At 39.6% G+C, this 60,000-nt stretch overlaps 2 protein-coding genes across 3 annotated transcripts in view; both read left to right on the top strand.

Annotated features, from left to right (window-relative positions):
- Nucleotides 1–586, top strand: part of pitx2 (paired-like homeodomain 2) — a 12,564-nt gene extending 11,978 nt beyond the window's left edge. For both annotated transcript variants that reach the window (XM_053631997.1, XM_053631996.1), the window contains one exon: nucleotides 1–586. This exon is cut by the window's left edge and continues 2 nt beyond it. In XM_053631997.1, coding sequence (XP_053487972.1) covers nucleotides 1–586 — 586 coding nt within the window.
- A 25,271-nt stretch (nucleotides 587–25,857) lies between these two features.
- elovl6 (ELOVL fatty acid elongase 6) lies at nucleotides 25,858–48,863 on the top strand. Its single transcript, XM_053631994.1, has 4 exons — nucleotides 25,858–26,135; nucleotides 42,158–42,289; nucleotides 43,335–43,486; nucleotides 47,438–48,863. The coding sequence occupies exons 1-4, from the start codon at nucleotides 26,053–26,055 to the stop codon at nucleotides 47,872–47,874; spliced, it is 804 nt and encodes a 267-aa protein (XP_053487969.1). The 5' UTR covers nucleotides 25,858–26,052; the 3' UTR covers nucleotides 47,875–48,863.
- Nucleotides 48,864–60,000: the final 11,137 nt, after the last annotated feature.

Raw genomic sequence — 60,000 nt, 5'->3', positions numbered from 1 at the left:
TTGGTTCAAGAACCGTCGCGCTAAATGGCGGAAGCGCGAGCGCAACCAGCAGGCCGAGCTCTGCAAGAACGGCTTCGGCGCGCAGTTTAACGGCTTGGTGCAGCCCTATGACGACGTGTACCCGAGCTACACGTATAACAACTGGGCGGCGGCGGCTAAAGGGCTGGCTCCGGCCTCGCTCTCGGCCAAGAGCTTCCCGTTCTTCAACTCGATGAACTCCATCAGCCCTCTGTCGTCCCAGGCGATGTTCTCCGCCGCGCCGCCGCCGCCGCCTCCGCCTCCGCCCGCGCCGAGCTCCATCTCCTCCATGAGCATGAGCATGAGCTCCGGCATGGCCGTGCCCACGTCCGGTCTCAACGGCCTCAACAACCTCAACAACCTCGGCAACGCGTCGCTCAACTCGCCCGCCGCAGGGTGTCCGTACGCCCCGCCGACTCCACCCTACGTCTACCGGGACACGTGTAACTCCAGCCTGGCGAGTCTGAGACTCAAAGCCAAGCAGCACTCGAGCTTCGGCTACGCGGGAGTCCAGAACGCCGCCACGAACCTCAGCGCGTGTCAGTACGCCGTGGACAGACCCGTGTAGACGCGCAGGAAGAGGAGGAAGCGCCATTTAAATAAAATCATCATCTTTAAGAACTAAGAACAAATCCCAGGGAAAAAAAGAAAAAAAAAACAAGACATGTTTTGATTTAATTTTCCCGTCGCAGATAAATAAATACTAAAATAAATAAAAGCGCACAGAGAATTAAGGACTGAACATCTCGGGAATCCCTGGACTTCACTCTTTTTTTCTTTTTTTTTTCTTTTTAGTTTTAATGTTTACTTTCTTCCCAAATGAAACCTGGCACTATACAGAAGAACGAATTAAACCATCGCCGTCCTCGTCCTCCTCTTCACCGTCCGGATGGAGTTTGTTTTCAACCAAAACATGGACTTTCAACACAAAACTGGGAGATTTCTCAGCGACGGGTGTGTAGCATTTAGACAAGAACAGAAAAAACCCCCAACCCTCATTAATAAGCTCGATTTTTCGTTCGCCTTCTGGACTTTAAGTGACTGGACTTAATGTGTAAATATTGTCTGAATATCATCTCCAGGTTTGTAGAGGCTTCCGGGCCTTTGGTTTAAAAACAAAAAGAAAAAAAATCACTTTAACAGCGCATGTGATGAAAATGTCTTGCTTGCAGTTTAAGGGGAATGTACATAAACCTGGCATATAAATTTATTATTAAATGTCTGTTGTGAATATAGATTTAGAATAGAAAACAAAAACCCAAAAAATGTTTCTGCGGGGATAAAAAGGAATGAAATTGGTTTTTTGCTCTGTGTATAGTACTACTATTTGGTACGGATTATTATTATTATTTTTATTTTATTTTAATTTTTTTTTTTTTTTTTTGCAACAACCCAAAAATAATAAACTATTGTGTTTTATTTAATGGAAGTAAACACGCTGTTTGGTCAGGATTTTGTGAGCTGTACGGTCACAAGTTCAGCTGTGTGTGTGTGTGTGTGTGTGTGTGTGTGTGTGTGTGAATACACACCTTATTACCAAATACACAACATGAAGCGTGCCAGACGTCCAGACCTGATTAGACCTGATTAGACCTGATTAGACCTGATTAGAGTCCCGGTTCAATAGACATGTTACAGCAGGACTGATCGGTCAGGCGAGAAATAACAAGAACACAAAGCAATTAAAGTCTCAGTAGAAGGTTTTTTTTTATTCTGCACCTCGACACAGCCTGAAGCCTGTCACTCATGCAGCGTTAGACCTTCTGCGGGTCATTATTCATTTCTTTATTTAAGAAATAATAATAAATTTAACGGAAACATCGCTTTTACTGCTTTCTTGCTTGCTTTACTTCTCTGATCGGGATAATGTCCCAAAACCAGGAGGATTTGTGTGTGTGTGTGTGTGTGTGTGTGTGTTTTTTATAAATAAATAGATAAAAAAAAGAGAGAGAGAATCAATATAAAGGAAATGCACAAACACATAATGTCTCCTAAATGCTGTGCAAACGAGCCCCGGCGTGTGCGCGCGCATAAAGTGAGGAGATTAGCAGGCTAACATTAGTAAAATAAGGAGATTAAAGTCTTCAGCATCGTCTACATTTTCTCACGTGAGTAACGAGATTGTTGCACGAATTTCTAAGGATTTCGAATGAAGTCGTAAGGAAAAGATACGGGATTAAAGCTGATTCTCACTGTAGTGATGATGACGATGATGATGATGATGATGATGACGTTTGTAATGAAGGCTAGTAACCGTTATTCCGTTATTAGGTCACGTCCTGTTTTAGCTACATCTACACATTTAGTCCATTAGCAGTTATAACATAATTATGAAATGCTTATAATACACAAAGTCTTAAGTCCTAGGCATGCTCTGATATTAAATATTCATATCACAATAATACAACTGTGTAACGATGACGATATTATCTGACAAACATGTCCTATTATTATTATTATTATTATTATTATTATTATTATTATTATTATTAGTTCAGTTTTGCTTGTTTGTTTGTGTTTCAGCCCCATTTTACTCCCTGAGTCAGTCCTCTATTGTTGCTTTAGTCTAGACAGTGTGTGTTTGTGTTTGTGAAGATCCCCAACCCATCATTAGCCCCAGTGTGATGAATACACCTTCATACCGCACTGAAAATATAATTATCTCAAGACTGGGCAAACACACACAGACACAGACACAGCTCTCCCAAGGCAATGAGACTCTGTGTGTGTGTGTGTGTGTGTGTGTGTGTGTGTGTTTTAGAAATCAGAGCAACAAAACACTACCAGATTGAACATCGATCAAACTTTCCCCTGTAAGAAATAACAGGAGCACACGCATGTGATTTGAACATTTCTAACAGACAGTGTTGCTCCAAACGAGCGAGAGAAGTCCTCACACACAGTGCCAGGGGACTCACTATAAATCACGTGTAATAGCCAATTCATCAGTGTGAAACGTGTTTCCTCGCTAATGTGCTCAGTGAAGAGATCTAACCGATACTGAAGCGTCCAGCCTGCCGTCTGGAGACCAATACACGTCTCAATAAACACCGAGACGTCAACCAGCTCGGAAAAACAAGAACACAGAGAGAAGTGTTCAGCGCGTTCCTGCTGGTCTCCAACACTGCAGTAAGGTAAAAGCATTAAAATATAACGAGGCTGCAACGATAGAAGAAGGTTGCAGTCATTCTGCATGTCGGGTTTTCACCGAAACACATCCTGGGTTCATATCGGGTTCGTGTTCTGATATTAATTTAACTGTGTAACCTTTTCACGATACTATCACAATACTGAACTCATCCAGTGAACACTAATATCCAGACCATTTGCTCTATTTGACAGTTTTTGCACTAAATCTGGTGCGCTGTGAGGATTGTATGCCGGATGGATCCGCCTGTAGGCCAGCGTCTCTGAATCTTAAGTGAAATTTATTGTTTGAGGAGATCAGGGCGGTTTAGATAATCACTTATCTATCACTGTGATGTTCAATTATTGATATCGTCGAAGCTCCAGAATAAAACGTTCCCTCATTCAGAAACTGGTTTAACACACAGGCACCGTTTTGCTTTCACAGTTCTTATGAAGTCCCAATATTTTACTATTCTGGACGAAAAGGCGAACGTTTTTGCCAGATGAGAGTTCCTCAGATACGATAATATCATAATCCTGGATGAAATGATAAGCGGTTATATTGTGCGATAAATACACGAGAAGACGTCTCGATTCAATGTCCTATACCGTGAGACAGAACAGGCCCAAAATTATAATGTAGTTCTCCAGAATGCTTTCCGTATGGATTTACTGGCTAAAATCAAGCTTTAAGAATCAACTACTACTTAAAAGAAATGATTTTATTTCTCTCCTGGAAATGGATGGAACGTATAAAAGTTACGTAACTCCAGCTTTTAACGTCGGCCATGTTAGCATTTGGAAGCCTGAAGGATATTTATATCCATTTTAATAAACCCAGGATCAACAATACTATAAAAATAGACCTTCTGGGACGTGAGGAATAAGACACTGCTTAAATAACGAGGCATTATTTATAGTAAACGTGCATCATCATGAATCATGATGTAATTATTAAGGAACATTTATTTAGAGTCTGGCGTTCCTGTTCCGGTTCAAGTAAATAGAACAGCTTATGATGAATATCATGGACGTGTGGACGTGGACGTGTTTAAGCAACCGCTCGGTGTTTCTTGGTGTTTAGGAGGTTTAAAGTCGTCTGAATTTGCACGTAAGGAGGCAGTACTCCAAAGCTGTGTTTTTTTTATAGCACTCTACAGTTTAGCGTAGGGGTCGAGGGGGTGACGTGACCTCCTGCATTCTCAGGGTTCGAGTCACCACCTGACGTGAAGTTACTCCCTCTGTCCAACCCGAAAACCCTCAGACACCGTGTAGACTTTTATAGAGAAGAATTAACACACTGATGTAGACGTGCATGTCTTACAGAAGTGAGTGGACTTAGCGCTGGGTATATGATATAGATATACATATATATCTCATATCGATATTATAATTAATGATACTGTATTATATTATATATCATATTATAAATCTAGCTACATGATTAGATCGGATAATCGTAATGTAGAAATAACACCGTTTGTGATTTACTTTATCAGCTATTGTTTATTATTTACTTTATAAAACATTAATGCAACACCAGCAGGAGTTATAATGCGACAGTGAAATGCTTATAACACACAAAAATGATGTTCTGATATTTAACATTAATATCTTTTTAACCTGATATTATTTATTGGTTGTCTCTGTAACGCAGAGAATTTTGGTGTTTCCTGTTTTTTAATCAACAATTACATTTCTAATTTCAGTATCGTTATATATAATACATCGTGTTAGATATTTCTCACTGATCTAAAACGCAACATAACTGAAAAGCAGTGTGTGTGTGTGTGTGTGTGTGTGTGTGTGTGTGTGCACATAGAGATGGTGTAAACAGAGCTGAGTTTTAAAAGAGCGAATGATACATACTGCACTGTGTGTGTGTGTGTGTGTGTGTGTGTGTGTGTGTGGGTTGATTGAGTGGTTTTTGCCTGGAGCTGAGTGTGAAATGTCTATGTTCACCTGTGTGTGTGTGTGTGTGTGTGTGTGTGTGTGTGTGTGGGTCTGAACACACCTGCCTGGAGTGTATACGTAACTGTGCACATGTATGTGCTGAAAGGCACCTCTGTGTTTATATCATATGCCTGGTGTGTGTGTGTGTATATATAAGTGTGTGTGTGTGTGTGTGTGTGTGTTTGAATATCCCCTTAATTACACAAGTCACAAAATGGAGTGTGTATGTAACTGTGCAAATGTATGTTCTGAAATGCACCCGTGTCTATATCATATGCCTGGTGTGTGTGTGTGTGTGTGTGTGTGTGTGTTTGCATATCTCCTTCATTACACAAGTCGCAGCATGGAGTGTGTATTTGTAAACCCTTAACCTTATCAAGCCTGTCATTACTGTATGTCAGTGTGTGTATCTACGCACTATAGGTGCATGTACACGCTTGCTTGTGTGTGTGCATGTGTGTGTGTGTGTGTGTGTGTGTGTGTGTCAGTGAAAGAGAGCGAGAGAAACAAAGAGAGAAAAAGAAATGGAAAGAGAGAGAGAGAGAGAGAGAGAGAGAGAGCGAGAGAGATGCCTTTGATGAGCGGAGTGTGAGGTCAGTGGATGTTGAAGCTCCGGGCGTAGTGTGTGAAGTTGGAGAGTGTGTGAATGAGTCGAGCTCGCGTGACTCGCACACTTCCTGCCGTCTCGACTTATATTAAAAAGAAACATCTTGGATGTTTTCACTTCAAAATCGATTAGGAGTTTCCACGCAGGCTGTGCATTATCAGCCATGTGGGATCAGGAATGTGTGTGTGTGTGTGTGTGTGTGTGAGAGAGAGTGAGAGTGAGAGAGAAAGAGAGAGAGGTTCAGAGATAGCATCAATAAGCACCTCGGGTCTGACAGAGCTGAGAGTGTTGTCCCACAGGCCCGACTGCTTTTATAACACTTCTACAATATTCCATTTATTATAAACTCACATCCAGTCTTCAGAACCGGCGCACGCTCGGGGTTCTCCTGACGTCCCGGCTGGACCCGGAAATAGGAAATAAAGGGAGATGTTCTATGCACTCGTGTTGTACTGGAATTCTGAGTCACACTGTAAACGTTATCACACACGAGTCGAGCCGTGTTTTGTTTTGAATGAGCGTTTGCATAGCTGGAAATATCTCACACTTCGGCTCTGATCCACCGCTCGCACCAAACACCAGGCAAATACTGCGGCCCCGATACGACCGTTTAGAGACGGAAGGAATACGCCGGAATGTGTTTCAACCTCGTGTCTTTAACATCGACCGTATCTGGGTCGTGTACGTGATTACTACAGACAGAGGCTTTGACACGTTTCCCTGTACTGAGTTTAAAAAAAATAACAAACAAACTGGAAAACGTGTTTATTCTAATCCAAAAATCAACAAAAATTTAATGCACAGGTTATTTTTCTGTAAAGTTTCTTTTGTGGATTCTTCAAACTGGTGTAACTCTGTCGAATTGGTTCCTTCAGAGGTGGAAATACTTTTTAACAGGAAAGAAATTGCAGTCGCAAAGTAACCATGTCGGCGTATGGATACTTTAGTAAAGCGTAAATTAACTAGAGTTACTGGGTCTGATGGTGTAGGGATACCACAACACTTTCAAGAAGGTATGAACTAACTGGAACTACATTTTTTCAGAGGAAAGAATTTGTAGCGGCTGTGCTGAGGCCGTGATGGTGTATGGATACAACGGAACCTTCAGAATAGTGTAAAACAACCGGAACTACTTTTTCTGAGAAGGTAGAATTTGTAGTTGGCGTATGGATATCATTAAACCTTCATGAAAGTGTGAAGTAACTGGAACTACTTTTTCACAGGGAAGACTTGACGGTAGTTGTGGAGATCTGATGGGGTATAGATACCAGAGAACATTCACGGAAGTGTAAAGGAACCAGAACTACTTTTCAGAGGGAAGAATTTGTAGTTGTGTGGCTCTGATGGCGTATGGATATCATTAAACCTTCAGGGAAGCAACGTTACCGGAACTACTTGTACAAACTAAAATCTATCCGAAATCACTAATGCTGGAAAAATTATGTAGGAAATGGAGGTAAACTGAAATGATAGTAGTTTATTATCAGGGGGGAAATATATAAAAGAAGAAATTCAAAAGATTAAAAATTAAAAATATTAAAAGTAAAGTCTTGTACTTTGGGAGTAGTGAAGATTAAACCCAGTAAAAGGCATTAAATGTGTTTTTCTTCTACTTTGTCAGCGTGAGAGTCAGATCTTTTACCATAATTGTTACAGAGTCATTAAAGAAAAAACTTTATTAAAAAAAACATCACGCCATTTAAAAAATTTTAAAGACAGTCTGAGGTTTACGTGTTATATGGAGAGTGGGTGTGTGTGTGTGTGTGTGTGTGTGTGTGTGTGTGTGTGAGTGGCATGGCCTGCATGGCACTGTGCACTCTGGCTGACCCGACTGTGAGATCAGCCGGGTTTAAGTCATCTAAAGCTCAGCCGGACAACTGCAGTGAAAGACGAGCTGCGTCAGGTTGCCATGCGTACAATATTCACACCTGTGAGGGACACGAAGAACCCAGACGCACTGGAACTGGAAATAACCTGACGTCTTTCTGTGATTACAAAGGAGATGTTTATGTGGCTAATTTTACCTTTTAACACTGTGTACCGAGTTGCACGTTGACTCCGCCCACTTTTACAGCTGCCTCGGCTCTGGAAGTTTCTCTCACTTTTATTATCCACAGAAACGTTTCAGAAAAGTTCACAACCAAAGCGTTTAAAACATCGACTCAAACGAACCAGGGGGTTCGAGTCCCGCCGTGGCCCTGTGTGTGTGGAGTTTGCGTGTTCTCCCCGTGCTGCGGGGGTTTCCTCCGGGTACTCCGGTTTCCTCCCCCAGTCCAAAGACATGCATGGTAGGCTGATTGGCGTGTCCAAAGTGTCCGTAGTGTATGAATGCGTGTGTGATTGTGTGTCCTGTGATGGACTAGCACAGGGTTCCTTAAGGGTTCCTTGGATAGGTAAAGGTTTTTAGCATAATAAAAGGACTCTTCTTGGAACCTTCTCCGACAGTGAAAAGCTCAGTTTGTCAGGTTCTACATAAAACCACCAAAGAGTCATCAGGAGAGTCAAAACAAAAGATTGAACCTTTACTCCGTTTTGTTTTACCTCGTAGGAGCGGAACCTTCCAGGGTTTTTCAGTGATTCTTTTTATTAAATAAAGTCTTTTAACTTCCTAAAACATCCCTCACAGGACCTTTTCCACAATGAAACACTCACTTTGTGAGCTTCTACATAAAATTCACAAGTTTACAACACAGAACCAAACAAACAAAACAACCCCCGAAGGCACTGAGGTTTAAACTTTTTCCTAAGACACTCTAGGATAAAAACCCATTAATGGTTCTTTAATAGTTATTTTGATAGTTAAGAGTTCTTATCTTCTTAAAAGGACTCTTCTTAGAACCCTTAACCTTGCAAAGAACGCTGTAAACATCATGAAGGCTAATTTTCTACCTAGCTAGTTATCTTAGCAAACCAGAAAGCCCATGGAGTTCTGTAGGAGTTATTTGGACAGTCAAGTGCTCTCAGCTTCTTAAAAGGATTCTTCTTAGAACCTGTAACCTTGGGGTCAGTCCGTGTCAGTGTGTTGGACCACTTGAGATGGAATTACCCCGTGTAAAGGATGCTGTGTACATTAATTTTTCTAGCTAGCTAGTTATCTTAGCAAACCACAATGTACACAGGGTTCTTAAGGGTTCTGTGGATCGTTAAGGGTTCTTAGCTTCTTAAGCTAATTCTTCTAGGAACTTTTCAGAGAACCCTGTGTATGTTGTAACTGGCTAATTTTCTACCTAGCTAGTTTTATTAGCAAGCCAGATTGTATACAAGGTTTTTAAGGGTTCTGTGGATAGTTAAGGGTTCTTAGCTTAATAAAAGGACTCTACTTGGAACTTTTATGCAGCAGGGTCATACTTAATTTGTCAAGTTCTATATAGAACATTGGAAAGTTCCAGTAGTATATTGTACTATATTATTATTATATTATATTGTAATCATTTTTTTGCAGTTTAAGCAGTTTTATTGGTGATATTTGCAGAAGTAATAGGAAGTGAAATACGTCTATAATTAAGCACAGTCAGTGAATACATGCGCGCCGGTCAGGGAACATGTACGGAACATGTTGTACATTAAGAGCTGCGGCTGTTTATGAAAAATAATCTTCTGCTCTGGTTTATTTTTTCGTCCTAAAGCAGAGGATGTGGACGGCGCACAGCTTCCAGATGAAGTGATTTATGGAGCGAATGAAACAGGAATGATTTTCTGGAGCCTGAAGTAAAAGGCCATTGGAAACATGGCGTCTGCTCAACCTCCTCCTCCGTCCGTAAATCATCCGCTCCGAAGAGAAAACGGCTCCGAAATGAATGACGCAACCGCTGGATTTATACAAAGGTTCGAGTTCAGCTGCTAAACAAACACGCAGCAGCGGTTCTCCGTTACGGTTCTCTTGCTTTCACGCCCGTCTAACCCGGGTTAACCAGCTGATGAGTGTACAAACAGCGTCACGCCGCACAACAGGTTCCTAAACACCGCCGAATGCTTCTGGTTTTAAACACTGAAACCACCTTCTTGAAGCAGTCATAAAAACACACACGACACACGGTTCTCCAGATAATTAAAGGTCCTCAGCTTCCTAAAATATTCTCCTCAGTCATCGTGTTCAACATAGAACCTTCTAGGGTTCTTCCAGAGACAGCACTTATGGTTTTTAGATTTAAGCTTTTAATATATTTAGATGCTCTCAGGAAAAAAAAGGATCTGGTACAGGTTATTCAAGAGTTCTGGGTTAGAACCTTTATCGGGTCACTTAAATGGCTTCTGAGTAGAACCTTTTTCCTAAGAGACTTATGAAAAAAGGATCCTTTACAGGTTGGTTCTTTAGATTAGTAAGTGTTCTTAGCTTCCTTAAACAGTTCAGAGAACACGCTGGTATTAGAACCTTCAAGGGTTAGAACCTTCGAAAGTTCTGCTTCTTTCTGAAACTTTTAGAAGTAGGTTCTTTAAGGGTTCTTGTAGACGGTGTATGTTCCATAGCTTCTTAAAAACCTTTCCTCCTCTCCTGAACCCTGTCAGAAAGCCAAACAATCAGCTGTCAGGTTCTACTTAGAAACTTCAAGGGTTCTTTTAATTAGGTTAAGGTTCTTTGTTTCCTAAAACAGTTCTTCTTGGAACCATTTTCAAGACAGAGACACATGGGTTCTCCATGGAACCTTCAAGGGTTCCCCAGAAGAAGAAAAAAAGCCTTAAGACATTTTATTCTGTCATCATTTGCAAAAATAAATAAATAAATAAATAAACAAACAAATAAATAAATAAATAAAGGCCCTTTAGAAAAAGAATGGTTCTTAGCTTCTTAAAGAAGATTCTACATGGAATTGTTTCTAACACTAAAACAGTCCACTGTAAGGTCTCACACAGAACCTTCAAATGTTCTGACAGAGACACGACTGATGAACCGTTAAAAGTTCTAGATTTAGACGTTTTGTATTAGACAAAAAGGTATCAGTAAGGGTTCCTCAAGGGTTGTTTCGCTTAGGTCAGTGGTTCTTAGTTTCCTAAAGCAGGTCTTCTTGAAATAACAACTTTACTGCTTTTAGAAAATAAAGTTATTTTGATAATGAAGGGTTCTTAGCTTCCTAAAAGGGTTCTACATAGAACCTTTAATGGTTCCCCCAGAGACACAAACAAAGAACACTTATGGTTTTTATATTTAACTTTTTTTTTAGCTATTAGGTGGAAATGCAACATCCCCGGGTTCTTTTATCTGTTGTTTTTTGTTTTTTTTTACAGTCTCGAGCTGCAGTTTAATTCAATATTTATTACCAGGTGATTTTATTTTATTTGATCATGTTTATTCATATTATTATTGATCTCGTCATTTAGTAAAACAGTGGATAAAATAACTTTTCTAAACGCTGAAGATTGTCTGAAGTAGAATTAAAACAAGTAAACATCTGAATGATTTTTTTTTCTGATTGTAAAATGAAATCTGTAGAAAACACACTGAAGCACTACATCTAGAGTTTAATAAATAAATAAAAAGAGATTTTCAATATATATTCATATAAAATACAATATATATAATATACATAATATAATATATTTACTACATTAGATTAATGAACCCTAAAATTAAACTCTAATAATTCTAATTGAAACTGACTTTTGACAAAAAGAACATAATTATATGAAATACACAGGCTATAAATACATATAAATAAATTATACTATAAACACTAACGCAAGTTTATTTATTTCTCCATCAGTCTCTCAGTTTATTTTCTCTCTCTCTCTCTCTCTCTCTCTCTCTCTCTCTCTCTCTCTGTGTGTGTGTGTGTGAGTGTGTGTGTGTGTGTGTGTGTGTGTTTGGAGAAAGACTTTTATTAGCTGCTGCTCGGTTCATCTTCACTGACAGTATAAACTCGGTGCTGTGTTCATTTATGGCCATGACAGTGTGTTATCTGTAAATCCAAAATGTCTCCTGAACATACACAGTCTGTGTGAAGGAATAATAACAACAATAATAATAATAACAGTCCTTTTCAGTGAGTAATGAATCTACTGTGCTAGATCATCTGAAATGATAGTGTTATCTGTAAGAGATTAAGTTTTAAAGGACATTAAGAACACTCTTGTGTCTCTTGTGCAGTGTTATAACCGCTAATGACCAGCAGGGGGCGATACACACTAATCCAATTCGATACACAGAGCGGGTTTTGATTGTTTATTTGTTTTTTTTTTTGTTTTTAAAGCTAATATTGCTTAACACACTTCACCGTGACTTTACAGCAATTAACACACCAACATTGGGCTTTTTAAACAGGCTCACATTCATATTACCTGAACGTTTGTGCGTATTTTTATTTATTTATTTATTTATTTATTTATTTATTATGGATATGAATGCCTGGGAATTTTATTTGTTGGGTAAACAGCTTGTTAAAATGGTAAAATTAATATTACTACAAGTAGTTTCTAAATTTTAATTAAAAAAAAAAACCTGGGTAAACAAGTATAAAGATAATTGGATAAAGTGTATTATAAATATGCACCAAAGATCAAACACCGTATATTATTAAATATTAATTACATTACACTTTCTAAAAAACTAAATTAGTTCTGAATATTTTAAAAGAAATGTAAAGTAGCTTTAGTTTCATAAGAACACTCAGAAAAAAAAAAGGTGGTGCTAAATTGTACCCTTTTAAATGTTTTGTACCTTTAGCGTGTATTTTTCACGTGAGAAAGACGATCAGGTAACTTGTAAAATGATTTACAAGGCATAATTAGACTGTAATTATCATTTAAAGTAAAGTTTTAAAGGTATCCTACAAGCACCTTTTTAGGTAGAAAGGTAGAAATGTGTGAACCTGAGGGTTCCACGACAGTGACAAGGAGAGGTACTGTACGGTTTAGTACACAAACAAGAAAACAAAAAAAGAATCTATAAAAACAAACAAATAAACAAATTAATAAGGGTTCATTTGTTAATGTTCTGTTAATCTAAGACACATATACTGGCCAGTGGTGGATCAGTGGTTAAGACAGTGGACTCTTAATCAGAAGGTCATGAGTTTAAATCCCAGCACTATCTAAATGCCCCTGTTGGGCCCCTGAGCAAGGCCCTTAACCCTCAACTGCTCAGCTGTATAAATGAGATGAATGTACGTCGCTCTGAATAACGCCAAATGCCGTATATGTAAATATTAAGAAATCATATATTGTCTATTGAAAAAGCTCAATAAATATAGTATAATGAAAAAGGAGAATCGATTCCCTGACAGGAAGTGAAATAAAGTTCTTCTGTATCTCCAAAAGAAGCTCCATATATCAGCACGTCAGCTTCATCAGCTTCTTCCTGAAGGTGCTGTTTACCCGGATGGAGAAACACGAGTGGAGATGCTGGGGATCATCGTGTATGATGGTCATCATCCTGGACAATGTTCTGTCCACCACCTCCAGGGAATGGCGTAGTTCTCCATCCTGTTCTCAGATTCATGTTCAGCCTGTTCGTTCTTCATCAACATTCATTTACACAATTATAGTCATTATTATTGAAATAAAAAGCACTGTGTTTGGTAGTAAAACTATATTCAACATGGTAATGCTGTTACGGCCAACTGTAGGCGATATGTTTCTATACAGTATAACAAATAGTGTATAATTATAATGTTTAGATATAATAGAACATAAAGTGTACATTTCCGTACATTTCTCTTACAGAATTCACATGAAGTTCACGTGTGAATAATCGCTAGTCACACGTGATATTTGTTCCAGGTGATTTTCAGACACTTCATATGAGACGTGTTACACAGTTATTACACAGTACACCTTCGACGTAAACATGATTCAGTTCTTTTCACCAGTACGACATTACCGTAGGTAGGTTTCATCTCGTGATCACGTGATACTCTCACATACATAATGATTTTCACGTGATCACGCCGATTTCACGTGTGTGCATGTGAGGTCACGGAACGATCTCGGGGCATGACATGGTGAAACGCAGTGTCACATGCTTTCACATACCGTATGATCACATAGTACACAGAACAACACACGTGACAATATCATGTGAAATATACAGACTTGTCACGTGCAAAGAGCGAGAACTGACAATGATTGACACATTAAACACACATAGTTAATCATATTGAGAAGAAAAGCAGATTTATGGTCGCTAAAGACCAAGTGTGTATAGATATATGTATATAATATGGAATTAAAATACCTAATTATAATTATTAGATGTTATATAATACATAATATGCAATAAATGGTCTCTTAGAGAAACTTCACATAATCAAAATACACATGTTTATGTTTTATTAAAAAATTCTAAACACATCCACAGTCTCAAAGTGTAAAGCTTTATTTAAAATTTCCATTTCATTTCATCAAGTACAGTAAATTCAGCGAATTAAAGGTGGATCTGTTTTCCACCACAAGGTGGCGCCTTTACACGAACAACAGCAGGAAGTTGAACAAATTGTGCATGCGTAAAGTTTTCTGGATTAAAAGCATTTATTGTGTGTTTATTTGAGTTTAATCAGCTACAGACTGCCATGATGGTTAACTAATGAAATCTTCCAGCATTCTTTTCTTTATTTACATTTACAATTTTGTTTATTTATATATTATTTTTGTGCATCTCTTTGCCACACAAGAGGAAGTGAGATGGATAAAATCACGTACAAGTGAAATGTTTTGCGTCGTATAGTTTATGTGTATAATATTAATATTACAGCCTGTGAGATATTTTATTGGATATTCATAAATCTTTTAAAAACGGCATTATTATTAAGACGTTATTAAGAATGACTGTACGTATTAATGTCAGATTTGTAGTAACTAAGGAATAAAATACTTTGGGTGTGCTGTTATAGGAAAATAATCCACAATGGGGTGGTAATGGCATGTGGTATATTCCTTTTATAGTCCTTTTATAGTCCTTTTATACCACAGGAAGTTTGGCAACAATTAATTATTTTTTATTTATTAACAAACGGCGCGTCACATTTTTCATCCGCTGAAATTTTTGGCCTTTTCAGCACAAAGCTCTACGTTTGGTGGAAACCCAACACTGCTCATCACCCTGAGAAAACCATCTACACTGTGAAACACGGTGGTGGTAGCATTGCATAGAGCTACACTGACCCTTGGCCTTTTGGTTATTCCTCTCTCTCTCTCTCTCTCTCTCTCTCTGTCTTTCTAATACACACACACACACACACACACACACACACACACACACACACATTTAACATATTTGGACGAGCAAACATTTGACCCTCTTTGAAACAACACCTATTAATAAAGTTGATATACTTGAACAAAACCAGAAGGAAAAGGAGATTTTTCAATCATTTATTCAACAGAAATATCACTAGATGTGATATTCTTCTGTGGAAAAAGTAAGTGCACCCTTGGCCTCAGAAGCTAGCATCACCCCCTTTAGCAGAAATAACTTCTTGTAGGCGTTTTACATTATTGTTCACCAGGCTTGCTGGAATTTGTGACCACTCTTCCATGCAATATTCTATCAGTTGTAAGATGTTTGAGGGTTTTCTTGCATGTTCTGCCCGTTTCACATCCCCCCCCACAACATTTCAATGAGATTCAAATCCAGGCTTTGACTCGGCCATTCCATAACCCTCCATTTCTTCTTTTTGAGCCATTGCTTGATGGATTTGCTCGTGCGCTTAGGATCATTATCCTGTTGAAAGGTCCACTTTCGGTTCAACTTCAACTTTCGAACAGATGACCTCACATGACCTTCAATCACCCTTTGATAAGATGCAGAATTCAAAGTTGAATCAATGAATGCAAGCTGTCCAGTCCCTGAGCCAGTGAAGCAACCCCAAACCATAACATTTCCACCACCGTGCTTCACAGTTGGTATGAGGTGCTTCTCCTGAAAAGCTGTCTTCGGTCTGCACCAAACATGTCTGCTGTTACTGTGACCAAACAACTCTATCTTTGATTCATCTGTCCAGAGCGCATTATTATTATAATGTATCAGTCAGGATTTAGACTTCATCATAGCACAGAGACAGCGTTAGTTAAAGTAGTAAATGACCTTCTACTGACCTCTGATCAGGGTTGTGTCTCGCTGCTTGTGTTACTCGACCTTAGTGCAGCTTTTGATACTATAGATCACACTATTCTCCTTGATAGATTAGAAAATGTTGTTGGCATTAAGGGAACAGTCCTCTCCTGGCTCAGGTCTTATCTGACCGATCGTTATCAGTTCGTAGATGTACATGGAGACTTCTCCGCGCATACCGAGGTTACCTTTGGAGTTCCACAGGGTTCTGTTTTAGGCCCACTGGTTTTTACTTTATATATGCTACCTCTAGGTCAAATTATTCGTAAACATGGAATTATCTTCCACTGTTATGCTGATGATACACAGCTGTATGTTTCAGCGAAGCCAGAGGACAGACAGCAGCTTAGTAAAGTTAAGGAATGTGTAAAGGACATTAGACGTTGGATTCTAACTAATTTCCTTTTACTTAATTCTGATAAGACAGAAGAACTTGTACTAGATCCTCGTGTAGCTAGAAGTAATCTTTCTGATCTCACAGTAACTCTGGATGGACTTTGTTTCATCATGTGCAGCAGTAAAAGACCTGGGAGTGATTATTGACTCCAGTCTATCATCTGATGCTCATGTAGATAATATTACTAGGATAGTCTTCTTTCATCTCAGAAATATTTCTAAGATAAGAAATATATTGTCACTACACGATGCAGAAATACTAGTTCATGCATTCGTCACCTCTAGACTAGATTACTGTAATGCCTTACTGTCTGGATGTTCCAGTAGGAGCAGAAACAAACTCCAGTTAGTCCAGAATGCAGCTGCTAGAGTCCTAACTAGAACCAGAAGATATGACCACATCACACCAATATTATCAATACTGCATTGGCTCCCAGTGGAATCCCGCATTAACTATAAAATACTTTTATTAGCCTATAAAGCACTAAACGGTCTCGCGCCACAATATCTAAGCGACCTTTTGGGTTTCTATGATCCGCCACGCCTACTTAGATCAAAAGATGCAGGCTATTTGACGTTACCTGGAATAGTGAAGGCTACAGCAGGGGGAAGAGCTTTCTCTTACAGAGCCCCACAGTTATGGAACAGTCTTCCTATTAGTGTCCGGGACTCAGACACAGTCTCAGTGTTTAAGTCCAGGCTTAAAACGTATTTGTTTATTCAAGCCTACCCTGACTAGACTTTCTATTATACTAATTCCCAGTCCTAATAATCTTTTCTCTCCCTCTCTCCTTCTGCCGAGTCACACACGATTTTATGGAGATACTAGAGATCCAGATCCTTTCTGCCTCTGGATGGAGCTCAAATCTTCTCCAATTCCAGATAGCTGGGACTACGGCTGCTCCTAAGGCCATACAGACTTCATATAAGTCAATAATGAACTTTTTCACACTATCTGTTGTTGCCCAGATGAGGACGGGTTCCCTTCTGACTCGGGTTCCTCTCAAGGTTTCTTCCTCTTAAAACATCTTAGGGAGTTTTCCCTCACCACCGTCACCACTCAGTGGCTTGCTCAGTTGGGATAAATTCACACCTTTAATATCTATATACCATGTTGATATTTCTGTAAAGCTGCTTTGAGACAATGTCTACTGTAAAAAGCGCTATACAAATAAAATTGAATTGAACTGAATTGAATTATTCCAAAAGGCCTGGTCTTTGCCTGTATGCTCATTGACAAACTGTAGTCTTGCGAAGGTTTTTTCCTGGCACGCCTCCCATGCAGGTCAAACCTGTGCAATCTCTTTCAGCTGATCCTGTGATGAAATTTTGCAGTTCTTGCAGACTTCTTTTTGCATCAGACGGTCTGCTCTTGTGTTGAATTTGCTGGGACGTCCAGTCCTGGACAAATTGGCAATCGTTTGAAATCCACACCATTTATAGATTATTTTTTGTACAGTGGAACGATGTATTTCAGATAATTTGGAGATCTTTTTAAATCCCTTGCCAGACTCATAGGCATCCACAACCTTTTTTCTGGAGGCCTTACAGAACTCTTTAGATCTTCGCATGATAACATCACACACCTCAATAACAAAGGGAACACTAGATATGAGAGGGGTGTAAATAAGACCGGTTCCACCTGCACTCTCTAAGCAGGTCCTAATCACTGGTACCCGATCTTCAACACCTGATTCTAATGTTATGGATTTGAAGGTGTGATAAATGTAGGGGTGTACTTACTTTTTCCATTGAAATTGTGAAAATTACTACAATTACAACAGTCATTTGATAGAGTGTGTATCACCTTTATTAATAGGCATAGTTTCAAAGAGGATCAAATGTTTGCTTGTCCAAATGTGTCAAAAAAAAAGCCAGCAATTTCCATGGGGTGTACTTATTATTTCACATACCTGTAGATAGATCTCTAAAAAGGTTTTGATTCTTTCTTTCTTTGTAATGATGTTTCTTTTTTTTGGTCATAAGGTTTATATATTTTCATTTCGAGATATGTTTTGCCTATCCTATCCGGCAGTTTAACGAATTTAAAGATCCTTCAGCGGTGTTTGTTGACTTTAATCTGAATATCTGCATCATGATGAGTATCCTGGAGACACTCAGATACACAAACCATCAGTACGAAAGTGACCTCTCATGTCCTGAACCGTCTTTCATAAGTTCAGAAGTTCATGTCTGGTGTGTTCAGTGTCCGACTGCTGAAGGCTTGGAAATTCATCAGCCTCGTGTTAACTCATGTTAACCTTTGTGTTACATTAGAAAACCAACTCATCACCCACAGTGCATTATGGGAAACACTTCAAAACGAAAGGAGAATGTCTTTTTAGAACAATGTAAATGTTCTGATGTTCCTCAAAAACATAAAATCACTATTAGATGAACTAAATCTAATATGAATCGTAGCTTTTGAGACACAGAACGTGAATAACTCTGGGGAAAGCGTGTTTGAGTGTTTTGGTCTCCAGCACACATCATAGCAATCATGTTGTCATGGCACATATTTATTAGCTCCATGGAAGCCCAAACATTCAGAGCATTTAACTTTAAACCTCTCAGACTGGATAAACCAGCCTGAACACTACACTCACTGTGTAATCTCAAACCTCTTCTTCAGGTAAAAACACACAGCTTTACAGTGAAATGATACCAAAAGTAAATTTTCCGACACTGAAGTTTATTTTAAGGTTTACACGTAAAGGATCGTAAAGCTGTCGGATTACAAAAGAGGAAAAGAGAAAAGATCCAGATACAAAAATGTAAAAATCTTGTGACTGGAAAAAAGAAGGAAAGAAAGTGTATTAATACAAATGAACATTCTTTAATGTAAACAAACCAAACCTCTGACCTTAATACTTTGTACGTAAGGTTTACAACAGCCTATTGATTGACTTGATTTTTTTAAAAACATCGATATTTAAAATGAATCTGTTCTCACAAAATTTTTCAACCATGACTTCCTGTTTCACAGGGGTATAAATATGAGGTAACACACAGGCCAAGTTCCCTCAGTCATTCATAACAGTGGGTAAGAGCGAGGAATAAAGCTGTGATGTGGAGCAAAAGGTTGTTGAGCTTCACACAATGGGAAGTGTCTATAAGAAAATAGCACAAGCATTGAAAATGCCCATTTCCACCATCAGGGCAATAATTAAGAAGTTCCAGTCCACTGGAAATGTTATGAATGGACCTGGAATTGGACGTGTGTCTATATCGTCTCAACGCACTGTGAAGAGGACGGTTCGAGTGGATAAAACATCTCCAGTGATCACAGCTGGAGAACTGCAGAAGTTAGTTGCATCTTGGGGTCAGAAAGTCTCCAAAACTACAATCTGAAGTCACCTACATCACCACAAGCTGTTTGGAAGGGGTTCAGGAAAAAAGCCTCTACTCTCATCCAAAAACAAACTCGAGCGTCTTCAGTGTGCAGACACTACTGGAACTTCAAATGGGATCGGGTTCTATGGTCAGATGAAACCAGAATAGAGCTTTTTGGTAATAAACACCAGAGGTGGTTTTGGAGCACACAGAGAGGTAGCCATATGGAAAAGTACCTCATGCCCACGGTTAAATATGGAGGTGGATCTTTAATGTTTTGGGGCTGTTTTTCTGCCAGAGGACCTGGACATTTTGTTAGGATACATGGCATCATGGACTCTATCAAATATCAACAGATATTAAATGAAAACCTGACTGCCTCTGCCAGAAAGCTTCAAATGGGCCGTGGTTGGATCTTCCAGCAGGACAATGATCCAAAACATCATCAAAACCAACACAGAAATGGTTTACTGACCACAAAATCAAGATCCTGCCATGACCATCCCAGTCCCCTGACCTGAACCCCATAGAACACCTGTGGGGTGAACTGAAGAGGAGAGTCCACCAGCGTGGACCTCAAAATGTGAAGGATCTGGAGAGGTTCTGTATGGAGGAACGCTCTCAGATCCCTCGCCATGTATTCTCCAACCTCATCAGGCATTATAGGAGAAGACTCAGAGCTGTTATCTTGGCAAAGGGAGGTAGCGCAAAGTACTGACTAAAAGGGTGCCAATAATTGTTGTACACCTACATTTAAGAAAGATATTTTTATTTGGGGGTAAACTGGTGTTGTGTTTGCAATTGTTTGATGTCCATGAGAGTCTTTTTGTGAATTTTCTGAACAAAAGATCAAAAGATTCAACAATCAAGATAATTTTTCACAACCTACTTTACCCATATTTACCAAGGGTGCCAATATTAGTGGAGGACACTGTATGTGCATTTGAACAAAACTACTAATTTTATATATATATATATATATATATATATATATATATATATATATATATATATATAACTCAATCAATTGGTCAGTCAGTCAGTCAATATACAAACAAACAAACAAACAAAGAGATGAAATAATAATCCAATTATGGGTTTAGGGCAGATAGATAGATTTTATATATATATAGATAGATATATATAATATATATATATATATATATATATATATATATATATATATATATATATATATTTATTTATTTGCATAATTACATGAAGTAAAAAATAGATTTTCTTCTCTGCAAAAGTTTCAGCAGTCATTATGTGAATTCTGCTTTAAACGTTATCCTGTTCTTCTGCTCTTCTGCTGTAAGAGATACCTTTGTGTTTGATGTTTAGTGTTTCTGTAAATAAATGATTTTGACATTGTAACTGCCATGTGGTGTATTGCTGTGATGTTGTGACTCAACATGAAGGCTGATCGATTTACTGATACTGAAGCTTTATCAGGAACGATTTCATAATCCTAACATTTTCACATGAAAATCGAAGGTCATAAAACATCAGCATGAGCGCTGTACTCTTCACAGATGTGAATGAACTGGATGAAGAAACGCTCAGGAACACACTATGCACTGATTTCTGCTGCATCATTCGTCACCTCACATGATCTTAAACTGTATTCTATTTTATTTTGACAAAAATACTTACGCGATTGTGACGTTTGTATATATGTATAGACACTGTTAAAACACAAACTCACACAGAAACACACTCGTCTACCCGACACTAGTGAAAACTCAGGCCTTGTAAATGTACATTACAACCATACTTACTTTTAGAGATAAAATATAAATCTAAAAAATGTTCCAAATGTTCTCTTTACTCTCTCTTTATTCCATCTCTTTATTCTCTCTCTTTATTCTCTCTCTCTTCAAGTTAATAAGACAGAAATATAACATGCAGCTGGTTAAATCATGTCACAGAGAAACTCCTCCGTCCTGAAGATATCGGAACGTTACAGCTTTCCCTCTGACTGCTACACAGCGCTGACACTGGAGACTCCTTCCATACGTGTTATATAAACATCTCTTTACTATATCGGAAAACCACACCATATCAACGGTTACACATTTTATAATCTGTTTATGTGCAGCGTCCGCTGTACAAATCCCTGTGAATGAGCTGTTACTATGGCAACCAAAACGTATTGCATTAAAAACAAGTGCATTAAATCAATATAAATCATACAATATCGGAGTCATTGCTGTGGGTTCAGTATTATTTCCTCACGAACCCTTCAGGCTTGTGTTTACTGAAGATGTAGTTTAGAGATATTTACAGCATTGCGGAATCATTTTTTCTCCTCAACTTTCAGGTTTAACGCAGCACGTCCTGTTATTCGCCATTTAATTTAATAATCCCGTGTAATATATCAGCCACGGCATCTATGCCATTTAAACGGACGAAGCAGCGATACACAGGCGTCGCTCTGATAATGAGATCAGTGCTGATAGATTTTATTTTTAGCAGACAGCCTGGCGAGTAAGAAGAGATAAAGTATTTACTCGCCACGTCCCGGTGATGTAATGCCCTCTGTTTGCTTATTGCATCAAAGCGTTGCTTGGACGTCTGGACAAACTACTGCATTGCCACACACACGGAGCTGCCAGGTTATTAGCATCACCTTGTGATTTTATCAGGTCTACCTACATATTAGGTAACTTTATAGAAGACCTTTTGCTCTGCGCAATGTATTGTGGGGCAGTGGGGGCTTAGCAGTTAAGGCTCTGGGTTACTGATCGGAAGGTTGGGGGTTCAAGCCCCAGCACTGCCAAGTTGCCACTGTTGGGTCCTTGAGCAAGGCCCTTAACCCTCTCTGCTCCAGGGGGCGCCGTATCATGGCTGACCCTGCGCTCTGACCCCAACTTCCTGACAGGCTGGGGTATGCGAAGAAAACAGTTTCACTGTGCTCTACTGTATATGTGACCAATAAAGACTCATTATCATTATATTGATAACACTCCTCTACCCATCAATGGAAAGGGACCAAAAATGGAAAATATACAGCACAACTGCGACTATAGAGGAGTCTAGCATAGTGTAGCCTGTCCACGAAATGCCAATGACTGGATAAAGGGAAGATTAGTCAGAGAAGCAACCAGGAGTTTGCGTCTAACTCTGGAGAAGCTGGAGAGATCCACAGTTCAGATGGGAGACAACCCACCCTGGACAGTCCAAAAAGCTGGACTTTATGGAAGAGTAGATAATCATATGAAGTCTTGTTGGAGTTTACCAAAACGCATGTTACAGTAAAGCTTCTCCAGACTGATGAGACCAAAAATGGAATGTTTTATCTAACCTCTGAACAAAGAGTTATGTTTTGGTGGAAACACAACAGTGGCCATCGCCATGATTCGAAGCAAATTGTGAAGCATGGTGACGGGAGCTTCGTGTTCAGCACTACACTTGTCCTCTTTGCTGCTTGTCTCAGTAATCCCCTCTTTACCTGGCCACTGACTTTTTATAGATGACCTCCTCTATGTGAAGTCATAGCTGTGTACCATATTCTTTCCATTTTTAAAAAAAAAAGGAACAACGCTGTTTGTTTAGGTATATCTTCTAACAAACTTTTGGTTCTTCCAGGAACAGCTGTACTTATATTGTGATCACATGACTCTTTTATCAACTAATTATGTCACTTCTGATGATAACTAGGTTCAGCAGAACTATTCTATAGTTATCATGACTGAAAATATCTGCCCAAAAGTGTCAACAAGATGGCCGCTGAGTGGACAAACTTTACTAGATGTTTAGCTAACATTCTCCAGTGAAGATTCTGATAGGCTAAGCTTTTTCTGAAAACATCTTGACCAACAAAGCGATTTTTAAATTTTTTTTTTTTTACGGATAACGTAACAGAGCTCATATTTCTAACACTGACCAGTCTCGGCTAAATGTAAATAGCTAAGCGTTCACAATCGTAAGCGCCGAAGCGACAGGCAGCCCTTCATTTTCGATGTACGTGCGTGACAAAGAGCCACGATTACAGTGACATTTGAATTTAGATCTTCCCAATACTCTGCAAATGAGATATGACGCAGTAATGAGACAAATCCAAACGATTGTCTTGAACGATTCCTCAAACCCATCCTAACCTAATCTTGGTAAACGTGTACAGAGACATTATGAAGAAAAACAAAGCTTGGAAGGAAGTAATGGAGATGGTTGGTGTCTCTGGTGAGTGTAGGTGTATAGCTAGTGCAGTTAGCTTGCTTTGCTAATTTAATCAGAGAGCGAAGCAGAACCTGTAAATCAAAGGATTCATTTTCACACTGATTAGTGCTAACTATTGAAACACAAATTAATGAACTTTGTGTTTCACTAGTTAGCTTTGGAAGCTACATATAGCTACTACGGTTTCTCATCGGAAATAAAAATAAAACGCTGGACAGGCCACACCCACAACGACGGCAGTAGCGGCTGTTGTATGCTCACAAGAGACAAACTACAAGCAACATGAGTAACTCTTCACTTCTTAAGGTGCGTTCACACATGCTGCGATTTTATCGCTGCACGTCGCCAGTCGCTGTACTATGAAGTCCCAGGTAGGCGTTCCTACTACTGGTTGCCATAGTAACATGGGTGTTGGCTACTGCCGCAATGGTGCTGCTTCTGCTAGCGAGTATGCAGAACGTGCGCTCCACTGTCTTCACTCCCATTAGTAGTCGCTGCACCGCACCAAATTTGCAAAAAGTTGAACTTTTCTCAACTTTGTCGCGTCGCTGGCTCTGTCGCGTCGCCGCTAAGACACTCAAAAAAAGTAATCCACTACAGATGACTAATTATTACTTTAAAACTGTAATCTGATTAAATTACTGATTCCTGCATGTAAAAATAATCAGATTACTGATTACTTTACTTTCACGTTACTTTCAAAATCATCAAACTTACAAAAATACACTACAAAGTGAAACTCGTAGTTCTTTCAGTAATTTCAACGCGTCAGTGTACGACATGATCAGAAAACATCGGATTTATTATAAAACCTGACTCGCTGTGTCACTGTGTGTAGGACGACCAGACCGATAAAATATAAAACCTTTCTAACTAGGCTGGTTTGGAGTCGCTAGCCAAGCGGAGACACGGCTAAGCTATCACTGTATGGGTTTAGCTGCTACAGAGTCATGTAGAGTTCATTATCTTTCCTTCTGCTCTGCTCCAGATCATCTTCACGTAAACTGGAACTCGTGTAGACGTTTACACACCTTGTAGTGACGAACCGCTCCGAGTGGAGAATTATTCTGAGATAAAGAAAAAATTTTCAGAGCAAAACGTGATTTATTTTAAAAATACATTTTACTTCATATTGTTTTCTTAACAATGAATTTGTAACGCAAGTAAACGTCGTTTTATTCCCATCAATAACTGTGATTAAATTACATCCATTTAAAATGTAACGCGTTACATTACTGCGTCATCAGAAAAAAGTCATTAGATTACAGTAACGCAGTAACGCAGTAACACGTTACACCCAAATCTGGCCGTCACTCATGTCTCCAGCTCTCATTGACGACGTTTACACGGACAGCGGTGATCTAATAATCGACCTTATTCTGAATAAGACGTGTAATATTGTGATTAAGGTGTTTACATGAGTGGCTTTTAGAATACTCCTTTCATGTTCCTGTTTTGCGTGTTATAGAACATAGATGGATTAACGTCACACGTCATTACGTCCCCGCGCCACGCCGTCCGACGTCCTGCCAGAATTTCACGTATTGACACACAGTTGGTCTTCGTTATGGGACCGTATACAGTTTTGGGTGTTTTTATTTTTAATTTTTCGAACGTTTCGAGTGTGGTTAATTATTAGTCGTGCTGTACGTGCAAATAGACGACTGCTCGAAGCTGTGGGCTGCGTCCCAAACCGCGTTCTTGCCTAAATACGTGTATTTCACCTACTATATAGCAGGTAAGTACGCGGTTTCGGACTGAAAACAAACGGTCTCCGGTCCCTTTGTCCCTTTGAGTCGCTGTATGTGAACGCACCTTTAGTGTGAACATAGACAGAGTTGCTATTCGACTCCGCTATTGTCGTTGTAGGGAGGTATTATCCATATTGCACATTTTAATCGGGGTAAAGCTGTAGAGTTTTTCCCTCTGAATATTTTAGCAATTTCTCATGCATTACAATAGAAATATTAAACAATTTATATATATATATATATATATATATATATATATATATATATATATATATATATATATATATTGGGTATTGATAATATTGCAAATTATAGTTGTGTCAATTTAAAACCTTTAGAAAAATCCATCTTGTGCGTCAGTGTGCCAAAGGTCGACCAAGCCTGCAAAAAAAAGGAGGAAGCATTACAGCACAGCCAGAGAGGGCGTGCACACGCACACACACACGCACACGCACGCACGCATATATGCCATACACACCACATACCGGTCTCACATCGCAGAATAAGTGAACACACACACACACACGCACACACTCACACAGAGGGAGAGAAAGACAGATACAGAGGAGCAGAAAAGAAAAACAAAATCAAACGCATCGAAAATAAAAGCGGAAGTTGTCGGTGTGTCGCGCGCAGGGATCATGTCGGTGCTCGCTTTACAAGAGTACGAATTTGAGAGGCAGTTCAACGAGGACGAAGCCATCCGATGGATGCAGGAGAACTGGTGAGTGCAAAATGTCCATGCGTTATATCAGATCCAGCCTGGTTATGCATGGAGCATGATAATCAGGAGAACTCAGGGTTCTGTAATTAATGCCACCATGCCACAGTGATCTACCATCAATTATAATTCTCTCTCTCTCTCTCTCTCTCTCTCTTAAATACCCGAGCTCTCTGAGTATAAAAACCCTGAAATGAAGCTCCATCTCCTTGATGTGAAAACCCCATTACCCTTGAGAGCATCACTAATCTACTGTCAAAACGTTGCATCACTTCCTTTGTCCTGTCATTGGATTTCCAACCGGATTAAATTAGATTAGATTTCTCTACCACCTTCAATGCGTTCTCCCGTGTTTTTAGCTGTGGTGTATCTACAAAATTTTAACCCGATTGTGGAAACGACTAAATAAATCTGATTCTGCATCACATCACATCACATCGGATCCGATCAGATCGGATCAGGGTGTACGTGTCCTCAGTTTCAGTTTCGTCCTCCCAGATCTGTACATGGACTCACATCATAAGACGGGCTATTAAATGACCAGTCAAGTGTTAATTAATAACACTCAGGCGTCCAATCAGACTGGCTGTCTGATTTACTGTAAATTATTGTCTGGATGACTTCATTTTGGTCTCTAGAATAACCGAATAGCATCCGGAGGGAAGGGAAATGATGTAGGAATCAGAACACTAGGAATAATGTATATTTTAATACTATTATAGCCCCCAAAAATATAGCTTTATTTTGGATTTAATTTGGACACATTAATAAACCTTAGGCGAAAATGCAGCTTCAGATTAACGCCAGTGAACAGATTACACTCTCGTTCATCAGCTTATTTATCCGATATCTCATCCTCCAGTGATTAAAAACACTAAACAGTGAATTAAATAAAATAATTTTTTTTTATCAAAACGTATAAAGAAATCTACATTCCAAGCATTGTTCATTTATTCCTATGATAACTTCCTGAAATGTAGGGCGTCAAATCCCACCATCCTGCCTTACAATTGGCTAGTCACGTCTAACCCCACGAGCGGAGCGCTGATTGGATATGCAGCGTGGCGGGATTCTAACGAGCCAATCCGAGAGCAGAGCAGAGCAGGGCGGGGCGGGAACAGACAGAATGCGGGTGGTTCTTATAGCACGTTATTGTAATTTTTGTGCTCCCACGTGGAGACGGGGTACGAAGCAGTCAAAACGGACCAATCAGAGTCGCCGTGTGATGTCTGCTGACAGATCCGTTGACCAATCATATTTCGGCGTTACTGTGTGGCAAGATACCGGTACAAATTGCTAAAGCTAAAAATGACTCATAGCGTATGAGCATTTCACAATATCATCTTCTTCTGTGAATATTATATTACTTATATGCCCAGTAGCTATTTAGTAGTTAAAGAGCACCACTGTGACATTTTGAGTGGAAAGTGTGCTGCTAAATGTATATTTTTGTTAGTAAAAGGTACATTTGAATGCCCAAGATACTACTGAAATAGCTTGTAAACATTTCTACAGCTCTACAGTGAAAACGCCATTTTCCCCAACCTTCTTAAATAGTGAACCTGGCATTGAACTCATCACAGGTCCACACCACACGAGTGCTATTCTGTATTCAAGCTTTGATTCCACCATCATATTCTCAGTGATTTATATCTTTTAATATCCCTGGCAAAATGTACCATAACAAGCACAGTCACAGCTAGCTAGTGAAATTAGCCGTTAATCCACGGCATCCTCTAATAATTTAAATATCAGACATGATACTTATTAAACTTATTTTGTGACACAGTAAACGGACGGCATACATAATCTTCCCTGAATCCGTATTACTCCGAAACACCCATTTATATTCAGCATCAGAAAGGGGTTAACTAAGGAGACAGATAGACAGATAGACCGGCAAATACATAGTGTGATGCGATAATCTACGCTGGAGTGGTGTGATGCGGCACGACGTAAAGCGGAGTATAACCGCACGGTCTAGTGTGTGTGTTATTCCGCTTATACCACAGCGATTTACAATGATTACAATGATTGCAACATTTCGTTTATTAATTAATGATACGTTCAATTTTAACGGTTCTAGTTAAAATCTAGGGTAAGTGGAAGCTCCGTGGTTAAGATGTTGGACTTCTGGTTGGAAGGTCATGAGTTCAAATCCCAGAACCAGAAGGTGCCACTGCTGGGCCCTTGAGCAAGGCCCTCAACTGCTCAGTCGTATAAATGAGATAAATGTATGTCACTCTGGATAAGGGCATCTGCCAGATGCTGTAAATGACATAATGTAATGTTGTGGAAAATCTCTGAGACAAGTTAGTTCATGTTATCACTTGTGTTATAGCCGTGATTAAGGCTATAACACAATAAATGAATATATATATATATATATATATATATAAATACCTCAGAAATGCAGCTTATGATTTTACACAGAAACCAGAAAGCACAAACTCCTCTTACACTTGAGACTCTCCATCAATGTTAAATAAATGTTTCCTAACAAAAATCTTTACCACATCAATGATTATACATTTTTCCATGGTAAACAATGTTCATATATTATTAGTTTCATGTTATGTGGACTGTCCTACTTACAAGTAGGAAATTAGGAGTGTAGGAGGGAATTATTTTTATAGGCAGTACATTTTGTATTTTCATGCTTCAGATTTTGAACAACACAATATCTTTGAAAAATGGGTCTCACTTATAGCACCATTAATCAGATGTGTATGCAATTTCCTGTAGCTGAGTATGATAACACATGTCGGTTTAGAGCAGCATGTTTTTTCATCAAGAGCCATGCCAAAAGCCAACTAAACCGGTGTAGCAGGTTGAGCTGTCTAGCACGGACGTGTATGGTAGCTAGCTGGTTCACATCCTACAGGTGAAATCTGGTAACAATGTATGCATTTTGATATTGTAGTACCGTGTGTCAGATATGAACAAAGGATGTGTAAGTAGGCAATTTAAAAAGTATCATTCCAGGAGGTCATTCAACTTGAAAGAATTCTTATGATGGAATGTAAGATAGCTCAGTACAGTCTGTCCTACCCTCGAGATCTCTCGAAACATAAACTAGCAATATATAATCAGTTTGTATGGTTTCATGCTTTCTTGCCTCAGAACATTACATGGAACTTAGCTCAATGTTTATTCTACAAGAAATGCCAGGTTGGCTTTTGATGTGTGGAAATCTTGGTCAGCTATTAACTTATTGATTACCTCAGAAAAGGATTTTTTTTTAGCATGGGCTCCAGATCTGGTTCTTCAAGTCACATTTTATGGGTTTTTCACGGGTTTTGTGCTTGATTTTGAATGAATGATAAAAACTATATTAGATTGTTGTCTGTAGTTTCATAATTTTGCATCTCATTATTTTCCCACTGAGCCTACAGTGCAAAATAAGTAATCTCGATAGAGCTAGTTGCTGATATTACATTACATTACCTAGCTCCCAGCTCGACCTAAATTGCCTAAAGTTATAAGTTGTAGTAGTCAGATTTTCCATAAACATATCACAGCCTCTACAAGAAAGAAATCAACGTGTAGACGATTATATTTCTTTTCACATTTGTATTTTTTAATTTTTAGGTTCATAGTTGTGTGTATTGGCTAGCTAGCTGCACAAGTTGAACACTATGATATATCAGGCTTGTAGTCTTCAAAGATAATCACCCAATTTTTCCACCTAATTGCGTATCATAGAAATGTATTAATGTATCCTGATATTTTTTAATCCTATTGCCCATCCCTACTAAATATCATTTGAACAGATATCTTTGTGCTCATGTTCGGGGGTTCGATTCCCGCCGCTGCCCTGTATGTGCTGAGTTTGCATGTTCTCCCTGTGTTCCCTGTACTCCAGTTTCCTCCCCCAGTCCAAAGACATGCATGGTAGGCTGATTAGCACGTCCAAGGTGTCCATAGTGTATGAATGGGTGTGTGAATGTGTATGTGATTGTGTATTGTGATGGATTGGCACCCTGTCCAGGGTGTACCCCGCCTTGTGCCCCATGCTCCCTGGGATAGGCTCCAGGTTCCCCGTGACCCTGTAGGATAAGCGGTATAGAAAGTGGATGGATGGATCAGCAATGATTAACCGTCAGGAAAAAAAATCTTTCAAAGTGTTAAAATCATCTAGCAGATATCTTGATTCAGTCTCTCTGAAGAATACAGCATATGGTGACATGCTTTAATGGATTTATTTTGGGAAAAGAATCAACCGGCGTTGTTTTGTGCTGTAAACAAATCTAAAAGCTTTTAAATTGCGCCTGTTCCACTGGGATGTCAGCGTCAGTCCCTACAGAACATTTGGGCTAACAGCCAAAAAATACAGATCTTTCATTATGTTGTCGGTTGACTAATAAAAACGGAAATATTGCTCTGGCTGAGTGAAAACACACGCAGATCAGGGGATTGGCCTAGAATGCAAACGACAGGTCGAACACTTTTTCTGTTTTGCATTGAGCAAAGGGACGAACTCTGCTGGGTCAGGTTTGTGGATGCAGCATGGAGGACAGGAGTGTGTTTCTATCACCAGCGTGCTGCTTCACAAGTTTTAAAAAAAAGGTTTTGCTCATCATGTGACTCTGCTGAACATCACAGAGGTGTTTAAGTCCTCCCACCACAGATCTGAGACAGTTATCAGATTATCAGACACAAAACAAGAAAAGTACATGAACGGTTTACATAAATCACACCTTGTCGATCGGAATATGATGTTTTATCAGACAGACATCAGATGAGCTGATAGCTGTGTCTGTTATATGTTGGATTTACATGTCAGAAATGCACGCTAGCTCCTGGGTGTTGCTGTCAGCCTCAGCATTATAGATAGAGATCTTTAACTGTCCTTGACAGACCTGAACACACAGGTGCTGCGCTCAGCAGAATCACCCAGAGACTCAAAACGCTGTGCGATAGTGAATGGACAGTCATTGTTTTTGTGGGAGAAGCTTCGCACGCCGTACAAAAATATCCTCTCATTCCTACAAAATGTCACGCTGCTCGCACCAGTTACATAGACCGAGGTCTCACCTTTTCCTCTGTTAAATAAATCCATTTACACCACAGCGCTGCTGAGTTCTGGATTCTGATTGGTCAGAAGGTGTTGATTCATTCTCTATAACAGCAGCTCTGACAATAGTGCAGGTTTATATTAATGCACTCGTTCTAATACGTTATCGTTTCTATAGCAACAGCTCATTCACAGGGACTCGTACTGCACATTCTCCACATAAACGGATTAAAATAATCATTGATATGGTGAAGTTTTTTTCTGGTGAGCGGCTGTTCAAGTAACATGTATGGAAGGAGTCTCCAGTGTTTACGCTTCTTTGCGGTTTCTCGGAAACAGGACAAGCTGTGTGTTTTTTTTAAATTAACTTCAAGAGGGAGAAAAAAAAGAGAGGCTGGTGAGGGGACAGCTGTTTTATAGAAGAATAAATGTAACTATAAATGGATAAAATTTACGATGTGATTTGTTAATAAATAATATATTGTAATCGTTGGCAAGTTGCTGGTGTGGTTACAATGGGGAAGTGGTAGCTCTGTGGTTAGGACCTTGGCCTACTGGTCGGAAGGCCGTGAGTTCAAATCCTGGCACCACCTTAACCCTTAACAATGCTGTAAATGTAAAATGATCAACTTCATACTCATAACAGTAACTCTGCTTCACCGTGTCACAGTTTGGAGTGTTTTATTTCTAAAGATTATTAATAACATATATTTCTGTTGTATCTAAGTACAAAACAGATAAAAAAATACAGTAAAACTCTGACAAAATGATATTTTTTTTATCCAAATATAGTTTAGCATCATGCATCCTGTTGCGTGCCAATGGAACAGGGTTTTGTTCGGTAAGGTAGCGTTGTGTAAAGAGAATTAGCCTTAGATGGGTAACTGGAGGTCACTCGCTAATCTGGTGTATTTATACTCTCTCCTCAGCACGCATCACTAAAGACAGGGTTGTGTTTTGATGAGTTGTGCCACATCAGAAGAAAGATGGTGTTTATATCTCCAGAAAGATGACTGTAGCAGAAAAATCACAGAATTTAGCACTAGCTATTAGCTTCAGCTAACAAAGTAATGTCCAAAACGATACCAAAGTCAATTTTAAGTGCAACGTTCAGGACACGGAGGCAGCGATTTTACAGCTTTCTCCAGCTCGATGCTAACTTATCAGTAGCAAGTTACAAGTCACTCGTGGGCGTGGCCTGTCCAGCGTATATTTAGTGAGAAACATAACTATAGTAGCTGTATATACCTAGAGTGGAGTCTAAGGCTCACTAGTTTAACACAAAGAGAGGCCGTATATGACGGGATGAGCTGAAAACATGGTTTTATTTTTTTCTTCTATTTTTCTGCGAGCTCACAGAGGGTAGGAACTGAATTTGTGAGTGGGGAACTGAAGAAACCTTGACCCACATGCACGGTGGACTTAATCTGAAGAATAATTCGAGACAATCCATTGGATGTTGTCTTACTGGGTCATACTGGATTTGCATAGAATTGAAAGAATCTCGATTGAAATGTTGTTTGTCTCTAAAATAAAAGGTTATGGCTCAGTGTCGGACACGCACGCGTAGAAAATAAACAATGCCCTGTCACTTGTCGTTGACACAGGGTGAACACAGGGTCACGGGGCTGACGATACAGTTTATTGTGAATGTCGTGCTGCACTAACGCGACCTAATGCTTCCCCTCATTACGGATCCCCTCACAGAGCAAAAATAATCTAATGTTTTGTGCCTGAATTCAGCAGCTTGAGTTGATGCATGGTTAAACACGGCCATTTTATTTCCCCCTTCATAAAGCATCACCATCATCCTCAGCCTCAACACACACACACACACACACACACACACACACACACACACTCGGTGCTTTACACATCACGTTGGATTTCAAGGTCGGTCTGTGCCACAATCCATAACATAGTGCTGTATAGAGCAGGATTGTGAGGTTCTCAAGGCGATCGAAGCGTCAGCGCAAAAACAAACCCCGAACGCATGTGTGCTGATTTCGTGCCCTTTTTCCCCGTCATCGTGCTGCGTTCACTAAAACCACACCAGCTGTTCACAGAGCTCGTTCTGCTCACGTCGCTCTTCTCAAACTGCAATTAGGCTGCAGAATTTTTTTTTGCTCGGTGCACTTTGTTTGCTTTTTAAATTAACTCGAGATGCAGTTTGAGTGAAAAGCAGCTTGGTCCAGATGTTTGTTGTTGCAGGTGAAGTCACCGTTAATCACCGTCTGCTCCGAGTTTGCTGAAGACAGATGGAGGGGAGTAAAAAAAAAAAAAAAAACAAGGAATAAGCAGAAATGAAAAGAAGAAAAGCAATAAAAAAAAAATAATGGCATCACTTAATGTCACATCGCAATCTCATGCTGCAAAAAAAAAAACTGATGGAATTTTTAAAGATGTAAGCCACGCCCCTTTTTTTCCTGAACCCCTTTAAAAATGTGATGTTTAAATCTTTTATTTCATTTTGAAGTAAAAGTGTGAAGTTTGTCTTTATTATGTTTTTTTTGTTGTTGTTACTATTACTTTTGTTCTTTTCACATGGAAAGGCAGCGTGATAAACCTCTGGGAAATATCTGCAGCCCTCAGGATTTATTTCACAGTGCAGAACTGAGCGCGCTCACGGCAGTGTCTTTACCCCTCACAAGAACGTGTGAAGTCTTCATCGTGTGGAATCTATCAGGACAGACTTGCGAAAAGACACGGTGTCCTTTAGTTATTATTATGCACTGAGTCCAACGACACGACAGACATCCATACACATGTTTTGTTAATTCCATTTATTAATATCTAATACATTTTACAAACAGTTCAAAAATCCATTATTCAGAATATCCAAAAACAAAGCTAGCTAGCTAACACCATAAATGTCCCAAACCAATATCAGCATGCTAACAGTATAAAATGTACCACAATATAGCTAGTTAGCTAATGCTAAAAAATATCCAAAAGCTACATTTCTAGCTAATAAAGCATGCAAACCAAAACAAAAGTTAAAAAAGGGTTAAGGGTTAAGAAACTTTCCCAGAACAAGGCTAGCTAGCTAACACGAGAAAATGTATCAAAACAACTTAGCTTAGCATTAACACTAGTAAACATCCCAAAACAAATTAGCTGCCAAACACTAGCAATATTGGGGTAACTAGCTATACGGTGGTACATTTTATACTTAGCAAAGGTTTTCTTGATGATTTCGGGGAACTGCTTTCTCGGACATTAACTGACTGAATATGTGTTCGTTACGGTTGGTTCTCTGATCCATCAACTGTCAGCTTCACAGGGTTACGAATCTCTTTCGGCCTTATGCAGCATGTATCTGGCCCCACACACAAACACGGCCATTCACTGTATCTGGTGATCTCATGTAGTTTAGCTATTAATGAACCAAAGATAGTCGACATTGTCATTTCTGACCACTATTGTGTCTTCTTTGAACTAACTAGGAGTTATAGCGCTATCTCGTTGCTGATACAGCTGCGACCTTCATAGAGCTCATATCATCTCTCCTCCCTCTTTCACTCTTCCATAGACACTGCAGTGGAGCGCTTTAGTGTCAGGCTGACCAAATGTACAACCCCAATTCTGAAAAAGTTGGGACAGTATGGAAAATGCTAATAAAAATAAAGAGGAGCGATGTATAAATGTACTTTGACTTGTATTTAAACAAAACACGTATAAACACAAGGTATCGGATGTTTTAACTAATCGGCTGCATGGTTTTTTGAAGGCAAACTTTTATTTTGAAATTGATGCATGCAACACGTTCCAAAAAAGTTGGGACAGGGGCAGTTTAGGACTAATAGCGATGTGAGAAGTTGAAATAAGAAGGTGATGTGAAACAGGTGAGGCGATCGTCTAATCGTAGTGTATAAGGAGCCTCCAAAAAAGCTTAGTCCTTCAAGAGCAAGGATGGGTCGAGGTTCGCCGATCTGTCAACAGATGCATCAGCGATTTATACAACACTTTGAGAAGAACATTCCCCAAAGACAGATCGGTAGGATTTTAGGCATTTCACCTTCTACACTGCACAATATAATTAGAATATTCGAGGAATCCGGTCAAATCTCGGTGCGTAAAGGGCGAGGACGAAAACCACTTCTGAATGCGTGTGATCTCCGATCCCTCAGACGTCACTGTCTTAAAAACCGTCATGAGTCTGTAATGGAGATCCTGACATGGGCTCGGGAATACTTTGGTAAACCTTTGTTAGTCAACATCATTCGCCGCTGCATCCACAGATGCATTTTAAGGCTTTACTATGCAAAGCAGAAGCTGTACATCAGCACTGTCCAGAAGCTCCACCCACTTCTCTGGGCTTGGTCTCATCTGAGGTGGACAGTAGCACAGTGTTTTGTGATTTGATGAGTCGACATTTCAAATAGTTTTTGGACAAAACAGCCGTCGTGTTCTCCGGGCCAAAGAGTCATCAGTGTCAGGCCCAAAAGCCAGCGTCTGTCCTCGTATGAGGGCGTGTCAGTGCCCATGGTATGGGGGCATGTCAGTGCCCATGACATGGGTAACTTGCACATCGTGAAGACACCATTAATGCAGAAAGACATGTAAACATTTTGGAGCAACATACACTGCCATCCAGAGCAGGACAATGCCACACCACATTCTGCCCAGATTACAATCTCATGGTTGTGTGAGCAGAGAGTGCGGGTGTGATCAAGGCCTGCTGCAGTCCTGACCTGTCTCCCATTGAGAATGTATGGCGCATTATGAAGCGCAAAAAAAGGCGAAGAAGTCCCCGTACAGTTGCGCAGCTGAAGAAATGCATAATGGATGAAAGGGGGAAAATTCTGCGTGCTAAACTTAGCCAACTGGTGTCTTCACTCAGCGTCCAATAACACCCAAATAAGTGTTATTAAAATAAAAGTTGATGTTACACAGCGGTAAACAGTCGACTCTCCCAACTTTTTTGGAGTGTGTTGCAGTCATCAGATTTGAAATGAGTGTATATTTTCAAAAATAAATTAAATTCACAAAGTAAAACATCAAGTAACGTGTTAATAATGTGTTTTCAATATAGTACAGGGTGAACTGAATTATCAAATGACTCTTTTTGTTTGTTTTCTTGCATTTTCCATACTGTCCCAACTTTTTTCGGAATTGGGGTTGTACTAACTCTGTTGTCCCCTTAAAAACAAAAACTGTCACTGGGATAATTAAAGCTGCCCCTTGGAGAAATAGTCCCTCCACTGTAAGACTATAAAGAGACTGCAGAAGAGCAGAAAGGCAGAGGAAGCACACAAAGCTTATGGTTCACCAAGCTATCTATAAAAACAACTTGAAAATACTTAATAATGAAATGAGGTCAACCCCAGATTCCGCAACTAGGTGGCTGTGGGTCAGGTGGTAGAGTGGGTTGCCGGCTAATCATAGGGTTGATGGTTCGATTCCCGGCCCACGTGACTCCCCGTGCTGACGTGTCCTTGGGGAAAACACTGAACCAGAAGTTGTTCCCAGTGCTTAGCTAGTGCCTTGCATCTGCTACCGTGAATGAGTGAATGAGAAAGTGTGAAAAGTACTTTGTAGAACTGCTAAGGTTAAAAAAAAGCGCTATATGAGTGCAGTCCATTTACCATTCAGCGATGATAATTTTATCATAAGGAAAAACATAGTGAGAACTTGTCCTACTGGGATGTTTTTTAACTCTCCACTTATTGCTGTTAAATGTAATCTATCCTCTTTCTCAGTGGTCAGCCCTAACATGCTTGCCCTGCTTATATCACTCATGAATTCTTCTAGCAGCTCTCTCGACCCATTACCCACCAGCTTTCTTAAATTGGTTTTAAATTCATTATTACCAGACATCCTGAGCATTGTTAATCTGTCCCTCCAGCAAGGAATTTAAAGGAAAACACACCTTTAAGACAGCTATTGCTAGGCCTCTGCTGAAGGGAAACAATAGAAGTTTCCAATCAGGCCTAGTCCTAGATTGGTTTAGATCCTACTTAAGTGGCAGGGAATATTATGTTGCACTGTGTACACACACCTCCAGACGTCATGCGATATCTTGTGGTGTTCCCCAAGGCTCAATTTTGGGTCCTTTTTGTTATTTAATTTATATATGCTGCCATTAGCTGGTGTAATTAATCGATATAACATCTGCTTCGATCAGTATTTACATGACACGCAGTTCTATATCTCACTTGCACCAGATGCCCACAAGTCGATTATCACCCTTGTAAACTGCATAGAGAGCATAACCTTGTGAATGTCACAGAGCTTTCAGTTGCTAAATATAAGAAAGAGGTACTTATTATCAGAAATGACGCACAGAGAAAGTTAATGACATATCCATAGTAGACTCCTTGTCTCTCATGGCTAATGACTACGTTAAGAGTTTAGGGATCGTGTTTGGCAGTGATACCAGTTTTAAAAAATATATTAGCAATGGACATTGTCTCAAAGCAGCTTTACAGAAACATATAAACACAGGATGGAGATTTTAAGTGAGTGAGTTTATCCCTATTGAGCGAGACGGTGGTGACGGTGGTGAGGAAAAACTCCCTGAGATGATATGAGGAAGAAACCTTGAGAGGAACCAGACTCAGAATGAAACCCGTCCTCATCTGGGGAACAACGGATAGTGTGAAAGTAAAAGAAAGTTCATTATGGTTTAATATGAAGTCTGTTTGTTGATCTAGTCCACTGTTCACTAAAGGAGACCTGAGTGTAAAACTGCATGTGGTAATTGCAGTTCCCAAGGCCATCGCTGCAACCGTAGTCCCAGCAACCACAGCGAGAATGTCCATGTGGAATTGAGGTCCAAAGCCATTTCCATGGTACTTCAAGCGGTACCGTCCTCAGCGATCTCCAGGCTGCGCTGCTTGGGGTCGTCCTCAGCGGCAGAATGTAGCCTCCAGTTGATGAGAGCTCCATCCAGAGGTAGGGCATCAGGATGGATCAGGCAGGTCCGGAGAGCAGAAAGGGTCAGGATCACTCACATCTCCATAAAATCATGTGTGGCTGGACAGAAGGAGAGAGGGAGAGGGAGATAAAGAGAGGGAGAGATTGTTAGGTATGATTACTATCCTGTAATGGATAAGAGTGTGTACTTTGTGTAACAGAAAGTCTATTCATGGTAAGCTTGAGTACACAAATATGTTTTCAGCCTGGACTTAAACACTGAGACTGTGTCTGAGTCCCGAACACTAATTGGAAGACTGTTCCATAACTGTGGGGTTTTGTAAGAGAAAGCTCTTCCCCCTGCTGTAGTCTTCACTATTCCAGGTACCAACAACACATTTTGATCTAAGTAGGCGTGGCGGATCATAAAAGACCAAAAGTTCTCTCAGGTACTGTGGTGCGAGAGCGTTTAGTGCTTTATAGGTCAATAATAGTATTTTATAATCAGTGTGAGATTTCAGTGGGAGCCAATGCAGTGTGGATAAGATCGGGGTGATGTGGTCGTATCTTCTGGTTCTAGTTAGGACTCTAGCAGCTGCATTCTGGACTAACTGGAGTTTGTTTATGCTCCTACTGGAACATCCAGACAGTATGGCATTACAGTAATCTAGTCTAGAGGTGACGAAAGCATGAACTAGTATTTCTGCATCGTGTAGTGACAATATATTTCTTATCTTAGAAATATTTCTGAGATGAAAGAAGACTATCCTAGTAATATTATCTACATGAGCATCAGATGATAGACTGGAGTCAATAATCACTCCCAGGTCTTTAACTGCTGCACATGATGACACAGAAAACCATCCAGAGTTACTCATGAAACAGTAAAGTTACATGATGAAAAAGTTACATGATGAAACAGAAAACCATCCAGAGTTACTGTGAGATCAGAAAGATTACTTCTAGCTACACGCGGTCCTAGTACAAGTTCTTCTGTCTTATCAGAATTAAGTAAAAGGAAATTAGTTAGAATCCAACGTCTAATGTCCTTTACACATTCCTCAACTTTATTAAGCTGCTGTCTGTCGTCTGGTTTTACTGAAACATACAGCTGTGTATCATCAGCATAACAGTGGAAGATAATTCCATGTTTACGAATAATTTGACCCTGAAATCAGTATGTTATCAACCTGTTGGTTTTACGTAGACTGCAGCTGAGGCTCTGGGAGTTGGCCTTTAGTCACTACGGGCCTAACCTGTGGAACTCTCTCCCTGACGACCTACGTGCAGTTAGCACTTTAAAAAAGTATCTCAAAGTGCATTTGTTCACTGGGGCCTTTCCTGAAACCAGTTCATTTTCCATACTTGATTTAATTTGTCCAAAACACAGTTAGCAAGCTAACACTAACTCCAGAAACGGAAGTGAACATTTTATTTGGTGTCAAAGTGAGTACAGTAAAAATATTAAAATAGTCATAGCATGTTTATTAATTTTTTTTTTCTAACATGTTGTTGCTGTTAGCTTCAGGACAGACAGAGAGAGAGAGGGAGAGAGGGAGAGGGGGAGAGAGAGAGAGAGTGAGAGAGGGAGAGAGGAGGGAGAGAGGGAGAGAGGGAGAGAGGGGAGAGAGAGGGAGAGAGGGGAGAGAGAGGAGAGAGGGGGGAGAGAGAGGGGAGAGGGAGAGGAGAGGGAGAGAGGAGACGTTTTCACTGCACAGGGCTGTGAGGTGATGCAATGCTGCCCTTCTCTCTTTTCTTAACAAAAGACAGCACTGTGAAGGACAAAAGAGGTTAAGAACGACTTCATTGTCTTCACTTGAGAAATGAAGCAGGCGGAGACACACAGTGATTAGTGTCTTTGTATGACCCCCTTCATTTTTTTCTCTTTTCTTTTTTTTCTTTCTCAAGGGCAAACTGGAATAGCCCGAGCATCTCGGAGGCTTTCATTCAATTTATTGATCTCGTCCCAGAACACACGTTCTCCTGGGATTTTTCTCTACAGGACACACACTGTAGTTCCTGGAAAGAGAATGACGTGTCCCGCTGTTTGGGGACGACGCTGGCACTGGCGACTGCTTCAGTTTACTCCCATAATTCCTGCTGTCAGGATTTTCCAGTTTCTGGCAGCGAATGACAGAAACGCAGCGATGCCAAGATCTCGATTACGACATCACACTCCCGCTGATCTACATGTGGCTCTGAAACATAATCATCATGTCTTGATTTTTCAAGAAGGTGTTGATTAATTCTCTAGAACAGCGGCTCGGACAGTAGCGCAGGTTTATATTAATGCGCTCGTTCTGATACGTTATCGTTTCTATAGCAACAGCTCGTTCACCGAGGCGTGTACGCCTGACAGCCCACGTAAACGGATTAAAAACGTGTGTAATCGTTGATACGATGAAGTTTTCTATAAGGAGATGTTTATGTAACGCATATGGAAGGAGTCTCCAGTGTCGGCGCTTTAAGTTTAACTTTAAGTTTTCTCACATCTTCAGGACAGAGGAGTTTACGCTTCTTTGCGGTTTCTCAGTGACGTGCGTAACAAACTGTGTTTTTTTTTAATTATTATTATTAACTTCAGTAAAGAGAGAGAATAGAGAGAGGGCTGGTGAGGGAACGACTGTTTACAGCTGCTATAACGTAAGTGACAACAGGAAATTGACTTCCACAAATGCTAAATGGATAAAAAGCGTCAAGAATGTCACCCTTTAATAAACACAGGTTGCTAGGACATTGCTGTGGTATAAGAGGAATAATCCACATGAAGGAGTACAGACTCGTAGTGAGTTAATACCGGTTTAAGATAATCATTTTGTTCCTAAATGAGTTAAATGACTAAAATAGTCATTCATATTTGTGTAGCTCCAGCCCGTAGGCAGGTGCGCTCAAATGAAAATGGATCTTAAAGTAGTAGTGTGCAGGATTGCAGCAGTATTTCAGGCTTGCTCTGAAAAGAGCATTTACAGCTATTTTAAGAAACTAAAACAAACTGTGGCATTTCCGGTCTAACGTTCAGTACGACCTCGAGCAGCCGAGTGGAGTACAGAGACGCAGTCATGCGTGGACAAGGGACGGATTTCGTTTTAATCCTGTTTACTTAGCTACAGGGTTCATAGCGAAGATGTAAACAATAATGTAAACAAACCCTTTATTGTCGTTATCATTTAAGTATATGGACATCTGTGGACATAAACCCTGCGTCCCTATTGGCATATTTATACTATGTATTAAAAGTGTTTACTCTTGTTGTGAAGAAAAAGAACATGCTTTTGAGTGTGTGTTAAAAGAGTATGCAGGTACCGGGACATACGGACACGTCGTGTAACGGAAGAGAACACTGTCACCGCAAACATTTCGGCTTTTCTTCGTTCATTATTCTTTACATAATTTATATGATGTAATTTAATTGAGCATTCTCTTGATTTATTTTTCAACATTTCATTTACACCTCTTTAAAATGCATCCTTAAATCCGGCGAGGCAAACCGTCATGAGACTCCTCCTCTTTCGTGCAAGGAGCTGTGGGCACAGTATTGAATAAAAAAGTGTCTACGGATCCACACTTTGAAAATTTACCGGAAACAGTAGACCATCCTGGTACCTTTGGGATCCTCATTTCAACATACGATGATTTCTCAACTCGGATACTATTTAGTACGGATAGTGTGCCGATTGGGACGCAGGGAAAGACTCACTTGGAGCTGCTGTCATTTCCATATATTGACTAAGACACGCCCACATTTTCATCTATGGCCATATAGACACACCCACTCAGAGCTGCTTTCATTTACATATATGGACTCAAAGACACACCCACTTTCCCATCTATGGGTAAAGACACAATCACTCAGAGCCGCTCTTATTTTCATATATGGACTTAGACACGCCCACATTCCCCTCCATGGCTTTAAAGACACACCCACATAAAATAATTCTCATTTCAATATATGGACTCAACACATTCCCACATTTTCACACCCACGGACTCAAAAACGCTCTTTCTGTTCTCTCTAAACTGCAGTCGGATTTGAGTGATTATTGATTCTGGTTGTGAAATAAATATGCTGATGTGATTTTTATGCAATTTTGTAGTTTCTGTCATGAAAAAGTTCCTCATTTTCCGAGCTGGTGTTTGCTCCTGTGTGCAGGAAGAAGTCGTTCCTGTTCTCAGCGCTCTACGCAGCCTGTATCCTGGGCGGCCGGCGTTTGATGAAGCAGAGGGAGAAGTTTGAGTTGAGGAAACCGCTGGTGGTCTGGTCCTTAACACTCGCTTTGTTCAGGTAAACCTCTGTGCTGTTACTAATAAAACTTATTACTACCAATTAACTAACATTGTCAATTCATTTAGGGGGACATGTTTGCAGAAAACCTGGGTCAATATGTACAAACACGTGACATATACATATACATATACACATTTACATATACACAGTGGGCAAAATACGTATTGGACGTGTGAAATTCTTTTTCAGTAAATATATTTCCAATGATTCACATGAAATTTCACCAAACATCAGTATTAACTCAAGAAATCTGGAAATCGAAAGAATTCGTAACATTAAAGTCCATAAATAAAGTTATGTGTAATAAAGTGATATATATATATATATATATATATATATATATATATATATATATATATATATATATATATATTAAAAGTTAGCAGCTAGTGTGTCCTGCTTTTACTGAATGACAGGTGGTGCTGGGTAAATATGGGAAAATAGCCCATATTCCGCTATTTTTGCAAATAGCGGAGCTATTTGCAAACTTCATCGTATTACATCACCACAATATTTGACTTAACATTAGTCAGCTTGGCCAAATATACAAAATAATTGTTAGCCTCCTGTTAGCTAGCTGGGTATTGCACTTAGCTACTGAATTTTGATTATAAAATAAAATAGTTGTCCTAGCTCTAACGCAAACCTGGCTAGCTAGTAACATTGAGTAAGCTGTAATATGTTTTAATACACCATACATCAAGGTAAAGGCCAAGGTTACTGATCAAGTTCATGATTGTTTGATAACAGCGAACCGAAGTTCTGCCCTTCTTGACCAGGGAACGCCTTGCTCTCATTTTTACCATCATTTTAGTAGCACTTGAAGGCAGCATAAGAAAAAAAAAGTGAAAGGATGAACTTGCACTCAGGTTTTAAATGGTTACTTTTTTTATATATATAAACGACAACTTATCATAATGTATCCAGCTGCTCTGAATTTCGGTTTCTGTTTTGGTTTAGCCTTTAATGCTCCAGTGAACACAGTTACACATGAAGATGTCATTAACACACTGCTGTGTCTTTTCTGCTCTTTCTTCATCAGTATATTCGGTGCCATTCGCACGGGGAGCTACATGACGTTCATCCTGATGACTAAAGGCCTGAAGCAGAGTGTGTGTGATCAGAGTTTCTATAACGGACCCGTCAGCAAGTTCTGGGCGTACGCCTTCGTGCTGAGTAAAGCACCCGAGCTCGGTGAGGCCTTCAGCAATTCCAAAACCTCCATCTTTGCTCATCGATTTCAGATAAAAGAGCGCTGGGTGAAATAACCCCTTTAGCAGAAAGCATAATAATTATTGAAGGCAACGTTTCACCCGTAAAAATGCTAACAGGGATTGTTAAATCCCTGATGAAATCCCAGATGAATGACGGCAATAACGTCATTTTATTCAGAACCCGTCCTGGCAAAGGAATAACTTAAATATAAAAATGTTAACAGCTTGCTAGTGCGACATGGTAAATGGTAACAACTATTTATTATTGTTTTTTTAATTCTGAATCTATTCTGGTAAAGTCTTTACCTCAGACAATATCACTAACCAAATAAAACATGCTAACTGGTAGCATCTATTCATATTCCGATAAAGGAATTACAGCACACAAATGCTATACATAAATCATGCTAACACGTAACGGTTAGTTAGATTCCGCTAAAGGATTTACCTCACAAAAACAATGCTAATTGGCTGAGCTAACCAGCTAAAACATGCTAACTGGTAACAACTATTTACAGAAGATTCTGCTGAAGTTTTTACCTCACACAAAAATGCTAACCTACTAAACAATGCTAACTGGTATTTAGATTCTGCTAAAATATTTATCTCAAGCAAAAATTCTACATTTTCTTCTGAGGAAAAAATGCTAGCAGGAACTGTTAATGCTGCACAAGCGAGAAATACGCCAAGGAATATTTTAAATCCAGAAAAAGTTCTGCCTAACATGAAAAAAAAAAATAATAATAAACAAACAAACAAAAAAAAAGATCTGTGACATGTTCTGGACTTTTCCATGCCTGAGAGGTGAAGGTGAATCGACTAGCATGAGGCTAACACTCTTCTACAGAAATGCAGCTTGTCCACATTCTCCAGTTACACGTCACGAAAACATCTCATTAATAAAACACTGCTGTACACGTTTATCACGCCGATCCTGTACGACAGCTCAGTTCTCATTCACTTGAAGCTAACTCGCATAATTAGCATACATACACGGATACCTGTCTCACACACACACACACACAAACATGTTTTACCATTGTTCCGTTCTATTCAATCATTCATCTCACTCAAAGGCACACCCTCAGTGCTGACAGTGTGTGTGTGTGTGTGTGTGTGTGTGTTTTCTATCTGTGCATGAATACACACCAACAAACAGAGCTCTCCACCTCAGTTGTAGGATCATGTTTTACTTAAACATTTATTCTCTATGGTCAGTGATCCATAGATGTAGAAACCACACACACACACACACACACACACACACACACACACACCCATACACACACACACACACCCATCCACACCTACATTATGTGTCAGACACTCATTAAAAGCATCTACAATATATTGATTGCCAGTCCTGCCCTCTTTACTTTGACCAACACCCAGTGTGGCTGTGTGATTGTCTATAGTTTATATGGTTCGTCATGACCTTTTAATGACCTTGAGTATTGTTTTTCACTTGAGTCTTTTAGCTCTTTGGTGTGTCCTAGCTACCCTGTGTTTACACCAGCAAGTGACCGAGCAACAGAAGTGCGTTCGTTTTCTACATTCGACACGTTGCGACACGGAGTCACGACTTCAGAGGCATTTAATCTGAGATTGTTTTCTTTTGTATTCTATGCAAATGATGTCTGACGCTGTGTAGAAGCAGCATGTATCACACTTAACATGTAACACACTTAACATGTAACACACTTAACATGTAACACGCGTCCTTGTGGTCCTCATCACAAAATAAGCAAATTATTATTCGTATTAGTATCCGTATGTTTGTTCACTCTGTAGTCAGTCCCTTCAGGATGAAATGAACTCAGAATCAAGGAAACTCCGTAATGTTCAGAGGAGCTTACAGTTTCTCTAAATTGTAACGTCATGTGACGTCATCACGACACGCGTTCAGCCAAAGCCCTCGTCTATTCACGTGCGTCATATACCAACAAACATCACGGTGAAAGAGCGCGCAGAAGTATTTCTTGCGATTGCGATTTCGCCGATCCGAGTAGTTTTCCGCAAAAAAAAAGATTAAAAAAAAACTTCGCAAGTTGCAACGCAGATTTTGACCAAAAGTCGCAGGAAAATCGAGCGTTTTTTTGGCCGCAACGATAAAATAGATCTGATTGGTCGTAATGACTCTTCTTGCTTGTTTGCCAGAAAATAAGCTGTTTAGCATAGCAAGCATCCTAATTTAACAAACAGGATACGAACAGATTTATTTGTAAATTGTTCCCAGGAGCATTTACACAAGAGATGCGGGGTTTGTGAAAATCCAGTTCATAAAAATGTTGGTATCCTACATTTTTCTCCTAAAATTGACATGAGATCGTTCAAATAATTGTCGATGGGTTACTGCGATTTTATTTTATATACACGGATTACACGGTATTATTATTATTATTATTATTATTATTATTATTATTATTATCGTTATTATGAACATTTTGTCAAACTCATATTTTCACCTCAGATTAATGAGTTGGAAGAAAGCAATTCCAAAAGTAATCCATAAATTTAGACCAATAAGACTAGCTGTTCAATCAGGACAAAAGTAATGGCGCCCCATAAACGGTGGAGGAGTGAGTGTGTGTCTGTGGTAGCTGACACGCTGCAGTGGCTGAGCTGCATTACTGGAATAATTAGAGCACGCTGAACTTAGGAGGCTCTCGTTCACGGTCAGTCGCCATGTTGTCGTTTTCAGCTCTCTGCCTTTTATGAAGCAAATCCGTGATTTAAAGAGAAATACGTGCCCGGTCATTTACAGCTGATTAGTATTTATCGCCATGTTCACGTAAACATGTAGAAAATTGTAAACTTGTGAATTTTTAGTTCCGTTTGGCCGTTTACACACAACTGATCTTCAGCGGGATCAGTTTCTGATCAGATCAGTCGGATAAGACTTTCGGTTTTTTGTGTACTGAGAATAAACACGCAAGAGAACAAGATCGGACCGAGAACTTTTAAAAACGCCGCTGCTGTGTTAGAGCCGCCATGATTCAGCTCATCAGCACTGCTCTCCTTAAACGCACATCAGTCTCACTCCCTGCATCAGCTCGTACAACACTCAGGAACGGTTCAGATACAGGTTGCTATATCATTGCACTCTACTGATAGGCAATAAAAGATTTATCAGTGGGATTGTTTGCATTTGAGAGCCATTTCTTTCTCCTTACGGAGCTTATCTACGAACATGTTTGCGTTGCCAGTGCTGCCAGTCTACCCTTCACCCACTGAGAGGATTTTCTGGGAATATACAGGTGAAACACAGAGATAAGGATTTTGCCGTGTCAGTGTGATGTAGCAGATGCATTCACTCTCCCTGACTGGTATCTGTCGTGTGATAGAGGAATCCTAGCTAGTGGAAGCAAATCGGCAATAAATCCCATCAAACTAAATATGCCAACTTTCTATTTAATGAGTTATGAAGAAGCATCGCTGCATTTAATTCAGTTTATCTTTATGACCAAGCCTCCCTTATCTACGTATTGGGGTTCATGAATTTAAATACATTTTTAACGTCCTGTTTAAACATTAATTCATCACTTTGCTCATTTGAATGCACAGAATGATGTCTAATCAAATCTGCCTTTGATTTATGAACCTGACACAGATTTATCAGTGATCTGTGACTGGCCTACTAGTCCCTACATCTAATATAACACACCTAAATTTACTTTCACGAACATCTAATTTACATGAAACATGAACTGTACGTGGATGTTTGTGGAGCTGTAATGCCGCAAATCAAGCACCAAAACAGAAATTAAAATAAGGCCCCTGTTAGCTCCGCCTCTTCCTCTTTCTGACAGTCTTCTTGTGTGTTTAAAAGCATTAACATGTAAATCACATGATGTCAGTTGTAGCTTCTGTCTCACATCCCTTGTCTTTCTGTGTGTGTGTGTCTCTCTCTCTTTCTTTCTCTCTTTCACAGGTGACACCTTGTTCATCGTCCTGCGTAAGCAGAAGCTGATGTTCCTGCACTGGTACCACCACATCACCGTGCTGCTCTACTCCTGGTACTCGTACAAAGACATGGTGGCGGGCGGCGGCTGGTTCATGACCATGAACTACCTGGTTCATGCCGTCATGTACTCGTACTACGCGCTGAAAGCGGCTCGATTCAAGGTGTCACGCAAGTTCGCCATGTTCATCACGCTCACGCAGATCACGCAGATGCTGATGGGCTGCGTGGTGAATTATCTGGTGTACCAGTGGATGCAGCAGGGCCACGAGTGTCCATCACACTTCCAGAACATCCTCTGGTCCTCGCTCATGTACCTCAGCTACTTCGTGCTCTTCTGCCAGTTCTTCTTCGAGGCTTACATCAACAAAACCAAATCCAAGAACAACACCAAGAAAATTCAGTAGAAAGAAGTACCAAAAGATAGATAAGAGGGGTTGAGGAGATAAAAAGAGGACCAATGTGAGGGGTTTACAGAACCTAAGTTGATCTGAGGTTAATCTATGCTTGTGCATACTGTACTACTAACACAAATATACCTCCCCTCCACTAGGGGGGGGGGCTCGACTGAGCTGCACTGAAGAATTACTATTATTATTATGACAATAACTGAAGAAAAAAAAACAACAACAAAAAAAACAAGTGTCTTTACGTGATGTTTATGTGCCCAATGCTATTCCCTACATTATATTAAAAGTGTCTAAATATAAATATACAAAGCGAGATTAATTTAACCGAGATTAAGGGAGTGTAAGTTGAGGGAACATTCTAGATTTGTTGTCTGAACTGTTCGTCTTTGAAGTTAAAGTTAATAGAGTTAAAGTTCCGTTTTAGATGTTTTTATTTGTTATTTTTTCAAATGAAATAGACGCTAGAGTGAACGTAGCATAGTTTTGTACAATAGACGCATCAACGCCGCAGTGTGTCTGTGTGTGTTTGTATGTGTTTTGTGTTCGGCATCGCATCACCAAAATTCTCTCAGGTTGTCACGAAGTGTTTCACTCGATGTGCATATCATTTAGGGACGAAAAGATGAAATCCTAAAAGATAAAAGATTAGCGAGTTGAACTTAATTATGTAGACCTGACATTTCAATGCCAATGAACAAACACACTGAAATCATGAATAAATAAATAAATAAATAAGAAAATCAATTACAGACAATAAAAAGACATTTTGGGTCTGAGTGCTCATCCATGCAGCCATCTAGCCATTTATCCGAGCCCTTATTGCCCTCTAGGGGCCATGACGTATTACTTCCTGTGGCTGAAGGTCAGTGTCCAGCATCCTCTGTTCTGAAACGTGAGTGCAGAAGATGGCCAATGCTGTGGACTTGAGTGTGTGTAAACCTGCAGTATGTCTGTGTTCACTGTAATAAACCTGTTGTTGAATGGTGTCCATTTGTGTTTCTGTTCTCCAACGTTATATCAAACATCATTCACATTCACACCACTCCTCAAGGGGGCTGTTACCAATCACTGATATCCTAAAGTGATATTTCATACTAAAATAAAATATTAATCAGCCTCCGAACTAGAGCAGCAGAGGAATATATATATATATATATATATATATATATATATATATATATATATATATATATATATATATATATATATACTTAGTTCACTTTAATAAAGACAACATTATTGTTTAAATATCAACATGTTTTGAGTCTTTTTGACATTCAATTCACCTTCTATATGTTTACATCTGCTGTTTTTACCTCAGTTACTTTTTAGAACATATCATTCTCTTGCATTTTTAACAATAGTTTATATTCATAGCTCACTGTTCTAACTCATAGTATTTATTTATTTACTTACTTACTTACTTACTTACTTACTTACTTATGTACTTACTTTCGTGGTTAAATTTAAAATCAAAACTTTTATCCCTGTTTTATTTTTTCTACACGGCTTCTGGACACAGTGGTGTGACTTCGCCCCCTAGTGGCATCTGAATCGCCTTTACATTTCGTTCATAATGATAATGTCACATGGCACAGATGACTCAAAAAAAATAAAATAAAAGGGCATGAATTAAAAATAAAAATAAAAATGAAAACAGAAGGAGGTGATAAATTCACTACCTGTGTTTAGCTGTCTAGTTGTGGAGAACCCAAACTGTTATAGCTATACCCTACTGCTGTATTGCTAACAAGCTAATGTCAGTTTAATAAGCTAGCTTAGTGCTACAACCACATATGATTACTCGGTTTGAATAAAACATCCATGTTACTAAAATATGAAGTAAATGCGAGATTAAAAACACAAAGCTGTTGATAATTCGCTCATTTGTGAGAGAAAAATAAACTTCCAGTCGTGCTCTGACTAGCATTCATATTTACAGCTCATGTAGTTCACTTGTATTAGACATTTTTGCCTTTTTTTTTTTTTTTTTTTTAAATCTGTCTTATTTGTTTATTCCCCTTTACTTCCTTTCAGATGTAGAGCTAGATCTGCATGTCTTACAGCTCACTTTCATACCGTCAACTGCAAAATTATTGGCACCCTCAATGCAAATAATCAGACATTAATAATGTCCCCTCTATACCATTACTATTAAATGAAGACTTATTAAGGTGTCTCTTCCTTGTATTGCTCCATAGCAATGTTGTAGACCATTGTAGAGGATTTTGTTCCACTCCTTCCACAGCATTTTATTCCTTTATATTCTCAGGTTTATGGTGTATGTGGGAATTATCTTAAATTTAGACCAATGGGTTTGAAAAAGGAGTTCAAATCCGGAGGCTGAGAATGCTGTTGTAAAATTTCCTGTCATGGCCTGGGGGGAAAAAGGTTAATTATTGCCTTAACGGACGAAATGTTCACTAGACGAGATGAAATGAATTCAAGGCCTTGATTAGTTGAACACTGCAGTGTTCTGTTGCCCCATGCCGTTCATTTAGATTTTATAGCATTACAACTATAGCTATTTATATAAAATAACACTTAAAAGTCTTCTCTTCCTCTTAGTGATGATCATACAAAGAAACCTAATTGATATTCAGGGATCCTCTTGATCTTATATGTTGGTGAAAGTAAGTGATGGAGCAAATGGAATGGCACTAACATCATTAAAATGTTTTATTATTATTATTATTATTATTATTATTATTATATAAAGATGACTAAAACGTACTATCTTTATACCATTTCCCAAACCATGTTTATCTTAAAGTAACATATGAGCTGGACGGATGTTATCTCTATAAAACACAAGGAATAGAATTTCCCTGATGATTGTGAACATCGTTGGAGAAACAGAGGCATGTTGGGAAAATAAGAGAAGCTGATTTTTTTCATTTCGTCAATTTCAATGCGTTAATTACCCTGAGGCTGAGGTCAAAGGGGAAAATAAAACTTTGTCTCTCTAGTGCATGTCTGCATTAGTCTTAATTCACCACACAAGTTGAAATTAATTGTCACAACCGAAAGTACAAAACTATTCCTGTCTATGTCTGATTAGTAACCCGTGTCACTGACATTTCTATCAGAATCAATTTCTCTCTCTCTCTCTCTCTCTCTCTCTCTCTCTCTCTGTGAAGTTAATGAAAGAACAAATGGCAGTTAAACAGCGTAGATGGATTCATCATGAGCAAACACGGCCTCTTACACATCAGCTCACAATGAATATTAATAATTCCAGGCCGAAACCCAATTTTCCGACGTAATGAGTGTGTGATGTGAGCAGTCGGAGTGTTTGCACTGGCGAAAACACAGCTTGTCAGACACACATGAATCATTCATTCGCAGCACTATTTCATCTGCATATTAGGCAAACGCCGGGACGCTGAGTCGCTCATTCACGTCTATTTAATCTCTTTCCGGATTTATAACTTCACTCCTGTGGCATGCAAAATCACGAGCGGGATGTTGGAGCACAAAGCACGTACGCAGAGAGAACGGAAGAAACGTTACAGAGATGTCCGACACACACAGGGTAAAGCTAGTTCCGAGTAAAGTTAGTGAATGAAGGCCTGCATTTTGCTCTAAAAGTGATCAAATGTTACGCAGACACGTCTGGGCCAAAGACCGCAAGCACCGGGCCGTTACTCAGTTTTAGCGTTTATACCAACATTCTTAAATGTGAGGCCTTAAACCTGCATCACACGAGAGTAAAATCCCTGACATTTTAACATCAGTACTCGTCACACTGTACGAGAGCGTAATGAAATGTGGGCTGGACTCGATAACAGACTGTGTGATAACGTGTGTTGTCCACATCAGACTATACGATGAAGATCCTCAAACGATCAACCCGTGATTGAAGAAAACGACTTTCTAACATTTTGCTATATGTTACGTCATCAATCGGCACGATCCGGAAATCAGCTCGTGTAGGAAACGGGTTCTCATGAACACAAGTATTGTTCGAAATGAGCTTGAGGTAATTAAGGAGATTTTTTTCTGCCCATTAGCATGTTTCTGTTACGTTTCGACATCGACACTACCGTATTTGTAGGTGTGCTGTGTAGAGTTTCTTTTACGCAAAGTACACACTCTTATCCATTACAGGATAGTAATCATACCTAACAATCTCTCCCTCTCTTTATCTCCCTCCCCCTCTCTCCTTCTGACGAGCCACACATGATTTTATGGAGATGTGAGTGATCCTGACCCTTTCTGCTCTCTGGACCTGCCTGATCCATCCTGATGCCCTACCTCTGGATGGAGCTCTCATCAACCGGAGGCTACGTTCTGTAGACTGAGGACGACCCCAAGCAGCGCAGCCTGGAGATCGCTGAGGACGGTACCGCTTGAAGTACCATGGAAATGGCTTTGGACCTCAATTCTACATGGACATTCTCACTGTGGTTGCTGGGACTACGGTTGCAGCGATGGCCTTGGGACTGCAATTACCACATGCAGTTTTACACTCAGGTCTCCTTTAGTGAACAGTGGACTAGTTCAACAAACAGACTTCATATTAAACCATAATGAACTTTCTTTTACTTTCATACTATCCGTCGTTACCCAGATGAGGACGGGTTCCCTTCTGAGTCTGGTTCCTCTCAAGGTTTCTTCCTCATATCATCTCAGGGAGTTTTTCCTCACCACCGTCTCCACCGGCTCGCTCAATAGGGATAAATTCACACGCTTAAAATCTCCATCCTGTGTTTATATGTTTCTGTAAAGCTGCTTTGAGACAATGTCCACTGTTAAAAGCGCTACACAAATACAACTGAATTGAATTTCTGTGAGTTTGCTGTTCTGCTATTGGTGGATTTTATACCCCTCACACTCTGAGATTTTAATCAAAAATGACTCACGCTGACAGAACTTTGGCCATGTGTTTGGTCACAGTGTCACTGAATCATCTGCCGATAACGCTCCAAGTCCACTCTGTAAAAAAGAAAAGTTGATGTAACTTTACATTTCAAGGCAACATGCTGCACAGGTTGTTTGGGTTTATTCGACTCAAGGTTTAAAACTGAGTTAAGTGAAGTTAATCTGAGTAAACTCAACAAAGCTGTGCAGCAGGTTGCCTTGAAATGTAAAGTTACATCAACTTTTCTTTTTTTTTGTTGTTTTTTTTTTTTTACAGTGCACCGATTTCAACTCACGACCAAAGAATTCTTTCGCAGTGTGTGAATTTTATGTGCTACAGCATGTCGTACTGTATAATTCTGCATCAAGTAACAACAGAAATGGATGCCACACGCCCACAAGAAACAAACTACAAGCAAGGCGTGCTAGCATGAATGTAGGATAATAGCGGTATTTAATGTTCTTTTGTAAAAGCCGGACTACGGCAGGGCGTCTTGTGTAAATACACCTGTATCAACTTCACTTCTGGCTCAGTGGGTGTGTCGTAACGGTGAATGCGACGCTACACCAGAGCTTTTATACACTTTTATAGAATTCCTGTAGAATATTCTAGTATCTTCAGCATGAAGGCAGTTCTGCATGTCCTGATACCTTCAGATAGAAAACTCATGCTGGAAATCCAGCTGAGACAGAACGTCCTGTTACAACCGTCAAAATACAGTGAGGGAAAGAAGTATTTGATCCCCTGCTGATTTTGTACGTTTGCCCACTGACAAAGAAATGATCAGTCTATAATTTTAATGGTAGATTTATTTGAACAGTGAGAGACAGAATAACAACAAGAAAATCCAGAAAAACGCATGTCAAAAATGTTATAAATTGATTTGCATTTTAATGAGGGAAATAAGTATTTGACCCCCTCTCAATCAGAAAGATTTCTGGCTCCCAGGTGTCTTTTATACAGGTAACGAGCTGAGATTAGGAGCACACTCTTAAAGGGAGTGCTCCTAATCTCAGCTTGTTACCTGTATAAAGACACCTGTTCACAGAAGCAATCAATCAATCAGATTCCAAACTCTCCACCATGGCCAAGACCAAAGAGCTCTCCAAGGATGTCAGGGACAAGATTGTAGACCTACACAAGTCTGGAATGGGCTACAAGACCATTGCCAAGCAGCTTGGTGAGAAGGTGACAACAGTTGGTGCGATTATTCGCAAATGGAAGAAACACAAAAGAACTGTCAATCTCCCTCGGCCTGGGGCTCCATGCAAGGTCTCACCTCGTGGAGTTGCAGTGATCATGAGAACAGTGAGGAATCAGCCCAGAACTACACGGGAGGATCTTGTTGATGATCTCAAGGCAGCTGGGACCATAGTCACCAAGAAAACAATTGGTAACACACTACGCCGTGAAGGACTGAAATCCTGCAGTGCCCGCAAGGTCCCCCTGCTCAAGAAAGCACATATACATGCCCGTCTGAAGTTTACCAATGAACATCTGAATGATTCAGAGGACAACTGGGTGAACGTGTTGTGGTCAGATGAGACCAAAATGGAGCTCTTTGGCATCAACTCAACTCGCCGTGTTTGGAGGAGGAGGAATGCTGCCTATGACCACAAGAACACCATCCCCACCGTCAAACATGGAGGTGGAAACATTATGCTTTGGGGGTGTTTTTCTGCTAAGGGGACAGGACAACTTCACCGCATCAAAGGGACGATGGACAGGGCCCTGTACTGTCAAATCTTGGGTGAGAACCTCCTTCCCTCAGCCAGGGCATTGAAAATGGGTCGTGGATGGGTATTCCGGCATGACAATGACCCCAAACACACGGCCAAGGCAACAAAGGAGTGGCTCAAGAAGAAGCACATTAAGGTCCTGGAGTGGCCTAGCCAGTCTCCAGACCTTAATCCCATAGAAAATCTGTGGAGGGAGCTGAAGGTTCGAGTTGCCAAACGTCAGCCTCGAAACCTTAATGACTTGGAGAAGATCTGCAAAGAGGAGTGGGACAAAATCCCTCCTGAGATGTGTGCAAACCTGGTGGCCAACTACAAGGAACGTCTGACCTCTGTGATTGCCAACAAGGGTTTTGCCACCAAGTACTAAGTCATGTTTTGCAGAGGGGGTCAAATACTTATTTCCCTCATTAAAATGCAAATCAATTTATAACATTTTTGACATGCGTTTTTCTGGATTTTCTTGTTGTTATTCTGTCTCTCACTGTTCAAATAAATCTACCATTAAAATTATACACTGATCATTTCTTTGTCAGTGGGCAAACGTACAAAATCAGCAGGGGATCAAATACTTTTTTCCCTCACTGTACACACGTGGATTAATCATAATCATGCTGTAATCATAACAGTTCATATATCCTCAGTACTGACATTACAGTCTCCTGTATTGCTATCCGAGACTTCTCATCTAGACCACAGTCTGTCTGTTCCTTATACACCAGTGGAGTAGTCAGTTCTCAGTGTTTCTGAATTCTCAGTGCTTTTCAGGGTCACCTTGGTTGGTTTGTGAATCGTTGTCACTTACTGCCCCCTGGTGGACGCCGTGTGCTTTAACAAGCAGTAATAATGGAGTTGAGACGCAAATGCACAGGTAATGCCTTGACAAATCAGGCATGGATATGAGGTTTGTGTTTATATCTGTGTTTATATCTGTGTCTATTGGAAGAGGTTTGAATCTAATAATTTCTTACAACAACAACAACAACAACAACAACAATAATAATAATAATAATCACATCCCCCTGCTCTGACTAATCTACCAGACTTGTTGTTTAGACAGTTATTGTGAACTACACCACAGGAGTCACTTGCTGGTATGTGTTCAGGACACAGTGAGGCCCCACCCACTACAGGCCCCGCCCACTACAGTTTGTAAAGGAATTTGTATACCAGAGCGTTACAGTTTGTGCTTAAATGTGTAATTATGAATTATCACTGCTATGTAATCAATTATGTATTCAAAAATAAAATAACAGAGCTTAACAACATCTTTTAAAGTGAGTAACTAAAGATCTGTTCCTGCATTTAGGAAAAAAATTCGACTAGAGATAGACTTGCATTCAGATGTAATATCTATTTAATCAAATGGTAATGTTAGACGCCAAATATGTCTTGGATGTGTATGTTTGATTTTCTGCCTGAATATTTTAACTCCACGTCTCACGTGTTTTTTTTTTTTTTACGTGTGATGAAGGTGAATAATAGTATTGTGTCTTTTAGGTGTATTTTAACATGATGCCCTGAAACTGTGCATCGATTAAACACTTGACATCACGTGATTAATCAGCATGTGACGTGACTAAAAAGCATACGTAATGTCACGATCTTGCCGGCAGATGGCGCTGCGGCGTCGACGTGCACGGACAGCTGGAGAGCGCGCAGGTGCACGAGATTGCGTAATGAGGACTGTTTCCTATGGACACGTGCCTTTGTTTTGGCTTTGTTCTCTTCCTGTTCAGGTATTGGTTGATGTTCGAGGTTGTGTCATGATTGGTCCCGGCTGTCTGTGTTCAAGTGTGATTATGTTTGTTATTTAAAGCCGTCGTGTTGCTGCGCACTTCACGCAATATTAACTGAATGTATAGGTGAATACGTTTAAGTATGCTAAGCGGTCGTGTTTTCGTGTCCTGTTCTTGTTTCATGTCTCGAATCTAGTTTCATGCTTAAACCTCGATTATCTCTTCCAGTCTAGACCGCGTTTCATGTTTATTGACTTCCGTTTGAAAATAAAGACTTTGATCTGCGCTGGCTTCCGTTCAGAGTCTCATTTCGTAACGTAATTATTCATTCGAGATTTCTTATGATTTTTAAGTGCCTTCTAATACCACAGAAAGAAACAACATGTTTAAATCCACTCCAAAATAATCTGTTAGTGACTGATATACTGACCGAGGCACTGATATGAAGCTGAAAATTGTTGATTTAAAATAAATAAATAAATAAATAAATAACTTTAACGCAAGCACGTCGCTTCACATGATTCACGTGTCAAATTTACACGTGTGTTTTTTTTTTCAACACTTCACAACATATGCTTCACGTTAAATGCTTCTCACATGATCACATGTTATTCTTCTAATCACGCGTGAACTCCGAGTGATTTTTCCATGAGAAGATCACGTGGCTGTTCCTCCGGTGGAAGTTTTAATGTAGAACCCTAAAGTGTTTCCTTATCAGAATGATTTCCACGCAGAACTGTTTTAGAAAGCGAAGAACCCTTAATTATCAAATAAACGTTTAAAGAACCCTTTGCAGGGTCTTTTATTCTCACGATTGTCATGTTGACACTCATTTTGAGGAAATAAAATTCCAAACAAGCATATATATATATATATGTATATATATATATAACTATATTGCTTTTTAAGTCCTTGTCTAAGATTTTTCGACTGAACAGTACTTCAGGCTAAAAAAAAAAGAGAAAAAAGGAAGAAAAAAAAGCTCCTTCCGTGTCCAGATTCGTTCATTATCCCTTCTGCTAAGTGAAGGGAAGAGGTCAGAGGTCACGGGGCTCCTCGCTGACCTGCAGGATCAGTCGCAAAGCCTTTGAGTGGGCCGTTAATTCCTGATTTAGTCCCATCATCTGTGCACCTTTTGGACAGGGAGACAGAGACGCACACCATCTGATGAGAGATGAGAGGAGAGGAAAAAAAGAAAGCTCTCTCGCTCTCTCTTTCTCTTTCTCTCTCTCTCTCTCCATATCTCTGTCTGTGTCTCAGGTGGATTACAGCCTTCATCCTCTGACTGTTGGATTTTAATTCCATACAGCTGGGGAGAGAGAGGGAGGGAGAGAGAGAGAGAGAGAGAGAGAGAGAGAGAGAGAGAGAGAGAGAGAGAGAGAGAGAGATGTTCATCAGCAATAAAATGCACACAGATCTGTGTTTCTTTTCTTTTGTCTTTCTTTTCATGTTTTTTATTTCTTTGTATTTTTTTTAACGGTGTGTGTGTTAAAACATTGCATGTTTGCTCTGTTCTTGATTTAATTGTGCAATTTTATTCTTTTAAAAGTAAAATATATATATATATATATATAAAATAGATAATAGAGTCAGCACAGGAGTGTTATTTCCTCTGTGAAAACACTGTCACGGCCTTTGGCTTCAGTTTGTTGCCTATGACCTTAGATAAATTGATGGGTTATGGGGGTTGAAATCTAAAAGCTTTACAGGTTAAAGAATCTCTCTTCACTCCGTTAGGCCTCAAAGTGAAGTTTTTATCAGAGGAATTGACACGATTTCAGCTTTATCATCAGCAGCGTAACCCGCACGCCCGCGCCGTAATGGAGGCCAATATAGAGATAAGTGGAGCTTCTCCGAAAATCAATAGACATATGGGCCAGTGATGGTACCTGTGTGTGTGTGTGTGTGTGTGTGTGTGTGTGTGTGTGTGTGTGTGTGTGTGTGTGTGTGTATGAAAACACTGATGTATTGCTGAGATTTCTCTCTCACACCCCGAGGGACTGAAACACATCTTACCCTCACGCTCGCGCATAAATAAATGAGACGCACTAATCCACGAGGCCGTATGGCTCATAGCCAATATACTGAAATCCAAAACAACATTTATGTTTTAAATTAAGCCTCTAGAGCACCGCTTCTCAAAGTGGGGGTCTGTCAAGCACAACCAGAGCGTCCGCGATGACATTCACCCTCCATTAAAGCTGTTATAGCTGTTTATTATGAAGTTATTAGAGTTATTGACCCAACTGAATTGACTGGGTTATGATATAATGTGAAACGAAATCAATAATAAAAATGCGTAACTTGCTCGGGTTCTGTGTGTGTGGGGGGTGGGGGTGGGGGGGGTGGGGGGACTGTCTAAAGTGGCTAATATTTACATTTATATTTATAAAATAAAGCTGGCTCTAACCATTTAGTTCTTATTTGGAAATAAATATTTGGACCCTAAGCATTAAAGAAAAACAGACACAGGAGTTATGGTTGATTTCATACAAATTTATGAGAAAAAACACAATCTTTATAACTTTGTAAACAAACATTGCTCATTGTTACACATTTCTGTGCCGGTTCCTGTCAGAGTTGCCTCCTAACGTTCTTTGCCAGTTTCTTCTTACAGTACCTGTGGTTCCTCACTTAGGGTCCAGTAACACAGCTGCCTTGTAATAAAACTCGAAAGGTTGAAGCTGAAATTCTGTGAATCACTGTGCCGTTATTGTTAGAATAACATCCACAAACATGCGCACAGACGTTTTCTTATTTAGTTCCTGAAAACGATTAAGAACATTTGGGGCATTTACACAACACGTGTTTATTTCATATTATTAGAAATCAGAAATACTTTACATTATTAGCTTTATAGTCATACACAATGCTCGTTTGATTAGCTACTGGATGTAGCCTTCTATACGCTGTATAGTACATTACATATATACTGTGTGTAATAAACCTGGAGCTGACGGAGCTGATATTATTAACATCAATTAACTACGCTAAGTGTTATAATGTTACACTGATGCTACAAAAAATCTTTTATTTCTTTCACCGCTCTCTCTATCCATCCTCTTTTTCTTCTCATACATTAAACACACTGTTATCTACAGACAGAGCATGTCATCTTACATCCTATACGAGCAGGGAACTCTGAAATTCAGCTGAAATGAGAGGGAATCTGCTCCATCGTTTGAATTTGCTCATAGAAATAAACACACACTGTCATATTATGATATATATATATATATAACGTTATTATACCGTGTTCCGACAGTTACTAGCGCACAAATGAATGAAGCCACAAGACGCTACTTCGAGGTCATGAAATCATAGTGTGTGTGCAGGATGTAGGGGATTTGATATGTTTTTAATGTTAATTCTTTGCGTTTAGTGTTTTAGCCATAAAATGTTCACTCATCGAGATTAAGATGAAAATTGAGATGCGTCTTTTTCCAAAGTTCTCTGTGTGGATAAAAACTTTTTCATGGGAATATATGATTATCTCATGAACAGTGTCATAGTGATGTATTTAACAATGTGCTTTTGAGTGTGTTTACACCCGAAACATAACTTTCAGCCTGACGTATTACAGTCACATCAATCTGTCAGACAGTGACACGTAACTCTGTTTTAGACAAACTCCGCCCCCATGTGTGCCACTCTCACATAACTTCTGAATAGTGCTTACAGCGTCCTCCATTAATATTGGCACGCTTGATAAAGATGAGTAAAGAAGGCTGTGGAAATTTGTCGTTATTGTTTAACCTTTTGATGTTTTGTAAAAAAAATTCAC

The sequence above is a fragment of the Ictalurus furcatus genome, chromosome 8, assembly GCF_023375685.1.
Source record: "Ictalurus furcatus strain D&B chromosome 8, Billie_1.0, whole genome shotgun sequence".
NCBI lineage: Eukaryota > Metazoa > Chordata > Actinopteri > Siluriformes > Ictaluridae > Ictalurus > Ictalurus furcatus.
Note: the sequence above shows the minus strand (reverse complement) of the source record. Positions and strands in the feature narration are given on the sequence as shown.

Bases quoted from the DNA above. Each gene is read 5' to 3' on its own strand.
- elovl6 (XM_053631994.1), top strand. From the start codon at position 26,053: ATGTCGGTGCTCGCTTTACAAGAGTACGAATTTGAGAGGCAGTTCAAC. The intron at 26,136-42,157 runs GTGAGTGCAAAA...TCCTGTGTGCAG, and splicing joins CGATGGATGCAGGAGAACTG to GAAGAAGTCGTTCCTGTTCT. The intron at 42,290-43,334 runs GTAAACCTCTGT...TTTCTTCATCAG, and splicing joins TTAACACTCGCTTTGTTCAG to TATATTCGGTGCCATTCGCA.